This window comes from Budorcas taxicolor, chromosome 6 (assembly GCF_023091745.1).
Source record: "Budorcas taxicolor isolate Tak-1 chromosome 6, Takin1.1, whole genome shotgun sequence".
Classification (NCBI taxonomy): domain Eukaryota; kingdom Metazoa; phylum Chordata; class Mammalia; order Artiodactyla; family Bovidae; genus Budorcas; species Budorcas taxicolor.
Genome location: NC_068915.1, coordinates 84321187 through 84387742, shown reverse-complemented (window position 1 = coordinate 84387742; position 66556 = coordinate 84321187). Strand labels below are relative to the sequence as shown.

At 39.9% G+C, this 66556-nt stretch overlaps 1 non-coding gene across 1 annotated transcript; it reads left to right on the top strand.

Moving 5' to 3' along the window:
• Window positions 1-37355: 37355 nt before the first annotated feature.
• LOC128050146 (U6 spliceosomal RNA) lies at window positions 37356-37457 on the top strand. Its single transcript, XR_008199655.1, has one exon. It is a non-coding gene; the product is annotated as a U6 spliceosomal RNA (small nuclear RNA).
• Window positions 37458-66556: the final 29099 nt, after the last annotated feature.

Below are 66556 nucleotides of genomic sequence, written 5' to 3'. Positions count from 1 at the left end.
TATCTACTGTATGGAAAAGAAAACTATGGAGACAATAAGATCATAAAAAGATCAGTGGCTATCTGGGGTTGAAGGCAGGGAAAGGATGAATCCGTGGATCAGAGAGGATTTTTAGGGCAGTGAAATTACTCTGTCTGAAACTATAACGATGGATACATGTCCTTATATATTTGTCCAAACCCAAAGTATGTACAACACTGAAGATGTGCTTAAGATAAACTTTGGACTTTGAGTGATTATGATGCTTCAGTATAGATTCATCAATTATAACAATTACTACTCTGGTGGGGAATGTTAATAATGGGAAACACTATGCATGTGTGTGGGCAGGGGTTAAACAGAAATGTCTATACCTCCCTCTCAATTTTGCTATGCACCTCAGTCAGTCAGTCAGTTCAGTCGCTCAGTCGTGTCCAACTCTTTGCGACCCCATGAATCGCAGCACACCAGGCCTCCCTGTCCAGCACCAACTCCCGGAGTTCACTCAGACTCACGTCCATCGAGTCGGTGATGCCATCCAACCATCTCATCCTCGGTCGTCCCCTTCTCCTCCTGCCCCCAATCCCTCCCAGCATCAGAGTCTTTTCCAATGAGTCAACTCTTCGCATGAGGTGGCCAAAGTACTGGAGTTTCAGCTTCAGCATCATTCCCTCCAAAGAAATCCCAGGGTTGATCTCCTTCAGAATGGACTGGTTGGATCTCCTTGCAGTCCTTAAAACTACTCTGAAAAATAGTAATGTCATCTTAGGGACTTCCCTGGTGGCCCAGCGGCTAAGACTCCATGCTGCCAAAGCAGAGGGCCCAGGTTTGATCCCTGGTTAGGGAAATGGATCCCACATGCTGCAACTAAGACCCAGTACAGACAAATAAATATTTAAAAAATAATAATAATAAAGTCTTAAGATAACTGGGACAGTTTTTAGTTGGGTAAGTTTGGACTTAAATTGTGCCAGCCTTTCTGAAACACCTTTCAGGTCAAATTTCTGGGAACATTTTAGAAATTCCGTGGACGAACTAGAACAGACCTACTGTTCTAGTTGTAGTGACTGCACTACAGTCTAGTAGTGACTGCAGCCACTACTTTCGTAAATGTCTGACTAGGGTGTCAACACGAGCTGTGCTCCTGTACATCATTGCTTCCATCCAAACTGACTCATTTGACCGGAACAACCAGTTTGCATGCCAGTGCAAGCAGAGAAAGGGGAGATAAAAAGGAATAGAATGAAAGGCATTTAAAAAATAAGTAGTTACTTTTATGCTTAAGTTAATGCATTTGTTTTTCAAGGGCTACCATCTTTTGGAGAAAAAAGAACAAGACAGAAAACAAATCCTGGAATATGTACAGGATTTCTGCAAGAAATCTATTCTGTCTTCCTATCTCCATTTTAAGCCTTAGTTTTATCCAAAACTTAAGTAGCCGAACCTACTTCCTCCCCTTCTTGCCCCTTTGGGTTTCTCCCAAAAGTATTTATTGTACATCTGTTACACAGCAAGTACTGCCCAAGACATTGGTTTTTGTCCCAAAATACAGAGTCTGAACTTGACCCTCTTGATCTAGAGTTCTCAAAGTATACTGTGCATAGGATTCATAAGGAAAATTTATTGAAAATGTAGATTCCTGGCCTTGAACCCAGAAATCAGATTCAGGGGATTGTTATAAACCTGGGAACTTGAAATTTTAACAGGCATCTTGAGTGACTGATAGGAATAACATGATTGGATCATTTTAAATATGATAACTCTATCAACTTCTCTATGCATCTAGTAATTTGGTTTCCGACAGGCATGAGTCTATAAATTTTTCTCTCTTTAAAAACTCTGGAATCAGGCTCTCTGTTATAATCCAGACTCTGCCACTTGGCTATTGATTAAATTAACCCCTTTCTGTTGTGTCCTAATGTTGAGGTTATATGGGAATCAGAATACAGTATCCGCCTCAAAGACTTGCAGATTTAGCAAGTAAAGCATATGTGGCCTTACAGAAGTAAGCACTTAAAAAAAACGGAAGTCTTTATTGTTGTTGTTCTTGTCGTTACTGATAGTAGTAATGACAGTTACTGGGACAGTTTTTAGTTGGGTAAGTTTGGACTTAAATTGTGCCAGTCTTTCTGAAAGGCTATTTTTTAGAGGGAAGAAGAGTGGGACATACTTCCCTGTTGGCTTAGACAGTAGAGAATCTGCCTGAAATGTGCGAGAACCAGGTTTGATTCCTGGGTTGGGAATATCCCCTGGAGAAGGGACTGGCAACCCACTCCTGAATTCTTGCCTGGAGAATCCTATGGACAGAGGAACTTGGTAGGCTACAGTCCATGGGGTCACAATGAGTTACAGACACAACTGAGTGACTCACACACTAACACATGTAACCGTCACCTTGTTTAATTAATTTAACACAAGAGAACAAGCAGAAAAAACACCGATAAATTGTTCAGAAGAAAATTAAACCTACCCTCCACATTCCTTCTCTCTCCCAAGAATTAGATGAGCAAAAACAACATGGAGGAGAGCAGGATTTCTACCATTTATGTGGATTTTAGCCAAATTTGTTTGAATGATACAGGACAGACAGATACCTAAAAACAAATGCTTTTGTTGGAAAGTGAGTGGTGCAGCAACAGAATCGTGGCTTAGCTGAAAAGCAGAAGGGAACTCTTTTAAAGTGCTTTGTTAAAAAAAATCATTTTTAATTTTCCTACAACCACGTTCAATTGTTAGCTCTTAAAGCTATTATAGAGGGAGAATCCCAGGGATGGCGGAGCATGGTGGGCTGCCGTCTATGGGGTCGCACAGAGTCGGACACGACTGAAGCGACTTAGCAGCAGCAGCAGCAACAGAGGGCCTTTAAGTAAACAGCTTATGAGGCAAATGATTAAGCTATAAAAACTGAACGATTGAGCCCTAAAAATAAAATTACAGAATTTACTCCTATGTGATCAAATTTTGACCACGTAATTTTAAAATTGATGTGTGTCGTATTCCATCGTATGAATGAGCTATTAGCCATGGTTGCATACCATTCTATCTGGCCCAAGTAGGAGAAATTTATTACCCGGTGTTAGGTGGCTTAAACTCTGGCATCCGGGAGCTTCCTGGAAGGACTTCCACTCACCAGAACCACACCGCCAACCCTTACTCCCAAGTAGCATTGCCATTAGGAAACCACCAAAGCGCGAGGTTGTATGGGGTACAGAACAATACAGGCTCCGCCAGGGTTCGCAGCATGAAAACCAGCTTCGGCTGCGCTCCCACTGCGCTCCGGCGTTCACTGATCTCTGGTCTCTGAGTGGCAGGTCCTAAACCCATCCCAGCCCCAACAGCTAGGGTATCTGGGAAATGTAGTTTTTACTTTCCAACTTCGAAGGCACAGAAAGAATACTAGCAGCAGACAGGAATGCAAGTAGAACTTTGTTATGATTTACTTAAATTCCTTAAATTATAGACTTTTAGGTTGTTACATATTTTTCTCTTTGGTAAATAAATAAATTCCTCTAAGTGGAATCTCAATCAAATGGTATACTTTTCAAGATTTTATAATTATTGCAAAATTCCCCTCTTGAAAATTTATACCAGTATATATTCTTTCCAACCGTCCTGTTCCATATTGTCAATCGCAATCAGTGTAATTTAATTTCCTTTAAAAAGGAAAATGACACATCATTTTAAAATTTCTAATTTTTTGCTAGTAAGTTTGAACATTTTAGTTCTTACTGTAGGTGAAGCACAATGAAGTCCTTAGACTACCAATTACCCCAGTATTTCTCAGTGGGATAGGCTACCCACTCCAGTATTCTTGGGCTTCCCTTGTGGTTCATCTGGTAAAGAATCCGCTTGCAATGCAGGAGACCTAGGTTCTATCCAGGTGTTTGGAAGATCACCTGGAGAAGGGAGAGGCTACTCACTCCAGTATTCTGGCCTGGAGAATTCCATGGACTCTATAGTTCACGGGGTCGCAAAGAGTCAGACATGACTGAGCAACTTTCACACAAAGCCTGTAGATCATAACTTGATTATGATAAAACCACTTTAGGTACAAATAATAGACTTGAATTGTAAGCATCTGAGTATCTATGCTGAAGCTGAATGGTTTTATGAAGACCTACAAGACCTTTTAGAACTAACACCCAAAAAAGATGTCCTTTTCATTATAGGGGACTGGAATGCCAAAGTAGGAAGTCAAGAAACACCTGGAGTAACAGGCAAATTTGGCCTTGGAATGCAGAATGAAGCAGGGCAAAGACTAATAGAGTTTTGCCAAGAAAATGCACTGGTCATAGCAAACACCCTCTTCCAACAACACAAGAGAAGACTCTACACATGGACATCACCAGATGGTCAACACTGAAATCAGATTGATTATATTCTTTGCAGCCAAAGATGGAGAAGCTCTATATAGTCAACAAAAACAAGACCAGGAGCTGACTGTGGCTCAGATCATGAACTCCTTATTACCAAATTCAGACTCAAATTGAAGAAAGTAGGGAAAACCACTAGACCATTCAGGTATGATCTAAATCAAATCCCTTATGATTATACAGTGGAAGTGAGAAATAGATTTAAGGGCCTAGATCTGATAGATAGAGTGCCTGATGAACTATGGAATGAGGTTCATGACATTGTACAGGAGACAGGGATCAAGACCATCTCCATGGAAAAGAAATGCAAAAAAGGAAAATGGCTGTCTGGGGAGGCCTTACAAATAGCTGTGAAAAGAAGAGAGGTGAAAAGCAAAGGAGAAAAGGAAAGATACCAGCATCTGAACGCAGAGTTCCAAAGAATAGCAAGAAGAGATAAGAAAGCCTTCTTCAGCGATCAATGCAAAGAAATAGAGGAAAAGAACAAAATGGGAAAGACTAGAGATCTCTTCAAGAAAATTAGAGATACCAAGGGAACATTTCATGCCAAGATGGGCTCAACAAAGGACAGAAATGGTCTGGACCTAACAGAAGCAGAAGATATGAAGAAGAGGTGGCAAGAATACACAGAAGAACTGTGCATAAAAGATCTTCACGACCCAGATAACCATGATGATGTGATCACTAATCTAGAGCCAGACATCTTGGAATGTGAAGTCAAGTGGGCCTTAGAAAGCATCACTACGAACAAAGCTAGTGGAGGTGATGGAATTCCAGTTGAGCTCTTTCAAATCCTGAAAGATGATGCTGTGAAAGTGCTGCACTCAATATGTCAGCAAATGTGGAAAACTCAGCAGTGGCCACAGGACTGGAAAAGGTCAGTTTTCATTCCAATTCCAAAGAAAGGCAATGCCAAAGAATGCTCTAACTACTGCACAATTGCACTAATCTCACATGCTAGTAAAGTAATGCTCAAAATTCTCCAAGCCAGGCTTCAGCAATACATGAACTGTGAACTCCCTGATGTTCAAGCTGGTTTTAGAAAAGGCAGAGGAACCAGAGATTAAATTGCCAACATCCACTGGATCATGGAAAAAGCAAGAGAGTTCCAGACAAACATCTATTTCTGCTTTATTGACTATGGCAAAGCCTTTGACTGTGTGGATCACAATAAATTGTGGAAAATTCTGAAAGAGATGGGAATACCAGACCACCTGACCTGGCTCTTGAGAAATCTGTATGCAGGTCAGGAAGCAACAGTTCAAACTGGACATGGAACAACAGACTGGTTCCAAATAGGAAAAGGAGTATGTCAAGGCTGTATATGGTCGCCCTGCTTATTTAACTTCTATGCAGAGTACATCATGAGAAACGCTGGACTGGAAGAAACACAAGCTGGAATCAAGATTGCCAGGAGAAATATCAATAACCTTAGATATGCAGATGACACCACCCTTATGGCAGAAAGTGAAGAGGAGCTAAAAAGCCTCTTGATGAAAGTGAAAGAGGAGAGCGAAAAAGTTGGCTTAAATCTCAACATTCAGAAAACAAAGATGATGGCATCCGGTCCCATCACTTCATGGGAAATAGATGGGGAAACAGTGGAAACAGTGTCAGACTTTATATTTTTTGCGCTCCAAAATCACTGCAGATGGTGACTGCAGCCATGAAATTAAAAGACATTTACTCCTTGGAAGAAAAGTTATGACCAACCTAGATAGCATATTCAAAAGCAGAGACATTACTTTGCCGACTAAGGTCCATCTGCTGCTGCTACTGCTGCTAAGTTGTTTCCGTTGTGTCCAACTCTGTGTGACCCCAGAGACGGCAGCCCAATAGGCTCCCCCGTCCCTGGGATTCCCCAAGCAAGAACACTGGAGTGGGTTGCCATTTCCTTCTCCAAAGATCCATCTAGTCAAGTGAAAAGTGAAATGAAGTCACTCAGTCGTATTTGACTCTTTGCGACCCCGTGGACTGTAACCTACCAGGCTCCTCCGTCCATGGGATTCTCCAGGCAAGAATACTGGAGTGGGTTGCCATTTCCTTCTCCAGGGGATCTTACCGACCCAGGGATTGAACCCGGGTCTCCCACCTTGCAGGCAGACGCTTTTAACCTCTGAGCCATCTAGTCAAGGCTATGGTTTTTCCAGTGGTCATGTATGGATGTGAGAGTTGGACTGTGAAGAAGGCTGAGCACCGAAGAATTGATGCTTTTGAACTGTGGTGTTGGAGAAGACTCTTGAGAGTCCCTTGGACTGCAAGGAGATCCAATCAGTCCATTCTGAAGGAGATCAGCCCTGGGATATTTTTGGAAGGAATGATGCTAAAGCTGAAACTCCAGTACTTTGGCCACCTCATGCGAAGATTTGACTCATTGGAAAAGTCCCTCATGCTGGGAGGGATTGGGGGCAGGAGGAGAAGGGGACGACCGAGGATGAGATGGCTGGATGGCATCACCGACTCGATGGACGTGAGTCTGAGTGAACTCCAGGAGATGGTGATAGACAGGGAGGCCTGGTGTGCTGTGATTCATGGGGTCGCAGAGAGTTGGACATGACTGAGCGACTGAACTGAACTGAGCTGAACTGAGTATTTATCAATATGATTTTTTTGCTTTAATATTTATTTATTTGGCGCTGTGGGCTCTTAGTTGTAGCATGCTGAATCTTTGATCTTTGTTGCAGCATACAGGGTCTTTTAGCTGCAGCATGCAAACTCTTGGTTGCAGTTTGTGACCAGGGATTGAAGCTGCCCCCCCTGCATTGGGAGTGTGGGGTCTCAACCACTGAACTGCCAGAGAAGTTCTTATCAATATAAGTATATGATGAGTATATATACATATATATATATGAGTATAAGTATAATTATGAGTATATATATCTCAGAATTTTATGAAATCTGTGGGTTACATGTCCAGCCTCTGCAATTCTTGCCATTTACAGTAAGAACCATGGAAGGAGGGAAGCTCTGTGAGGAAGCTCTCTACAGCTCAGGGAGGTCTGAAAGGCCCAAGGTCATTCCATCAGCTAGAATCCACTGACAGAGTGACTACCCTTCTGTGATTTAATGTGGCTTGATGAATTCCCCAGGAACCCTTGGGCTGTCAGGACACAAGTTCCCATGTCAGTTTCTTCTAGCAGGTAGCATGTAGAGCATGCACTCTGAAATGGTAGTGAAAATTTTGGTGTCGTTTCTGGGGACTCCAAAGAGCTCCTGGTACCAGAGTCCTTTATGTCTCAGCACAGAACATAATTGAGCAAGAGACAAAGCAATAGATAAGAAGTGATTTATCAGAAGAGGATGCTTATGAGGCTTTCAAGTGGCAAGCAAGAGAGTGCCATACCTTGAGAATTTCCTGGGCTATAATTTTATAATGAAAGGAAAAGCAGGGAAGAGAAGAAGAGCTTCTTTTTCTTGAGTAGTCATCATGCTTCCAGCATCAGCTCCTCCTCCAGATTGGGCAGGGGAATTTTCTTGTCCCTGTGTGGTCAAGCTAGGTCCACAGATTATTGTTTTTTGTGTGTGCAGAGAGCATGTCCCAGGGATCATTAACCTACTGAGCTCACTGGACAGGCTGTGTGTCTCGTGCCACCATTGTTTTATTGGTTGGGGGCATGTCTCATGCTTCTGTTGCTTGGTTTTGTTGCTAAGCAAGGCTACTTGGTTTTGCAGTTAAGCAAACCTGCTTTCTTGAGCAATCATTAACTTACAGAGTCTCCCATATTTTTTATACTTATAATCCCCTAGTGGGATTAACTCTAATCACCCACTTTGTTCCTATATTCTGTCCCTATTGGTAAGAGACTGAATGATTGATTGACTGATTTCTTACTGTTCTTGAGGTTAAAGATCCTCTCTTTTCTTCCCAAAATAAACATAGGGCTATTTAGTGAAGGCATTAAAGATATGGCTTGTTTTATTAATATTTAGTGAATTAGAAGGGGAAGAACTTGTTATAAATTCACCTTTGAAACTAGAATATTAACTTTTCACTAGATTAAGACAAGACTCTGTACAAAGGCATTAAAAATAGCTATCATAAAAGTTGTTTGAGGGCTTCCCTGGTAGTTCAGCTGGTAAAGAATCTGCCTGCAATATAATCGAGACCCTGGTTTCCTGGGTCAGGAAGATCCCCTGGAGAAGGCCATGGCAACCCACTCCAGTATTCTTGCCTGGAGAATCCTCATGGACAGGGGAGCCTGGTGGGTTACAGTCCATGGGGTTGCACAGAGTCAGATATGACTGAGCAACTTAACACAAAAGCTGTTTACCACAGGTCCCTAAACGGTCATTACTCTCCACCTAGTGGCAAGATAGGTTAATTGAAAGCAAGAAATATTCTGACACTTGAATGCTAAAGTGAAATATTATTTTAAAAAGAGTCCAGGTTAGATGCATGATACAGGATGCTCGGGGCTGGTGCACTGGGATGACGCAGAGGGATGGTATGGGGAGGGAGGTGGGAAGAGGGTTCAGGATGGGGAACACATGTATACCCGTGGCGGATTCATGTCAATGTATGGTAAAACCAATACAATATTGTAAAGTTATTAGCCTCCAATTAAAATAAATAAATTTATATTAAAAAAAGAGAACAGTTAGTATTTACAACATCAAATAAACCTGACCACTGTTCTATTAAATTTTGGTATAAATTAAAATGCTATGTAAAATAATCCATGACTGTAATTTGATATTGTGCCAAGTCATCTAATTTGGAAATGAACATTCTTTTGGGATGATAAACAGAATATTTGTAAATACAGGCCTTATCTTGAAAGCATTTCTTCTTAACATCTTAAATATTTTATGACCTTAAAAATCTTATTGTTCTTAAGAAAATGCCAAATTATATTTTAACTGTTGCAAGGAGGTTTAGAAAATATGCTACCAAGCAATTTTAAAGAAAATCAAAATCAGCACTGGGACACTAGGCAGGATATTTTTAGTACAAGAACTTTGTAATCTGGGGCTATTAATCAGGAATATAGTAGTACTTATAACTAGCAAAGGTAGCTGTTAGTCTCAGATTAAGCTGACATTCAGTATTGAGCCCATATAGGGTCATTGCAGTGGGAATCCATCTGCTCAAATGAGTTCAACATTCTATTAAGATTAGTCCATGCAGTCTGCTTATTAAATCATTTGGGTATTTCTCCGGATCCTAAGGGATGTAAGAGAAAATAATAAAGTAGAAAGAATGCAAGTACTATGAGAAGAAAGTAAGCAAGCTGAGAGATCTTTAGTGGAAGTCAAATGAATGGACCAGACCAAACAAGAAATTAAAAAAAAAAAATACTAAATAACATTAGAAAGGTAATGGAAGAAATTGGAAGCATGAATCAGGAAAATCAGGTATGAAGGACCAATTGGATTCATTGAATATGAAAAATCTACCAGATGAAATTGTGTAGTAAGAACTGTATCAGAAATACCTTACTACTGTTTTGTGGATACTATTTATCTCAATAATTTACTAATTTGAAAAATAAATTAGTAAAATGAAAGATCAGGTCAATGAACATTTCTGAAGGAATTGGGTAAAGATGAAGTAGTACTAAACAACTGAAAGAAAGGGCTTTCCTGGTGGTCCCATGGCTGAGACTCTCGCTCCCAATGCCAGGGGCCCAGGTTTGATCCCTGGTCAGGGAACTACATCCCACATGCCAAAACTAAGAGTTCCCATGCCACAAGTAAAGATCCTACATGTCACAACTAAGACCCAGTAGCCAAAAAATAAATAAAATAAATACCTTTTTAAAAAATGAGAAAAAGGTTAAGACATACTGACAGATTTTTGCAAAAATTAAGAATGATATTACTATCTAAATGGAAAGCACTCAGAGAAAGTGCTGACACAGGAAAATATCAAGTTAGCATTTTTTAATCTAATTAATTTTATTTAAGAATGAATCTGAAATACGTTATTGAAAGGTACACAAAACTTGAGAAGGCTGCCACAGAAAGATCCTGTTTGAAAGCATTGTGGGAGGAAGTGTTTGGGCAAGAAAAAGAATGACTCCAAGAGGTAATGTAGTCGATGTGGAAAGTATGGGAGAAGCACTTACACTTGGATCAGAAGCCTCCAGAAGGTCTTTAAAACAAGAGGGATAGACAAGATTGGACTTCTTCCTTTACCTCAAAGATTTTATAGAGTATACATACGTGTGACACGTCATTTGTATATGTGTGCATTTGCTGGAGGAACAGAGGCCAAAAAAACCGCCCACGAATTTATTTACAGGTTGTACATGTAAATATGTACAATTTCCCATAATCAGAAATTATATTTAAAATATATAGCATCCAGTATGGGAACTTTTCTGGTGGTCCAGTGGCTAAGAGTCCACACTTCCAACGCAGGGGGCCCAGGTTCCATCCCTCATCAGGAAACTAGATCCCACACACTGCAACCAAAGATCCTGAATGCCACAACAAAGAACGAAGAAACTGTGAGCCTCAGCTAAGACCTGGACCGGCCAAATAAATAAATTATGTAAAAAGAAAACCAAGCATCTGGTACAGCATGAAGCACTGACCACTCAGAGCAGACATCAAAGGGCTGGAGCAGATTCCAGGAGGCTCCTACCTCGCTCTTCACCTGGGGATTAGGAGTACATGTGGGGCAGGCTGGGGCAGTGGGGAGGCATGGGAATGGGGCTCAGGGCAGCTTCTATTTACCAGCAGATACCACATAGTTCAAAATTTTAACAGTCAGTATGATCGTGTACCCTGGCAGATGTTCCTTCAAGCTTGATAATGCTACGCAATTTTCTTAACCATGCTTAACTTTTTTTTTAAAACAAACCTTGGGTAGACGTTATTTTCCTGAGAGGTGGAAACTGTCTCTGTAGTAAAACAATTTGACATGTTGGAGAGCCTTATCTTCTGATATTGCAAGTCAGAAAAATTACATAGGGGACATTAAGTTGTAATAAAGGAGAGAGAATAATCAAAAAATCTTACTCAAGATATTTTCCTGACTAGTCATCTTACAAAGGTTTTTACTAAGTTTTGGGGGTTATGAATATCATGTATCATTTTGTTTCCTATGTTTTAAGGAAAGGTGGTTTAAAACATGAAACCTATTAAGCAAAGTTAAAACAACAAGAACAAAACCTTTAAGGATAATTTCTTCTTATTGCAGACTGCAGGCTGCTATCAGGCCCAGTAGATGTGAGCAGAGCCACAACTGCCTTCAGACCAGTCTGCATACCCATGAGTGAGAAATTAACTTTTATTCATTGAATTTTTCAGTTGTTTGTTATGTAGCAAAAGACATTCCTTTGTCACTTATTACTATATTCATCATTCATATGATATATATTGCACATCTGTGTACTGTAAAAACCCAAATTGCTGTTTTCTTTTTTTTTTCCTGTAAAAGGTTGATTAGACCAGTTTCTGATAAAACTAATCAGGAAGAACTTCCGCTAAGATCCATGTTCCCAATGCAAGGGGCCCGGGTTCAGTCCCTGGTAAGGAAACTAGATCCCACATGCCAAAACTAAGAATTCACATGCCACAATGAAAGAACCTGCACGCAGAAGCTAATACCAAGCAGAGCCAAATAAATAAATATTTTAAAAAACTAATCAGGGAAAAAGGAAAGGATGCAATAAATAACACCACCCATGAAGTTCTGCTATTGAAATAGAAAATAAACAGAGAAACAAGCTTGGAAATACATATGGCTGATAAGCAAATGAGTTATTTCACCTTGCAAGTAATAAGAGAGATGCAAATTGAAACATCAGTCAGAAACCTGATAAGATCAAGTAAAAGTGAGGATGTTGAGAAACAAGAATTATCCCATAAAGCCTGAAAGAAAGTAAGCTGGTGCAACCATTCCAGAGAGCAACCTGCAAGTCCTTGGTACATCATATTGCTTATACTCTCTATGAAAGTGAAAGTGAATTCGCTCAGTCGTGTCCGACTCTTTGCAACCCCATGGACTGTAGCGCACCAGGCTCCTCCATCCATGGAATTTTCTAGGCAAGAGTACTGGGGTGGGTTGCCATTTCCTTCTCCAGGGGATCTTCCCGACCCAGGGATCGAACCTGGGTCTCCTGCATTGCAGGCAGATGCATAGCAATTATATCCTAGATCCCTTGCACATGTCCCTAAGAATATTTTTTATAGCACTGGGTGTAATAATCAGAATGGAAGAAGCCTAGATGCCTATGAAATGAGAAGTGAGAGATAATTACCTAATATAGTTATTATGTATATCATGTATATATAACAGTATCCAGAATTAATGTTCTAGATTAGTTTATAGCTCAGTGGATCTTAAAATATCATGGCAAGTAGAAAAAAACAAACTATAAAATTTACAAAAGAATACCTTTCAAGGAGATTAAATGCACATACTCAGAAAGCAAAACTGTATTTCTTTTTAAGGATATATGTGTATCTAAATAAACATGGAAAAGCATATATTTTAATATTATATACAAGGGTAGAAGAGAGATGAGGACAGTGGATGAATGGAAAAATAGTGAAACAAAAGTAGGAAAAATAAGAGACACTTGCTGATAATGTAAAATGAAAGTTAGGAGAAGATGATTAATTCAATTTTGTGCACTTAATCATCAAAAAGGGATAATAAATTGTAGAAGCTGAGGTATGGGGTCTGGGGTAATTTGAGAGCATAAGAAAACCAGTGCTATCTGAGCATGAGCATGTGGAATTCTCAGGCTTCTGAAGACCCCTTCTCTTATAAAGTCTTCCTGGGATAAGTGGAAGATAATAAGTATCATAGTAGCTATATTTTAATTCTGTTTTAGTTTAGCAAATGATAACAAGATAAGCTATAAACCTCTGACACATCTACACATATCAGTAAACAAATGTAAAAAAAATACTTTTACAAAGAACATGATGTATTATGTTCATTGAAAACTTCACATTTCCATGTGACAAACATGATGATTTTCTCATAGTGGGAATTCCTTTGCAATTATCTTGTTAATTGGTATAATGTGGGGCTTAAATTGTATTCATGGATTTTAATATGTTATCATTAGAAATTACTTCAATTGAAGCTTTCATTTTATCTTTCTTTAACTATCATCCATGACCCTGAATGAGGATTATCTTTGGAAATCAGTGCCTCTCAAAATTTTTTGTCTTGGATTTACCTTCTCTACATTCTTTTGTCTTGGTTCCTTTGAAAAATCACAAGAGGAAAAGATTGCAATGGAGTCTATAGCATAGCCTATTAGAGAAAATAGATGAAATAATATTTTCTTAACTGTTGCATGTGAATATTAAGAGGATATTATGCTTCCCTGTAGAACATCTAATTATATTCAGTGTGTTTTAACATCACTGACTGCTTCTTAGTTGATGGTGTAATGAAAGTTTGTCATATGGAAAACTGCCAACTTTACATCTCAGAGAATCTGAAGAATGTCTTAGGCTGCTGATTAAAATACTTCAAAAAATTTTAAAAGAGGAGTGTGTGGGTTTTTTTTGTGTGTGCGGTGAGGAATGATAGACATTACCATTTGAGGAAGGCAAAGCTATTGTATTACTCAGAGATGACGATTACAATTCAACTGTGATCTTTTTTTTCATCTTCTACATAGTGAAGGGTAGGTTACTTATTTCTTTGACTAATTGAATTGAGAAGGAATAGGTTCAGAAAGATTACCTAGGAAAATGGATAATTATGGTAAATTGATTTATATTCACTCTATAAATGAATATGATGCTGCTTTCCTGTTTATTTTCATCATAATTATGCTTATTTTCTCTGGTTATTTCAAGTGAATGTCTAGATACACTGTATTTCAAAATGATTCTACAGTTGCAAAAATGACTGAAGACAGATGAACAAGCTAACTCTTGGTGTCTGATCATGTTGGAACTATAAGGTCTTGCTTATTTTTCTCAGCATTTGCCTTCCAGTTGCTGATTATCATTCCTCACGATTTGTTCCCCCCAAAAGCAGGATTGGTGAGACTTGGCTCCTCCACTCCTAATTTTGATCCCTCCCTATGAGACAGGTTAAGTTACAAACTCCCTGGTTCATTACCACAATAAGCAGTGTAACTAAGAATGCCCCTTAGGATTTGCTTTCAAAATGAAATGGACCAAGACTCTATGGTCCTCATCCCCCATGTCCTCTACCTGCCTTTTATCTGCGGAAAAACTTTTGCCAAAGAATAAGTTTAATCAGAGAAGTGAGAACATGCAGAAACAAAGGCGAAAACACTCAAAGGAGACCAAATAATAATAGTTTAGTCATTAAGCATAGTCAAGGACCTCTAGTTCCTTCTCAGGGTCTATAGGTAATATTCTGAGCCATATGCTGTGAGCTGTCTTATGGAGACTGAAACCCCTACTAAGTGGAGAGGTTAACTCCATGATGTCCAGACTGTAGCCATGTCATTGGCCACTACAATTCTAAGAACTGGCCTCAAAAACTGGAAACAAACTGATGTTGGAACTGAAGATTAACTGTACTTAAACAATCAAGATGATGCTAGTCAGACCACCAAAGACCAATTTCAAGATAACTGTCAGAGCTGACTGTGCTGTTTCTGCACATAAGCCCCTCCCCCAGCCTCTAGCTCACAATTGTCAGTGGAGGGAGTCAGTCTTTGAACAGGAATCTGCCCTCCCTTGAGACTGCTGGCATCCAAAGTAAAGCAAACCTTCCTTTCCACTAACCTGGCACCCAGACCCTACTTTCACTTACAATGTAACTTGTGAAATATGAAACAAAACGGAGTCACTTATGTCAAGGGGTTTTAAAATGGAATTTGGAGGCCATAAATAAGGTGGACTTTATACATGTCCCATTGGATGGAGCCATGGAATTCTGAACTGGGCCAATCCACTAATATTGCAAGGACTCTGCAAGAATGCCTACAACTTGTCACAATAATAAACTTTTCCATCTTCCTAGTGGTAAAGAAACTGCCTGCCAAAGCAAGTTAGATAAAAGAGACTTGGGTTCAATCTCTGGGTCAGGAAGATCCCCTGGGGGAGGGCATGACAACCTCCTCCAGTAATCTTGCATGGAGAATCCCATGGACAGAGGATCCTGGCAAGCTACAGTCCATAGGGTCGCACAGAGTCAGACGTGACTGAAGTGTTTAAGCATGTACATAAGGATAGCCTTAGCACTCAGTCATAACTAGTTGCTACCTCTAACTCCAATTAAAATTCTTTGTAATGCAAATCTCCCTTCTTTGCCTTTAAAAGCTCCTGACTTTTGCTCCCTAGTGGACACTGTTTGGATTGAGTCCGTGTATCTATGTATCTGTGTGCCCAGAATTGCAATCCTTTGATCCCAAACAAACATTTTTTGCTTGATTATTGTTTCCTGGGTTCGTTTAGGTTTGCAGACTAGTAACCAGGATGTGCTTCGATTCACGGGTTTGCAAAGAGTCGGACACGACTGAGAGACTGAATTGAACTGAATTGAACTGTACTATGATGTGGACTGAAGTCATTTTGCCACTTCCAGACCTAGCGCCTTAAATGTCTCTTCAAAAAATTTTATGCACTCTTTTCATTTCCCCAAGACTGTAAGCAAAGAATTCTGAGAGTGGAGCGTCCTTAAATCAACATTTGGAAGAGAACTGTGAGATCAGCTGTGGCTTGTGGCTTCATTAAATCACTAAGATTTTGGGATGGCAAGGACAGTAATTGTCACATTCAAAGATACAATCTAGAAGAAAAGCACAAGTCTGAATTTAATCTGTTAGAATGTTAGAAAAGAAAGGGTATTAGAGGGAATTATTGGATTCCTTGGAATATTGCACAGTATATTCCAAGCATAGATAGGATCATTACAAAGAATGTTGCCTGCCGTTCAGGTAAACAAGGGATATCGCCATCCATCAAGCCATCAGTCACTACAGTCGTGCCCGATGATGCACTCTGAGTGAAACTCAGGATGGAGAAAAACAGGATACTGGCCCTACATAGTTAAGAAGAATATCAAAGGAATATTTCAATAAGCCCAGACTCTTGTATCTTTCCATGATATGGAAAAGCACTAAAATCATTCACTTGAGGTTTTATTTTGTTGTTGTTGTTGTTGTTGTTGTTTTGGTAATTAGCAGTGTCATTTGATGTTAAACTACATATATTTTTTTTCCAACAAAAACTCTGATATATCTTGGTTCCTTCCTTACCTCTTTGGAGCAGTTTCCTCAGTCATCTGAGAGGCTGTCTTCCCAAGGTATAGTCTTCAGTAAAGTGAAGTCGCTCAGTCGTGTCCGACTCTTTGCGACCCCATGGACTATAGCCTATCAGGCTCGTCCGTCCATGGGATTTTCCAGGCAAGAGTGCTGGAGTGGATTGCCATTTCCTTCTCCAGGGGACCTTCCCGACCCAGGAATTGAACCCAGGTCTCCTGCATTGCAGGCAGATGCTTTACCATCTGCACCACCAGGGAAGCCCTAATGTCCTCAAATAAAACATAACTCTCAACTTTAAGGTTGTACATTTGTTTTTTCAATTGACAGAATAGAAAAATGGAAATGGGTAATTACCTCTTCAAAACAGAATAAAAGCAGCAAGAAGCAAAGGAAAGATACAAAGTGGTCTTAGACAATGATTCCCAGAACAGGGGTTGGGTAAGAGGAGGAGCTGGGGAGTCATGTAAATGACTTAAAAATTTTTGTGGAGGCTAAGGTATTTTTAGTGAGTCCTACAGGTGGGAATTGTGTGTTTCCCACCCAAAAGATGGGCTTCCTGGGGCGCTAGTGGTAAAGAATCTGCCTGCCAATGTCAGAGACATAAAAGACCTGGGTTCAATCCCAGGGTCAGGAAGATCCCTTAGAGGAGGGCACAGCAACCCACTCCAAGGAACAGTTTCTGAGCCCAGGAGGATAAAATACTCAGAATTGCTCATCTAAGACATGAATGGTTAAGAGCCCTGAAGGAAAAGTTTAAATGTACATAAGATAATAGAAATATTGTTTTTAAGGAAAATGAGTTCTTGAAAAGTTTGTTAAGGAGAAAGAAGCATCAAATTTTTGAAACAAAGTCAGATTTGCTCATTTTTTAATCTTTAACCATTTCTGTCCCAAAATAAGGGTTTTCCTGGTAGCTCAGCTGGTAAAGAATCCACCTGCAATGCAGGAGACCCTGGTTTGATTCCCATGTTGCGAAGATCCCTTGGAGAAGATAATGGCTACCAATTTCAGTATTCTTGGGCTTCCCTGGTGGCTCAGACAGTAAAGAATCAGCCTGCAATGCAGGAGACCTGGGTTTGATCCCCAGGTTGGAAAGATGCCCTGGAGGAGAGAATGGCTACCCACTTCAGTATTCTGGCCTGGAGAATTCCTATTTTATATTTGGAAGCACTTGCTACTTTCTCTTTAAAATTTACCCTATTCATATGGAGCTAAGTTCATTCCTTTATCTATGTATATTTATCGTTCCTGGTGTGCAGAACATTCAAATTACACTGTATACTACAAGTGTGAAAAGAATAAAGATTTTAGTCTTCAAAGAGTTTACAATTCATTTCAACAAAAATCTATTAAGCTCAGCAATGAGGATATAGGATGAGTAAATTATAACACCTACCCTCAAGGAGTGAACAGTCAGTTTTCAAGAAGGACTATTGTTCTTTCTCCTATTCCATGATGTGGGTTCCCTCCCTACATCATCAAGCATTCTTCTGTCATCAGGTGAATGTCCTACAATTCAATTCAATTTTGACACTATCTACACAAAGATGGGCTTCCTGGGGCGCTAGTGGTAAAGAATCTGCCTGCCAATGTCAGAGACATAAAAGACCTGGGTTCAATCCCAGGGTCAGGAAGATCCCTTGGAGGAGGGCACGGCAACCCACTCCAATATTCTTGCCTGGAGAATCCCATGGACAGAGGAGCCTGGTGGGCTACAGTCCATAGGGTCGCACAGAGTCAGACACAATTCAAGTGGCTGAGCACTCACGTACCCAGAGATAAGCATCAGATTGAGTTCAGTCGCATAAAACTGCCCTCCATTTCATATGCCAATTGCAAGTCCAAGTTGTGACTTGTGCTTCTGACTAACTGGCTATAAATCAGAGGTTCCCATGACCCCATCCTCCCTTGCTACCGTTTGACTGATTTATTGGAACAGCTCATAGAACTCAGGAAATGAGTTTCCTCACTAAATTACCTGCTTGTTACAAAGGATTTTTTTTTTAATATAAATTAATGGCCAGAAGAAGAGATACACAGAGCAAGGTCTAGAACAAAGTAGCTTCTGTCATCTCGGAGTTTGGGACCTGGCGCAGATGATATGGAAATGTAATTGTAGCTGAACAGGACCCTGGTGTCTTCCCAGGACAGGCCCTCCTCCATGTCCTCTGCTTTAGTTCCTCTCTGAAGTGCTTGGATAATAGTATTTAATGCTCATTTCCTGAGATGTTCTTCAGATGAAAAAAGCCTCCTTATCTCCAGCACATGGAAGATGTTAACTACTTGACAACCATGAACACATAGCTCTAGGTCTCCTGGAACCTAAGGACTGATAATATTCGCCTTGTGTGACCCCACCTTGCTACCTCACATCAGCCAGAGAACTTGATCAAGCTGGTCATGAATGGTGTGACTCAACAATAGAGAAGCCTCTTTGCTGTTGTTGTTCAAGTCATGTCCAACTCTTTGTGACCCCATGGACTGCAACACATCCAGTTCCTCTGTCCTCCACTATCTCATGGAGTTTGCTCAAATTCATCTCCACTGAGTTGGTGATGCTATCTAACCATATCATTCTCTGCCACCCCCTTAGCCTTTTGCCATCAATCTTTCCCAGCATCAGGGTCTTTTCCAGTGAGTTATCTCTTCATATCAGGTGGCCAAAACTTCAGCTTTAGCAACAATCCTTCCAATGAATAATCAGGGTTGATTTCCTTTAGGATTGATTGATTTGATCTCCTTGCTTTCCAAGGGACTCTCAAGAGTCTTCTCCAGCACCACAGTTTGAAAGCATCAATTCTTGGGCATTCAGCCCTCTTTATGGTCTGTCACATCCGTACATGACTACTGAAAAAACCACAGCTTTGACTATATGGACCACACTTCACCTCCCTCACTTGGCTTTTAAAAGTGCTTTGCCAAAAGTTTTGGGGGAGCTCAAGACTTTTTAAGGCATGAGCCACCTTATCACCTTGCATGACATTGCAAGAAACATTTCTCTGCTCCAAACTCCGTTGTTTCAGTTTGTTTGGCCTCACTGTGCTTCAGGCACAAAAACTTCCATCAGCAGTTTGGTTCAGCAGCTTAAAAGCTCTTAGAATTTTTTCTTTTTCTAAAACAATTTTTATTTATTTGGCTGTGTTGGCTTTAGTGGCAGGATCTTCGTTGTGTTATGTGGGACCTTTTGTTACAGAGTACAGACTCTCTAGTTCTGGTGCTCGGGCTTAGCAGCTGTGGCACACAGGCTCTGGAGCTCAAGAGCTCAGCTTAGTTGCTCTGGCATGAGTTCTCTGTTCCCTGACCAGAAATCGAACCCCTGTCCCCTGCATTGGAAGGCAGATTCTTAAGCACTGAACCATCAGGGAAGTCCCTCAGAATCCGCCTTTTTTTTTCTCGAGTTTTTATGGAAGCTTCATTGCAGAGTCTTGAATGATTAAATCACTGGCCTTTGATAGTTGAACTCAATCTCCCACCTCTCAATCCTCTCTGGAGGTAGGGAGGTGGGATTCAAGGATCCAAACTTCTAATCACTTGGTTGATTCCCCTGGCAACCAAACCCCACCCTTAGGTGATCTAGGAGCTTCCCAATAGTCACTCAACCCGGGTTTGATTCCTAGGTAGGGAAGGTCCTCTGGAATAAGGAATGGCTACCGCTGCAGTATTCTTGCCTGGCAAATCCCATGGACAGAGGAGCCTGGTGGGCTACAGTCCATGGGGTTGTAAAGAGTTGGACACAACTGAGTGACTAACACTTTCACTTTGGCTTCCCAAGTGGCACTAGTGGTAAAGAATCCTCCTGCCAGTGGAGGAGATGCAAGTGACACAAGTTCATGCCTTGGATGGGGAAGATCCCCTGGAGAAAGAAATAACAACTCACTCCACTATTCTTGCCTGGAAAATCCCATGGACAGAGGAGCCTTGTGGGCTACAAGTCCATGGGTCACATAGAATCAGATACTACTGAGCTACTGAGCACACGCAACATAACAGAATACACTTTTATGGCTCCAGTCACTTAGGAAATTCCTAGAGTTTTAAAAGCTCTGTACCAGAAATGAGGATGAAGACTAACTATATATTTCCTATTATAAATCTGAGAAATGAAATATTTCTGCCATATTAGTAAACAAAGATGTCACAGCCCTCAGTGATTCTGGCCCTCCAATTGCGAATTTCTGAGCCCTGAGGATGCCCAGGAAGAACAATACCTGTGATGGAGCAACCATTAGGCTACAGCCACTCCCTGCACTGAGCCTTGAGGAACTCAGGGACTGGCCTCAGACAGCTGAGATGCATAAAGTGGATTTCAGTGAAGCCTGACTCCTGCATCTTCCCATATATAGAAAAGTGCTAAATTCCTGCACTTGAGATATCTGGTTTTCTTTATTTCACAAAAATACTTTTGATGTTCAGACTATCTGTGTCTTGTTGCAAACCTCTGTATAACCTGACTCCCACCCTCTTCCACCACCCCCTCCAACCCCTCCCTCGTCTCCTCAAAGCAGTTGTCTCAAGGCTACTTGACATACTGCCTCCTGGGTTTAAGTCCTAAACATTTCTACCAAATAAATAAGGCGAACTATCAACTTTTAAGTTGTGACTTTTTTTTTTTAGTAGACAAACCATAATATCATAATTACATACAATGTAAAGAGACTGTTATAATCCAGTGAAATAGCATTGTGGTTAAGAACATAGACATTTTCTTTTCTTGTTTTTGCTGTACTGTGCAGCATATGGGATCTTAATTCCCCAACCAGGGATTGAACCTGTGCCCCTACAATGCAAATGTGGAGTCTTACTGCATCCCCAGAGAAGTCCCTAGAACATAGACTTTTAACCCAAATTGCCTGGGTTCTAAACCAGTTATTTCATTGACTGAGTACATGACATTTGAAAAGATATTTGATATCTATTTGTTTAGTAGGGATAATAACAGAACCTTCTTCATAGAGTGAATTTGAAGTTTTAGTGATTCAATATATCTAAAGAATCCAAAACAAAATCCAGTACATAGTAAACACTATATTATTAACTGTGATTGTAACAGAGGAATCTGTTATTAATCCTTATATGTGGAATCTAGAAAGATGGTATTGATGAACCTATTTGCAGGGCAGCAGTGGAAACACAGACATACAGAAAAGACTTGTGGACACAGCAATGAAGGAGAGGGTGTGACAAATGGAAATAGTAGCATGGGAACATTTACATTACCATATGTAAAATAGCCAGTGGGAATTTGCTGTATGACTCAGGGAGTTCACTCAACCTGGTTCTCTGTGACAACCTAGAGGGGTGGAATGGGGTGGGAGGGAGGTTCAAGAGAGAGGAGACATATGTATACCTGTGGCTGATTGATGCTGATGTATGGCAGAAACCAACACAATATTTTAGAGCAATCAACCTTCAATCAAAAAAAAAAAGAATGTTACCAAATCTCAGCTCGAGCGCCCAATGAATAAGGAGGTCAAACAAATGGAGTTTGGAGTAAAGAAAGGTTTACTGTAGCACCAAAAAAAGAGAGAAACTGAAGCTGAGTGGGACCCTGTGGGACTTTCCCAGGTATAAAAAACTTACTATGTCATCGTTCCTCTGACTCCATCCCATTTTTTGGGCAGATTTCAAACATTTATGGTTAGAGAAATGAAAGAATTCAGAAACAAAGGAAAAACAGTCAAAAAACAATAGTGCAATAAGAAAGCAGAATCCTACTCCTCCCCTCACACCACCCCAAAAGAATATACATCGCAGTATACCTTTGAGTTCTTCTACAGGACCTATTGGAAAAGGGCGTGGCAACCCACTTCAATATTCTTGCCCGAAGAATCCCATGGACTAAGGAGCCTGGCAGATTACAGTTCATGGGGTCCCAAAAGTTGGACAAGACTGAAGCGACTTAGCACGCACAGGAACTATGGCTCCCCACCCAGGTGGAGAATAGCAACTACATACTGAGACCCCAGACAGGTTGGAACCAGAAGGCTCAGGATTAAGATTCCTAGAGAACTGCCCTGTTACCTCACCACCAACCAATCAGGAGAAAGTCACACACCCTACAGCCCCATCCCCAAATTTTACCTATAAAAACTCTTCTCTGAAAATTACAGGAGAGTTCAGGTCTGTGAACAGGAGCCAAGCCACCCCTTTTCCTTGTGTGGTCCTTTCTCTGCTCCAGACCCTGATGTTTGGGCTTACTTGGCCTTGGTGTGCATCAGGCATATGATGCACATGCATATGATGCCATACCCTTACCTTTGGCAACAAAATGAGTCAATAGCATTAGCTCCAATGGCAGGAGAAAAAAAAAAATGTCTAAACTTTCAATTGACTAGTTTGGCTAAAAGATCAAACAACTCCTACGAGGACTTTTGCAGATAAGAACGAAAGGATTCAGAACAAGATGGTGGAGGAGTAGGTGGATGTGGAGTACATCTCTCTCCACGGATACATCAGGAATACACCTTCAGACACAGAAGTGCCTGGAGAACACCAGCTGAGAGCAAACAGGAGTACCTGACCAGTGGAAAAGAATATATAGTGCCACGCAAAACTTGGTAGGATGAAGGAAGTAGGGGGAAAAACAGGAGTGTTAGTAGGACTGGACCTGCATGGGGAACTGAAGCAGGGGAGCGATTGTCTGAGTGAGAGGAGAAATATTTAAGGCTGAGAGTGAAACAGCTGATCTGAGGCAGCCTAAATGGAATGAGAATCAGACAGTCCTTACCACAGCCATACATACCCCAGACAGGAATGCTGGTCCCCTGGAAGGCGCAGTGGCTGGGAGCTGGAGTTTAGGGATTGTGGAGCAATCCCAGGGTGAGGGCTGCTGTTGACTGTGGAGAGATGGACTGAGGGGATGTGAGGGGGGAGATCGTGGTGGGAAATGCTGGTGGAAGAAAGCCAGGCAGCTATGGAAGCAGGACAATACTGCTGAGTCATACACAGTGGGTGGAGCCATCACTATAGCCTCTCTCTCCCCACCCGCAAGCATTGGCAGAAGAACAATAGAGAGGCTGGGTTATCAAATGCCTAACTCACTGAACTACAGAATAGGACTGCACCCAGGTTGCCTCTTAAAGTGCCTGATGCACCAATCTACAGAGTAGGACCCCAGCCAGGGCGACCCCACTATGTGCCTGATGTGCTGAACAACAGAGAAGGACCCCAGGCAGGGGAGCCCTCTAAGTGCCTGAATGGGCAGAGCTATGGAGAAAGACTGGCCAAAGAGGCCATCTGATCGCCAGCTATAAGAGGCTCAAAAAAGATTCTGATAGGGCCATAACTCCTGCAGTGGAAGCAGTCCGTGTCCCTGTACACTTTGCCCCGCGAGGGTCCCTGCAAACCAAGCAGCTGTGCCACCTTCACGCTCAACTGTCACTGGGGCAGAGTTGCCTCAGGCAAAAAAATCTTTCATCTATGCATGCAGGATCACTTCGGTCTTGTCAACTCTTTGCGACCCTATAGACTGTGGTTTGCCAGGCTTCTCTGTCAGGGAAGGGGGTTCTCCAGGCAAGAATACTGGAGCCTATTGGCGAATCCTGGTTGCCTTACCTTTCAGAACACTATTTCCTGTGGCCCTAGCCATCAACTCCCCTAAGTATCTGGTGCTGCCAGAACCCCTGTGACCCAAGCAGCTGCACCACCTCCACACCAGGTCCTCACAAGCAAATCCAAGTCCTCCAGGGAAGCCGCAGGAGCAAATCCCACTGGACAAACCACATATAGAGGTGAAAATTAAAACCACAATTGAAATACAGGGGCAGTGTGGCTAAGGAAGTAGACCCAAAACCTTCCCACCAGCTGTACAAGCTACAGATTAAATCCACACAATCACCTAGGCAGACTGTGTCTATGGAATATATAAAAGGTCATAGAGAACTCCCATGAAAGAAAATGTGCTAGTTCTGATGGCTGTGGATGTTGAAGGCAAAGACACACAGGAGTAGGACAAGATTAGAATCTGAGCTGCCCCCACAGCAAGTCCAGAGATCAGCACAGTGGCTGAGGGCATCCTAGGGAGGTAAGGTGGACTGTGACTCCCAGCAAGGGAAAGGACTCTGACAGCAATGACTCAAGAAAAACATTTCTTATTCTTATGTTTTGACTTGTTCTGTAGATTCTTTTGGACTTTTTTTCTACCCCACCCCCCACCCCATCCCATTGTAGTTGTTGATTTTATTGGCAGTATGAGAATCCCAGGGACGGCGGGGAGCCTGGTGGGCTGCCATCTATGGGGTCACACAGAGTCGGACACAACTGAAGTGACTTAGCAGTAGCAGTGAAGTCCAATTAAGCTTTTGAGCTTTTTTTCTCCTCAGTCACATCTTTTATTGTTGTTATAAACCTCTGCCTCTAAGTTGGGCTTTTGCAGCTCAGAAGAGTTTTCCTTTTTTTCCTCTCTCTCTCTTTTCTCTTTTTTTAATTTTAATTTTTAAACCTATTATTATTATTATTTTCTCTACATTTATTCCTTTGTTTGTCTTTCCTACTGTTCTTTTCCCCTTGCAGTTAATCTTTAATATATATGAATCTTCTTCATCTACCTCTATTTAATGTTGCATGTCTATTCTTTCTTTCTTTTCTTTCCTCTCAACATATTTGTTAGTTTTGTTTTCATTGCTTTATTCCCCACTTGGCACCTTGCTTTAGTTTTGTTTTCCAGTTTGTGCTTTAGTTAGTTTTGTTCTGGTAGATATAAAGTTTGATTTCCTTTGTTCACCGGGTGAATCTATTGTACTTTATTTTTGTTGGACTGTTTTGATTTTGCTTATGGGTGTATGTGTATATGTGTATATTCAGTCACACTTTTTATTGTTGTTATAAACCTCTGCCTCTATATTGGACTTTTGCAGTTCTGGGGAGTTTTCCTTTTTTTTTTTTTCCTTCCTTTTTTTTTCTTTTCTCATTTTTATAATTTTCATTTTTAAAAACTTATTGTATTTTTCTACATTTATTCCTTTGTTTGTCTTTCCTGCTGTTCTTTTCCCCTTGCAGTTAATCTTTAATGTATATAAATCTTCTTCATCTACTTCTATTTAATGTTGCATATCTATTCTTTCTTTCTTTTCTTTCCTCTCAACATATTTGTTAGTTTTGTTTTCATTGCTTTATTCCCCACTTGGCACCTTGCTTTAGTTTTGTTTTCCAGTTTGTGCTTTAGTTAGTTTTGTTCTTAACTGGTAAATATAATTTTTGACTTCTTTTGTTCTCTGGGTAAATTTAGGGTACTTTATTTTTGTTGGACTGTTTCGACTTTGCACATGAGTGTATATGTATATGTTTATATTTCATTTTTTTAATTATTATTTACCTGCTTTTGTAGCTTCCATTTGTCTGGGGTTTATCTTTGGTTTCTCATTTTTGGATATTTCTTTTAATCTTACTTAATACCATAACGAACCACCTGTGGAATCTTCAGTCCTGACCAGAGATCAAGAGCCTTTGGAGTGGGAGCATTGATTCCAAGACCCGAGAATACCAGAGAACTAACCCTAGGGAGTATCAAATAGTGAGAATTCACACAAACAAAACCACTTGAATACAAGACCGAGCATCATCCAACCACCAGTAGCACCCTGTGCAGGATGTCTCATCTAAACAACAAACAAAACAAAAATTCAAACCCAGTCATCATCAGACAGGATTAACACTTCACTCAACCTTGCCCATCAGAGGAAAAACAAACAAACAAACAAAAACTCAGCACAAATCTCACCCTATGCAAAGCTTACACAAACCACTGGACCAACCTTAGGAGGGCAGAAACCAAAAGGAAGAAAGAATTCAACTTTCCCTGAAGCCTGGGAAAAGGAGACTGCAAACACAATAATTTAAAGAAATAATAATAATGAAAAGGCAAAAAACTACTACACAAATGAAGGAACAAACTAGAAACACAGAAGTCCAAATAAATGAAGAGGAAATAGGCAAACTACCTGAAAAAGAATTCAGAATAATGATAGTAAAGATGTTCAAAAACCTTGGAAACAAAATGGAAAAAATGAAAGAATCAATTAACAAACCTAGAAGAATTAAAGAATAAACATACAGAGACAAACAACAAAATTACTGAAATTAAAAATACTCTAGGAGGAGTCAATAGTAGAATATCTGAAGCAGAATAACAAATCAGTGAGCTGGAAGATAAAATGGTAGAAATAACTTCTGAAGAGCAGAATAAGTAAAAAGAATGAAAAGAACTGAGGATAGTTTCAGAGACCTTGGGGACAATATCAAACACACCAACATTCAGATTAGAGGGGGTCCCAGAAGAGAAAAAGAAAGGGTATGAGAAAATTTTTGGAGATTATAGTTGAAAATTTCCCCAACATGGAAAAGGAAATAGTCAATTAAGTCCAAGAGAATGAAGTGTCCCATACAGGAGAAACCCAAGGAGAAACACACCAAGACACATACTAATCAAATTAGCAAAGACTATAGCATATTCAAAAGCAGAGACATTACTTTGCTGACTAAGGTCCATCTAGTCAAGGCTATGGTTTTTCCTGTGGTCATGTATGGATGTGAGAGTTGGACTGTGAAGAAGGCTGAGCACCGAAGAATTGATGCGTTTGAACTGTGGTGTTGGAGAAGACTCTTGAGAGTCTCTTGGACTGCAAGGAGATCCAACCAGTCCATTCTGAAGGATTTCTTTGGAAGGAATGATGTTAAAGCTGCAACTCCAGTACTTTGGCCACCTCATGTGAAGAGTTGACTCATTGGAAAAGACTCTGATGCTGGGAGGGATTAGGGGCAGGAGGAGAAGGGGATGACAGAGGATGAGATGGCTGGATGGCATCACTGACTTGATGGACGTGAGTCTGAGTGAATTCCAGGAGTTGGTGCTGGACAGGGAGGCCTGGCATGCTGCGATTCATGGGGTCTCAAAGAGTCGGACACGACTGAGCGACTGAACTGAACTGAACTGAAACACGAGGAAAATATTAAAAAAGCAAAGGAGAAGCAACAAGTAACATACAAGGGAAACCCCATATACTTAACAGCTGATCTTTCAGCAGATACTCTGCAGGTCAGAAAGGAATGGCAGGATATAAATAAAGTACTGAAAAGGAAAAATCTAGAATCAAGATTACAGTACCCAGTGATGATCTAATTCAAAATTGATGGAAAAATAAAAAGATTTTCAGACAAGCAAGTTAACAGAATTCAGTACCAACAAACCAGCTTTAGAACAAATGTTAAAGGGACTTACATAATCAAGAAATACAAGAGGAGAGAAAAGATTTGCAAAATCAACCCCAAATAATTAAGAAAATGGCAATAAGAACATGTATATCAATAGTATATCCATTTAAATGTAAATGGATTAAATGCTCCAACCAAAAGACACAGACTGGCTGAATGGATACAAAAACAAGACTCATATATACTGTCGAAAAGAAACCCACTTCAGACCTAAAGACACATATAGACTGAGAGTGAGAGGATAGAAAAATATGTTCCATGCAAATGGGAAGCAAAAGAAATCTGGAGTAGCAATCCTCATATCAGAAACAATAGACTTTAAAATAAAGATTACAAAAGATAAGGAAGGACACTACATAATGACCAAGGGATCGATTCAAGAGGAAGACATAACAATTGTAAACACCTATGCACCCAAATCAGTTCAGTTCAGTTCAGTTCAGTTCAGTTCAGTTCAGTCACTCAGTCGTGTCTGACTCTTTGAGACCCCATGAATCGCAGCATGCCAGGCCTCCCTGTTCAGCACCATCTCCTGGAGTTCACTCAGACTCACGTCCATCAAGTCGGTGATGCCATCCAGCCATCTCATCCTCTGTCTTCCCCTTCTTCTCCTGCCCCCAATCTTCCCAGCATCAGAGTCTTTTCCAATGAGTCAACTCTTCACATGAGGTGGCCAAAGTACTGGAGTTGCAGCTTTAACATCATTCCTTCCAAAGGAATCCTAGGACTGATCTCCTTTAGAATGGACTGGTTGGATCTCCTTGCAGTCCAAGGGACTCTCAAGAGTCTTCTCCAACACCACAGTTCAAAAGCATTAATTCTTCGGCACTCAGCTTTCTTCACGGTGTAACTCTCACATCCATACATGACCACAGGAAAAACAATAGCCTTGACTAGACAAACCTTTATTGACAAAGCAATGTCTCTGTTTTTAATATGCTGTCTAGGTTGGTCATAACTTTCCTTCTAAGGAGTAACCATCTGTTAACTTTATGGCTGCAATCACCAACTGCAGTGATTTTGGAGCCCAAAATAATAAAGTCTGACAGTGTTTCCATTGTTTCCTCATCTATTTCCCATGAAGTGATGGGACAAGATGCCATGACCTTCGTTTTCTGAATGTTGAGCTTTAAAACAACTTTTTTGCTCTCCTCTTTCACATTCATCAAGAGGCTCTTTAGTTCCTCTTCACTTTCTGCCATAAGGGTGCTGTCATCTGCATATCTGAGGTTATTGCTATTTCTCCTGGAAATCTTGATTGCAGCTTGTGCTTCTTCCAGCCCAGCGTTTCTCATAATGTACTCTGCATAGAAGTTAAATAAGCAGGGTGACAATATACAGCCTTGACGTACTCCTTTTCCTATTTGGAACCAGTCTGTTGTTCCATGTCCAGTTCTAACTGTTGCTTCCTGACCTGCATATAGGTTTCTCAAGAGGCCAGTCAGGTGGTCTGGTATTCCCATCTCTTTCAGAATTTTCCACAGTTTATTGTGATCCACACAGTCAAAGGCTTTGGCATAGTCAATGAAGCAGAAATAGATGTTTGTCTGGAACTCTCTTGCTTTTTCCATGATCCAGCGGATGTTGGCAATTTGATCTCTGGTTCCTCTGCCATTTCTAAAACCACTTGGACATCTGAAAGTTCATGGTTCACATATTGCTGAAGCCTGGCTTGGAGAATTTTGAGCATTACTTTACTAGCATGTGAGATGAGTGAAATTGTATGGTAGTTTGAGTATTCTTTGGCACTGCCTTTCTTAGGGATTGAAATGAAAACTGACCTTTCCCAGTCCTGTGGCCACTGCTAAGTTTTCCAAATTTGCTGGCATATTGAGTGCAGCACTTTCACAGCATCCTCTTTCAGGATTTGAAAGAGCTCAACTGGAATTCCATCACCTCCACTAGCTTTCTTCACAATGATGCTTTCTTAGGCCCATTTGACTTCACATTCCAGGATGTCTGGCTCTAGGTGAGTGATCACACTATCATGATTATCTGGACCATGAAGCTCTTTTTTGTACAGTTCTTCTGTGTAATCTTGCCACCTCTTTTTCATATCTTCTGCTTCTGTTAGGTCCATACAATTTCTGTCCTTTATCGAGCCCATCTTTGCATGAAATGTTCCCTTGGTATCTCTAGTTTTCTTGAAGAGATCTCTAGTCTTTCCCATTCTGTTATTTTCCTCTATTCCTTTGCATTGATTGCTGAGGAAGGCTTTTTTATCTCTCCTTGCTATTCTTTGGAACTCTGCATTCAGATGCTTATATCTTTCCTTTTCTCCTTTGCTTTTTGTTTCTCTTCTTTTCACAGCTATTTGTAAGGCCTCCTCAGACAGCCATTTTGCTTTTTTGCATTTCTTTTCCTTGGGGATGGTCTTGATCCCTGTCTCCTGTACAATGTCATGAACCTCATTCCATAGTTCATCAGGCACTCTATCTATCAGATCTAGACCCTTAAATCTATTTCTCACTTCCACTGTATAATCATAAGGGATTTGATTTAGGTCATACCTGAATGGTCTAGCGGTTTTCCTTACTTTCTTCAATTTGAGTGTGAATTCGGTAATAAGGAGTTCATGATCTGAGCCACAGTCAGCTCCTGATCTTGTTTTTGTTGACTGTATAGGGCTTCTCCATCTTTGGCTGCAAAGAATATAATCAATCTGATTTTGGTGTTGACCATCTGGTGATGTCCATGTGTAGAGTCTTCTCTTGTGTTGTTGGAAGAGAGTTTGTTATTACCAGTGCATTTTCTTGGCAAAACTCTATTTGCCCTGCTTCATTCCGTATTCTAAGGCCAAATTTGCCTGTTACTCCAGGTGTTTCTTGACTTCCTACTTTTGCATTCCAGTCCTATATAATGAAAAGGACATCTTTTTGGGGTGTTCGTTCTAAAAGGTCTTGTAGGTCTTCATAGAACTGTTCAACTTCAGCTACTTCAGCATTACTGGCTGGGGCATAGACTTGGATAACTGTGATATTGAATGGTTTGCCTTGGAAACAAACAGAGATCATTCTGTCATTTTTGAGACTGCATCCAAGTACTGCATTTCAGACTCTTTTGTTGGCCATGATGGCTACTCCATTCTTTCTAAGGGATTCCTGCTGCAGTAGTAGATATAATGGTCATCTAAGTTAAATTCACCCATTCCAGTCCATTTTAGTTCACACCCAACATAGAAGCAACTCAATACATAAGACAAACACTAACAAACATAAAAGGATAAATTGACAGTAACACAATAATAGTAGGAGTCTTTAACACCCCGCTCACACCAATGGACAGATCATCAAAGGAGAAAATTAATAAGGAAACACAAGTCTTAAATGATACATTAGATGAGATGGATCTCACTGATATCTTCAGGACATTTCATCTAAATGCAGAAGAATACATCTTCCCCTCATGTGCACATGGAATATTCTCCAGGTTAGACCACATTTGGAGAAGGCAATGCCAACCCATTTCAGTGTTCTTGCCTGGAGAATCCCAGGGATGGGGGAGCCTGGTGGGCTGCCATCTCTGGGGTTGCACCGAGTTGGACACGACTGAAGCAACTTAGCAGCAGTAGACTGCACCTTGCGTCACAAATCAAATCTCAGTACATTTAAGAAAATTGAAATCATATCAAGCATCTTCTCCCACCACAACGCTATGAGACTAGATAACAATTACAAGAAAAAAACTGTAAGAAACACAAACACGTGGGAATTAAACAACACATTTCTAAATACCCAACAGGTTACAGAAGAAATCAAAAGAGAAACCAAAAAATTTATAGAAACAAATGACAGAGAAAACACAACAAATCAAAGCCTAGGGGATGCAGCAAAAGCAGTTCTAAGAGGGAAGTTTACAGCAATACAATAGTACCTCAAGAAACAAAAAACACATCAGATAGACAAGCTAACTTTATACCTAAAGCAACTGGACAAAGAAGAACAAAAAACCCCCCAAAATTAGTAGAAGGAAAGAAATAATAAAGATCTGAGCAGAAATAATTGAAAAAGGAATGAAAGAAACAATAGTAAAGATTAATAAAACTAAAAGCTGGTTCTTTGTAAAGACAAAGAAAATTGACAAGCCTTTAGCCAGACTCATCAAGAAAAAAAGAAGACTCAAATCAACAAAATTAGAAATAAAAAGGGAGAGTTTACAACAGACAATGCATAAATACAAAGGATTATAAGAAGCTATTAAGAACAACTATATGGTAATAAAATGAATAACCTGGAAGAAATGGACAGATTCTTAGAAAAGTTCAATCTCCCAGGACTGAACCAGGAAGAAATAGAAATTATGTATGAACAACCCAATTACAAGCCCTGAAATTGAAGCTGTGATAAAAAAAATCTCTCCCTCACCAAAAAAAAAAAAAAAAAAAAAAAACAACTCAGGACCAGATGGCTTCACAGGAGCATTTTATCAAACGTTTAGAGAAGTGCTAATGCCTATCTTTTAAAACTTCCAAAAAATTGCCGAGGAAGGAACGCTTCCAAACTCATTCTATGAGGCCACCACCATCCTGATACCAAAACCAGACAAAGACAATACACACAAAAAAGAAAGCTACAGGCCAATATGAACATAGATGCAAAAATCCTCAACAGGATTTTAGCAAACAGAAGTCAGCAACACATCAAAAAGGTCATATACCATGATCAAGTTGGGTTTATTCCAGAAATGCAAGGATTCTTCAGTATATGCAAATCTATCAATGTGATAAACTATATTAACAAATTAAAAGGTAAAAACCATATGATTATCTCAATAGATGCAGAAAAAGACTTTGACAAAATTCAGTACTCATTTATGATTAAAACTCTTCAAAAAATGGGCATAGAAGGAACCTACCTCAACATAGTAAAGGCCATATATGATAAACCTACAGCAAACATTAATCTCAATGGTGAAGAACTGAAAGCATCCCCCTTAATATCAGGAACAAGACAAGGGTGGCCACTTTCACCAGTATTATTCAACATAGTTCTGGAAGTCCTAGCTACAGCAATCAGGGGAGAGAAATAAATGAAAGGAATTGAGATCAGAAAAGAAGAAATAAAGCTCTCACTGTTTGCAGATGACATGATACTGTACATAGAAAACCCTAAAGACAGTATCAGAAAATAACTAGAACTAATCAGTGAATTTAGCAAAGTTGCAGGATACACAACCAATACACAGAAATCACTTGCATTTCTATATACTAACAATGAAAAATCAGAAAGAGAAATTAAGGAATCAATCCCATTCACCATTGTAAACTTACCTAAGGAGACAAAAGAACTGTACACAGAAAATGATAAGACACTAATGAAAGAAATCAAAGACTACATAAACAGAGAGATATCCCATGTTCCTGGGTAGGAAGAATCAATATTGTGAAAATGACCATAGTATCAAATGCAATCTACAGATTCAATGTGATCCCTATCAAATTACTAATGGCATTTTTCACAGGACTAGAACAAATAATTTCACAATTCATATGGAAACACAAAAGACCCCGAATAGCCAAAGCAGTCCTGAGAAAGAAGAATGGAGCTGGAGGAATCAACCTTCCCAACTTCAGATTATACTACAAAGCTACGGTCATCAAGACAGTATGGTACTAGCACAAAACAGAAATATAGACCAATGGAATAAGATAAAAAGCTTGGAAATAAACCCATGCACCTATGGGTACCTTATTTTTGACAAAGGAGGCAATAATATACAATGCGGCAAAGACATCCTCGTCAATAAATGGTCCTGGGAAAACTGGACAGCTACATGTAAAAGAATGAAATTAGAACAATTCCTAACACCACACACAAAGATAAACTTAAAATGGATTAAAGACCTAAATGTAAGACCAGAAACTATAAAACTCTTAGAGGAAAACATACAAAGAACACTCGATGTCATAAATCAAAGCAAGATCCTCTATGACCCACCTCCTAGAGTAATGGAAATAAAAACAAAAGTGAACAAGTGGGACATGATTAAACTTAAAAGATTTTACATAGCAAAGAAAACTATAAGCAAGGTGAAAAGACAACCCTCAGAATGGGAGAAAGTAATAGCAAATGAAGCAACTGACAAAGGATTAATGTCCAAAATATGCAAGCAGCTCATACAACCCAATGCCAGAAAAACAAGCAATGCAATCAAAAACTGGATAAAAGACTTAAACAGACATTTCTCCAAAGACATACAAATGGCTAACACATGAAAAGATGCTCAACATCACTCATTATTACAGAAATGCAAATCAAAACTACAATATCACCTTACACTTATCAGAATGGCCATCATTGAAAAGTCTGCAAACAATAAATGCTGGAGAGGGAGCGGAGAAAAGGGAATACTCTTGCATTGTTGGTGGGAATGTAAATTGAAACAGCCACTATGGAGGATGGTATGGAGAGTCCTTAAAACACTAGGAATAAAACCACCATATGAATCAGCAATCCCACTACTAGGCATATACCCTGAGGAAACAAAAACTGAAAAAGACACATATATACAATTTTTCATTGCAACACTATTTACAATATCTAGAACATGGAAGCAACCCAGATGTCCATCAACAGATGAATGGATAAAGAAGTTGTGGTATATATACACAATGGAATATTACTCAGCCATAAAAAGGAATGCATTTGAGTCAGTTCTGATGAAGTTGATGAACCTAGAACCTATCATACAGAGTAAAGTGAGTCAGAAAGAGAAAGATAAAGATCATATTCTAACACATATATATGGAATCTAGAAAAATGGTACTGAAAATTTATTTACAGGGTAGCAATGGAGAAACAGACATAGAGAACAGACTTATGGACATGAGGGGAGGGGAGGAGAGGGTGAGATGTATGGAAAGAGTAACACGGAAACTTACATTACCATTTGTAAAATAGATAGCTAACAGGAATTTGCTATATGGCTCAGGAAACTCAGACAGGGGCTCTGTATCAATCTAGAGGGGTGGGATGGGAAAGGAGATGGGAAAGAGGTTCAGAAGGGAGGGGATATGTGTATACCTATGGCTGATTCATGTTGAAGTTTGACAGAAAACAACAAAATTCTGTAAAGCAATTATCCTTCAAAAAAAATAAATTAAAAAGAACGAAAGGATTCATTAATGCACTGAAAAATGACTGCCTGTTGTCTATAAAAAAAGAGGTTTTGCTTTTTGAAAATGAGAAACTGTTAATTTCTTAATTTTACTCCCAGGGGTTTTCCAAATTTCAGACATTTTTTGTGAGTGAGTCTGCCCAGCATTCAGAGGGCTACAAGCAATGGAAGGAAAGCTACAGAGAAGCATCAGTTTTGTCCCAAGGCTTTGCAATGAAAGTGCCACCTGCTTCTTTTTGGGGTGACTACATCCTGTCTTCTCCAGGTATTGTGGTTTCTCCTGTAAATGTAACAACCATTTGTCTTTCTGACAACATTTCATTGTCAGGGAGTTTTTAGATAGGGATCTCAGCTAAAATATCAAATTATATGCATCCACCAACCCTTATATTATAATTACTCTTTTGGGCTTTTAAAAAATAACTACATACATCACCAGTTTCACAACTGCTTAAGTGAGTGGTAAGATTAGTAGGCAAACTCCTAGAGAAATCATGCTGGTGACCACAGTTATTAAAGTGCACACTGTTAAAATGGGTGCATGTTTTCCTAACCGTTGGACCACAAAGGCACTCTCATGAAATGTTTGCATGTTGTCAGGAAGGCACCAAAGTGTGAAGATTTCTTCAACATAATAGTACTGACTTGGCACTTCAGAACAAAAATTAAGGGCTTTGTAAGGGGGTTGCCTTAGCTTTATGCTGCCTACTTTGGGATTTCCCCTGATAAAGAACATCATGCAGTATTTTGAGTGGCATTAAATTTTCCCTTTTAAGAAACACAGATGAAATTACATTTTGTTAGCTGCTTTATTACAGCTTCCCTGGTGGCTCAGATAGTAAAGAATTTGCTTGCACTACAAGAGACCTTGGTTTGATCTCTGGGTTGGGAAGATGCCCTTGAGAAGGGAACAGCAACCCACTCCAGTGTTCTTGCCTGGATAATGCCATGGACAGAGGAGCCTGGTGGGCTAAAGTCGATGGGGTCACAAAGATTCGGACATAACTGAGCAACTAACACACACACAGCTGCTTTATCAAGTCTTTATACGATAACTAGTCATCAACAATTCTTTCCTTAATCGGTTTTAGTTTGGTCAAATATTTCCCAGAGTAAAATTAGAGGACAGGATATTCCTGCACATATATAAATTAATTTATAATGAAACAATACACATATTAGACTATGAGAAAGACTATACACATATTAGAACTGAGAAAAGCAATAGAAATATTGATATCACTAATGAATAAACTATTTGGTCCAGGAGATGAAGTGATTTGTGCATTCTGGTGTGTAGGGCTAGCAAATTTTCTTATTTCTGGACCCTTTGCTTTAATTTCTAACTCAAATTAGCATTATATAAGTGATTGGACAGTTCACAAAGCAATACTGACACTGTGAATAAATTGGGCTTGCTACCTCCATTTCAAATCCTTTCTAGCTATCTATCTTTCTGGTCAGATGAAAGACAGGACTTGGTTTAGCAGCTCTCTTTAGTAGAAGAGACGAATTCTGAAGGAGATCAGCCCTGGGATTTCTTTGGAAGGAATGATGCTAAAGCTGAAACTCCAGTACTTTGGCCACCTCATGCGATGAGCTGACTCATTGGAAAAGACTCTGATGCTGGGTGGCATTGCAGGCAGGAGCAGAAGGGGAAGACAGAGGAGGAGATGGCTGGATGGCATCACTGACTCGATGGACGTGAGTCTGAGTGAAATCCGGGAGTTGGTGATGGAGAGGGAGGCCTGGTGTGCTGCGATTCATGGGGTCGCAAAGAGTCGGACATGACTGAGCGACTGAACTGAACTGAACTGAAACCAAAGCTTACTCAGTTAGGCCCAGAATATCCATCTATACCAGTGATATAATACTTCTACTTTTGTTGATTCATCACTTTTAACAGAGTACTTAAGCCTTTTTATTGTGCTGGTGTTTAAATTACACCTTTATATGCTCCCAGCATTCAAACTAAATAAACAATTTTGTCACTGAGGTTTCTTTAGAGATAAAATAATTATTACTTTTTTCTTATGACATGTGTTTATTGTAAACATTTGAAAAACTACATTAAAATAGAAAAAAAAATCACAATATGAGAGACTCATTTTTTTGGATAAAAAGGAAAATGTGTGTTTGTTCTTAATCTATAAATAGTAAATAAATGCTTTTTACAGAAATTTATTTATTTGGCTATGTCCCATTTTAGTTTCAGCTTGCAGAATCTAGTTTCCTGACCAGGGATCAAACTTGGGCTCCCTGCATTGGGAGCTCTAAATTTAGCCACAGGACTCACCAGGGAAGTCCGTTCACTACTGAAATTTCAGATTATACTTATAATCAAAATCAGTTAAAAAATTAATCTAGACATCATGTAAAGATAGTCATTGTTAGATTCTCATTTGTGTTTGTTTTTCTATTAATTTGGTTTTTGATGATTTTCAGGTCTAAGTAATATCAAAGTAATAATTTAAAAAAATACAAGCATCATAAATAAAAATCCAAGCAAGCTTCATGCTTGTTTCCACAGCAAATATACTGAAATTGGAACTACACAGAGAAGATAAGCATGATCTCTGCCAAGGATGACAGATAAATTTGTCAAGTGTTCCTTATTTTTCAGTTATGCAAGATAAATATTACACTTCAATCAAGGTGGGAAAAAAGTGCAAGCTTATATATTTTCATAACAAGACTGGCCTTACATGAACTATGACAGTGAAATAATCCCTTCCCTTCTGACATGGTACTATAGCTATAAACATAGGTATCATGGCAGATACTGGCTGCAGAGGCTCCTGGGCTGCTGAGAGAACACTTGTTTCTGTGGGTGAGGCACTCTTCTGTGTGTTCCACACCCCTGCTTCATTGCAAGATGCACCCGAAGGCAGGATGCTGTCTTCCTTCTTGGCCTGACTCTCTCTCTACTTTCGAGTTGCAGTAGAGTTGGATCATGGAGAAGGCAATGGCACCCCACTCCAGTACTCTTGCCTGGAAAATCCCATGGATGGAGGAGCCTGGTAGGCTGCAGTCCATGGGGTCGCTAAGAGTCGGACACGACTGAGCGACTTCACTTTCACTTTTCACTTTCATGCATTGGAGAAGGAAATGGCAACCCACTCCAGTGTTCTTGCCTGGAGAATCCCAGGGACGGGGGAGCCTGGTGGGCTGCCGTCTATGGGATCGCACAGAGTCGGACACAACAGAAGCAACTTAGCAGCAGCAGCAGCAGAGTTGGATCATCATGTATCCTGTCTTCTTCCTCACCACCTGAGATTTGAATAAGAAGGAACCTCTCCCTGGAATTATGAGGATATTAACAGAGGCCTCTGAGCAGAAAGCTTTTGGCTTTCACATCTTATCAAAAAGAAAGGAGTCGTTGGAGAGGCAATAATTCTAGAATCAAGGAGTTTTAAAAATATGAGGAAGGATTTCCTCTCAGCCTTGTATTATTCAACCAACAATATGTGTTGCTTTTAGAATGAAGAACTTAACACTAGAAATGGAAAACTTAAGGATGGCTGTGAAGGCCAAGGTTTAGGGGACTTTTTTGCTAATACTTTTTCCTAAAATGTTATTTAGAGAAGTAGGGAAAATATATTTCCTTTTAAGAAAAGCAACCTTGGCAAGATATCAACTTTTCTAGAGGAATCAGTCAATTCTATTTTTCTGTTTCTGATTGTTACAGATTCTTAAATAACATCTTAAAAAAAAAAAAAAAAAGCCTCTCCAGTGATAGTCTGGATTAAGCAGGTTTCATTGTCTCCATTGAAAATGAAGTATTGCTTATGGAGAATCATGCCTTGTTTGTAGTACTTAAATGGTTAAATCTAAGGCTTTTCACTCATCCCCATTCCCACTCCCCTATGAGAGATGTTAATATAGAAAAGTCTGCCACTCTGGTGAGTAATATTTATTGAAACTTCAACTTTCAAATGCTAGTTTATGTGAAAATACATCTGTTTATTTTTTATATTTGCATTATCTATGTTACCTTTTAGCATAACGTCTTGGGTATATCATTTTTCAGTAGTAAAACAATAAATACATATGGAATTGAGAGGTCTAGTCAAGGGAAAGCTTAATTAATTCTGACACTGCTGCTGCTGCTGCTGCTAAGTGTCTGACTCTGTACGACCCCAGAGACGGCAGCCCACCAGGCTCCCCTGTCCCTTGGATTCTCCAGGCAAGAACACTGGAGTGGGTTGCCATTTCCTTCTCCAATGCATGAGAGTGAAAAGTGAAAGTGAAGTTGCTCAGTCGTGTCTGACTCTTAGCGATCCCATGGACTGCAGCCTACCAGGCTCCTCCATCCATGGGATTTTCCAGGCAAGAGTACTGGAGTGGGGTGCCACTGCCTTCTCCAATTTTGAGAACATGTTTGCTACAAATCTTCCTGGTTATTTCATTCTGAGCTTGAATATTGGCCATAATTTAGTTGAAGCATATGTGTTTATATACCCAGTATTAAAAAAGTTTATAGAAAGATCCCCCAAAGTCTCAGCTTTCTCTTCTAGGAAGTATGCAGGCATTACAGAAAGTCAATATTCCCTTTCACCTTGTAATATTTATCCTTCTTTAATGTGTGAGGGAAACATTTAGATCATAGCCTGATCTAAGAAAAGCAATTTATTCTTTTGGCAAAAATTTCTAATGCATAGTTTACTTTGACATACCTCTCTGATGGTGCTAGTGGTAAAGAACACATCTGCCAATGCAGGAGACATAAGAGACATGGGTTCGATCCCTGGATAGGGAAGATCCCCTGGAAAAGGGCATGGCAATCCACTCCAGTATTCTTGCCTGGAGAATCTCATGGACCCTGGCAGGCTACAGTCCATAGGGTCACAAAGAGCTGGACACAACTGAAATGACTTAACACACACACACACACCTCTCTGGATACAAGCCTCTGTTGTTTGATGTAAATGAATATTTTTGAATTACTTTTCAGGAGAAATAGCAAACCATATGTACCCGCAGTACTTTTCTTAAGGCAAGGTCTCTAGTTGCATATGTGCTGTGCTAGGCAAGTTTCCTGTAAGGGCATATGCCACACACTAGGATTTTTGCCAGAGTTAGTTTCTACATATCATTCTGCATTTGTCACACATAATGAGAGCTTGTGTATACACAAGAGGATGTGTAAGGGCCATTTGGCAACTATTCCATTAAAAACATTGCTCTGTGCGTGTGTGCTCAATCGTATCCAACTCTTTGCGAGCCCATAGACTCTAACCCTCGAGGCTTCACTGTCCATGGAATTTTCCAGGCAAGAATACTGGAGTGTGTTGCCATTTCCTACTCCAAAAACAGTGCTATTCTGCTTTTCAGACACAGGAGGGCAAAGCATAAATTATTAATGCATGTCCTTTTCCAGTGGCAATAAAAGTGATATTTTACAATCAGGGTAAGGATGTAAATTAATGAATAATTAGTGGAGGACAAATGAGAGATTTTTCAATTGAGGAAGATTTGAATTGCTTATTTCTTTTCTTTGGACAAGACTTATTAACTATTTGTCTGGTTCCTCACTGTGATGGATTTGAGAGCAAAGGATACCTTGCCATTGACTATTAATGATTGCCAGTCATATTACTTCTTTTTTAGCAGATTAAAACTATCCTGGGATGGTTTTCTGGCTCACCTATTTCTTGGCTCATCATTCTCGTTTAATTTTACCAATTGTTATTACCTCATAGTGCCTGTGCCTCAGGCAGAAACAGCTTCCAAGATCAGCATACTGTTTGCCAAAGAGGATGGCTGTTCCAGGCCTGTACGCCAAGTGTTTAAGGGCCCAACTGGGCTCTGGTTGTAAGTGGTAACCTCAAAGTTGTCTTGTTTATTCAGTTTTTCTACTTTTTTTTTTTTTTTGCATACTCTCTAAAATTATACACGGTAATTGGAAAACTTGAGGAGATTAACAAAAAACTAGAATATATATCAATTAGTTTAAAAAACAGATTGTACAGAAAATGAAAACAGAAAGGAATCTTTTTAAAATATCATTGGATTGATGTTTCCTCCTCCTCATTCTCTCTTCTTCTCACTTCTTCCTTCTCCTTATACTTCTTCTTTTCCTTCTTTCAAGTAATTTCTAACATATCCAAAGGCAAGGGTATACAGTTAGAAAATACTCTACTCCTGACAAAGAAAAATATAACTTAGCCTGTTAAAGAGATATTTATTGACCACATGGTCAGCTCACAGATTCTACAGACAAAGGTAAAACTGTGAGGCTTGAATCCTAAGCGGTTCCTGCTGCATGGTATTAGACATGAGCTTGGATTTTGTAGAATAGGGATGATCAGAAATTCTTAACTTAATTCTGTATTCTATGTGATTAATGTTTGAGATAAGTTACATTGTATTGTTGGCACAAATGCTTGTCCACTATTTCAGATACACCCTATGAGTGCCAGGAAAGAGTGAAGGTAGAAAATATTTCATTTGTCAATATTTCAAGACACTATTGGTTTAGGGAAACTCATGAAAGAACTCAGAATGCCCAGTCTCACAGTAAGCCAATGAAGTCTGTATCTGAACATAACTGAAAAATTCAAGACTCTCAGATAAATCAGCAGTGTTTTCAGAGATAAGGAAAATTTCTTCCTTCATTAAGTGATATTTATGTGTCTATTAAATATAGTTATTCATTGTACATCCTTTGAATTTTTTATCCATTGAATTAAAAATTGTGATCCAATTAACAAATAAAATTTAACCCTATCTCTTCAGTATATCGGGACACTAGGGGATCACAAAAAAACAATGTTATGTTAATATTCTTATTATAGGAAGCATAGAACAAAGATGGAAGACTGGAGACAATGTTATCATTTGCATTATTTCAGCAGCATAATGGTGGAATGTTATCATTTGCATTGTTCACCACCTTAAGAAGAGGTGGCAAGAATGCACAGAAGGACTATACAAAAAAGATCTTCAGGACCCAGATAACCACGATGGTGTGATCACTCACCTAGAGCCAGACATCCTGGAATGCAAAGTCAAGTAGGCCTTAGGAAGCATCACTACAGACAAAGCTAGTGGAGGTGATGGAATTCCCATTGAGCTATTTCAAATCCTAAAAGATGATGATGTGAAAGTGCTGCACTCAATATGCCAGCAAATTTAGAAAACTCAGCAGTGGCCACAGGACTGGAAAAGGTCAGTTTTCATTCCAATCCTAAAGAAAGGCAATACCAAAGAATGTTCAAACTACCACACAATTGCACTCATCTTACACACTAGCAAAGTAATGCTCAAAATTCTCTAAGTGAAGTTTCAACAGTACGTGAACCAAGAACTTCCCGATCTTCAAGGTGGTTTTAGAAAAGGCAGAGGAACCAGAGATCAAATTGGCAACATCCTTTGGATCATAGGAAAAACAAGAGAGTTTCAGAAAAACACCCACTTCTGCTTTACAGACTGCACTAAAGCCATTGACTGTGTGGATCACAACAAACGGTGGAAAATTCTTAAAGAGATGGGAATACTAGACCACGTGACCTGCCTCTGGACATAGAACAAGGGACTGGTTCCAAATTGGGAAAGGAGTACATCAAGGCTGTATATTGTCACCCTGCTTATTTAACTTCTATGCAGAATAAATATATCATGCAAAATGTGAGGCTAGATGAAACACAAGCTGGAATCAAAATTGCCGGGAGAAATATCAGTAACTTCAGATATGCACATAACACCACCCTTATGGCAGAAAGTGAAGAAGAACTAAAGAGCCTCTTGATGAAAGTGAAAGAGTAGAGTGAAAAAGCTGGCTTAAAGTTCAACATTCAATAAACGAAGATCATGGCATCTTGTCCAATCACTTCATGGGAAATAGATGGGGAAACAATGGAAACAGAGGCAGACTTTATTTTCTTGGGCTCCAAAAATGTAGATGGTGATTGCAGCCATGAAATTAAAAGACGCTTACTCCTTGGAAGAAAAGCTGACTAACCTAGATAGCATATTGAAGAGCAGAGACCTTACTTTGCCAACAAAGGTCTGTCTAGTTAAATCTATGGTTTTTGCAATAGTCATGTATGAATGTTGGAGTTGGACCATAAAGAAAGCTGAACATGGAAGATTTGATGCTTTTGAAGTGTGGTGTTGGAGAAGACTCTTGAGAGTCCCTTGAACTGCAAGGAGATCCAACCAGTCGATCCCAAAGGAAACCAGTCCTGAATATTCATTGGAAGGACTGATATTGAAGCTGAGGCTCCAATACTTTGGCCACCTGATGTGAAGAATTGTCTCATTGGAAGAGGCCCTGATACTGGGCAAGATTGAAGGCAGAAGGAGAAGGGGACAACAGAAGATGAGATGGTTGGGTGGCATCACTGACTTGATGGACATGTGTTTGAGGAAGCTCTGGGAGTTGGTGATGGACAGGGAAACCTGGCATGTTGTAGTCCATGGGGTCACAAAGAGTCAGACCCAACTGAGTAACTGAATTAAACTGACTGACTGACCATCATAATATGCCATGATTGTGTATTGATTTCCTGATATATTTGGAATACATAGTCCTAGCACTTTTGGAGTTAATAAGAGTTGAGCCACTACTGTAGGTATTTTTTCTCTCGGAACGTTAAATAAATTTAGAATTTCCTCATGTAGTAATTACTGTATCCCCAATATCTGATCATTTTTGAGTTTCCCCTTTCCCCTCCATTGTATTGGAAAATAATCTTTCCTGAAGAGAGTAATAGAAGGAAATGATATAGAAATAACCAAAAAACAATAAAGTGTGTGAGGGGGATAGTCAATACTAGCAGATTAACTTGGAATAATCACATCAGTGGACTGAGCTAAAATTGAATGTAATTGAGTGGGTACTCAGATGTGTCTGATTCTTTGAGACCCTATGGACCGTTATGGCCCACCAGACCTTTCTGTCCATGGAATTCTCCAGGAAAGAATACTTGTGTGGGTTGCCATTTCCTTCTCCAGGGAACTTCCCTGACCCAAGGATCAAATACATGTCTTCTGTGTCCCTTGCATTGTCAGGCGGATTCTTCATCACTTGAGCCACCTGGGAAGCCTAAGCCAAAATTGGGAAACGTCAGTTTAAAGAATGGTCAGTTCAGTTCAGTCGCTCAGTCATGTCTGACTCTTTGCAACCCTGTGAATCACAGCACGCCAGGCCTCCCTGTCCATCACCAACTCCTGGAGTTCACTCAGACTCACGTCCATCGAGTTGGTGATGCCATCCAGGCATCTCATCCTGGGTCGTCCCCTTCTCCTCCTGCCCCCAATCCCTCCCACCATCAGAGTCTTTTCCAATGAGTCAACCCTTCACATGAGGTGGCCAAAGTACTGGAGTTTCAGCTTTGGCATCATTCCTTCCAAAGAACACCCAGGGCTGATCTCCTTTAGAATAGACTGGTTGGATCTCCTTGCAGTCCGAGGGACTCTCAAGAGTCTTCTCCAACAGCCAGGAGAAAATGACTGAGTTGCAGAGCAGGAAAGACTAGATGGAGAAAGGAATGAGATATGAATGACAGCCATCAGTGAGAAGGTGCTCAGCGTAAAATGAATTATGAATAGAAAAGAAATCCATTTTTGGATTGACACAATGGATCATGAACTACAGCCAGAAATATACTGACACCTGTCAATACTGTGGGTCTACGGCTGAGCATAAAGGCATAGATGGTCTGATTGATCCACTTTGATTTCTAGCTCTGGATTTCTTTAGTTTCTACTCAATATCCTATCATTACAATTCTTTATATCTGCTACTATCTTTCTCCCCTAAAAGCCAGTGGTTTTTCTGATACTGCCTTCTAGAAACTAGGGTCTTGCTTTCAGAGTTAAGATTCCCACTAGTAAGAATTTGCTGAGGTAGACTGCTGCCTGGATCTCTTTGCATGTTGCCTATTGACAGACTGCCTACCTGTCATGCCTTAATCATCTTCTGTTACATTTTTCTCACCTGGGATTTGATTGTTTCCTTGCCACTCTTTTTCCCAGATAGTATGTTCTACCTTGCTTTTCTGAGCAGACCCTTGTGTAATGCTAACTCTGTCCCTACTTGCCTTTAGTTGAAGCTGGTGCTGGACCTGTGTTCTGGACTGTCCCAAAAGTAAACAAATCGTGGTCCTCATTCATTCATTCATCAAACATCACTTATCATCCAACTATGTGCTTTGCCTGTGCTTGGTACTTGAGACATAATGGCAGAAATAACCATGGGTGGACACAAGAGCTCTCACATACTCCTGATGAGAGTGTAAATTAATAAACTACAGTGGGGAGTAATTTGGCATTATTCTTTAAAGTTGCACATGGACATTTCCTGTTATCCGACTGTTGCCTGGTTTTGTTTACATTTATAAAAGGGCTTGTTTCTCTGCATTTGCTTCACTTTCATTTACAATAGTCTATATTATTTACACAAAATTTATAATCAGTGGACATTTTGTACAGGCACTTTTCATAATTACAAATTGAATTAAAAACTATTCACATAAATAGAATGGATTTGTTAAAATAACCCAACACACAGAAGCCTTACTATCTTTTGCTTATTCTTTTCTGACATTTTGTAGCCTGCATGACACCAGACAGCTTGAGTTCACAGTGACGCTTTAGTGAATTTCCAGCAGAGCTAAAATATCACATCTTCTTGGAAAATGATGCTCAGTCAGAACTTCACCTCTGGAGTTTATGTAGTTCCTTCCAGACAGAAGATACTGACTCTACTCCACACTCCATCCAATCCAGATAGTTCACCTCCTGTCAACATCCTCAGTTTTGAACTGTAGGGCAGCAGATCTTCCCCAAAGCAAACACAACACACAGTATTCTCTTCTATATGATTCTATTATACACAAGTGCGAAATACTCATACAGATGAAACATTCATGACAACTGAGGAAAGTATAAGTTTTAAGATGTGTTTTCTGTGAGAAGGTGTGACCCACATCTGAATCAGTTATACCCTGTAGTCTTTAGAAGGGTCATCCCCCCCCCCACCCCCCCATTTGCTGGCTCCCAAGGAAAACCGCTTGATTTCTGTTCTATTTAAAGCTAAAGCCTGGCAACACACCTTCTCAGGAAGGTAAGACTGAGTGAAAAACAAGTGAGAAAGTGGTTGAAGGTGAATGTGAAGAGGTGACTGTGAGAAGATCCCCTTACCACTTGTCTACATATGTCTGCAGGTTTATCAGCCTGTCACTACAAACTGAGGTTATCTTTTATGTTTGTGTCCAGATAATTAAGGAAATGACTGTCTATCCACTTGTCAGATGTTAGAACTCACTTATCTGCCACACCGTTTGGAGAGTTTCCTGGGTCCTGCCTTGCCTGTGGCTAGGAGCTCTGCTGCGGCTTCTCATCCTGCTGGCCAAGGGAAGTTTGTTACCTCTGCCTCTAACTGCCAGCTCCTAGGAAGGAACACCATTCTTATAATTCTCCATAAGACAGTTGGGACCCTGCCAGGACATTTGCAAGGATTACACGGTATGTGCATGTGTGCGTGCTCAGTCGCTCAGTTGTTTCTGACCTTTTATGACCCCATGAACTATAGCCACCAGGCTCCTCTGTCCATGGAATTACCAGCCAGATACTGGTGGTCATTTGAGTTGGGTGACATAGCAGTTGCCAGCTCAATGTCAACCAAGGTCTGGCTGGTAATAAAAGTATGTGAAGTCTGTTGGTGTAAGAAAAGTGGCCGTGACATTTGGCTGCAGAATCAGAAAAGAGCAGGAATAATATCAGTGTAAGTGGTGGTAACTGGCTCACACATACTCCATTTAAAAAGAGAATTTGCTGTTTTTAGAGCTAACTGGTTGCTGGCCCATGGAAATAGACTTAGTTTTGCCACGTCTGATTTTGTGAGAAAAGTCTGAAACTCATATTTTTAAGTGAAACTTTATTTTTCAATGCTGGGCACTCAATTTTTAAACTTTCATTTTAATATGACACTCAGTTCAGTCACTCAGTCATGTCTGACTCTTTGCGACCCCATGTACTGCAGCATGCCAGGCTTCCCTGTCCTTCACCAACTCCCGGAGCTTGCTCAAACACACGTCCATCAAGTCGGTGATGCCATCCAACCATCTCATCCTCTGTCGTCCGCTTCTCCTTCTGCCTTCAATCTTTCCCAGCATCAGGGTCTTTTCCAATGAGTCAGCTCTTCTCATCGGGTGACCAAAATACTGTAGTTTCAGCTTCAGCATCAGTCGTTCCAGAGAACACCCAGGACTGATTTCCTTTAGGATGGACTGGTTGGATCTCTTCGCAGTCCAAGGAACTCTCAAGAATCTTCTCCAACATCACAGTTCAAAAGCATCAATTCTTCTGTGCTCAGCTTTCCTTCTTTTGTTTTTTTGCTCAGCTTTCTCTATGGTCCAACTCTCACATCCATACATGACTACTGGAAAAACCATAGCTTTGACTAGACAGACCTTTGTCAGCAAAGTAATGTCCCTGCTTTTTAATATGCTCTCTAGGTTGGTCATAACTTTTCTTCCAAAGAGCAAATGTCTTTTAATTTCATGGCTGCAGTCACCATCTGCAGTGATTTGGAGCCCAACACTACCATGCCAAATCAAACACTTTTGTGGACTTCAATGGGACTATGGTCCATTAGTTTAGAATCACTCTTAATAGCTGCCATCATAAGTAGCTACTCTTGCAACCCAAAGCCCAGGTACACTTCCAGGTCCCTGCATTGCAACCATCAGGCTTCCAGTGGCATGTGCATACACATACACACACACACACACATGCACACACAGTGCCTATGTGGGAGAATTCCGTTCTTCTCGGGGGAAAACCCACATCATTTCCTCTAATGGAGTCTGGTTTTACCAGATACTCAAAACAGTCACAGTGTTTGCCCAACTCCATCTCAACTAATGGGCTTCCCAGGTGGCACTAGAGGTAAAGAATCCATCTGCCAATGCAGGAGACATAAGAGGCATGTGGGTTCGATCCCTGGGCTGGGAATATTCCCTGGAGTAGGAAATGGCACCCCACTCCAGTATTCTTGCCTGGAGAATACCACGGAGAGAGGAGCTTAGCAGGTTACAGACCATAGGGCTGCAAAAAGTAGGACACAACTGAGCAACTGACACACACACCTCTCAACTAATACTTTGTGTGAAAGAACTCCATTATAGTCCAGATGTCACTGCCCCAAATTCAAAAAAGTTTGCTTTCACTCTTGCCTTCAAGGTAAAGCAAAGCAAAGTTGCAAGTGCACATGAAATATAATTTCATCACTTGCCCCTGTGGGAAGAAATTCTTGAACAAAAATTATGAACATAGCCTCTAAGACTAAATTAGTAATTTTCAGGTAGAGCATAGACTGAATCTAAATTTAGGAGAAACTGTCTTCAGTTCTGTGAAGGCAGCGTTGCTAATAAACCACATTTATATTTTTATACACACGCACACACACACACGCATATGTGTATATATATATATATATATATATATATATATATATATATATATATGTATATTTATATGCACTTAAGCCCAATCTTAGACCCCTTCCTGGGGGTTACTTTTCCACATTCAGGACTCCCCTCAAGAATAATGAAAAGCTACTTGTGTACAAGTGTGAGGGCCAATTTCCACATCAGAATGTGGAAAAACTGCATGCTGCCTTCTCATTGGAAGTTTCTTCTGCTTCAAAATTTAAAGCCCATACTTCACTGGATAGTTTCAGGACCTCAACTGAAGGCAAAACAAATGGGTAAACAGAAGCATAGACAAGTAGAGTCCTAAAGTCTACCACTCATAGTACAAAAACAATATGATGCTAAGGAGAAGGTGAGAGGCCATCTCCAGTTTTTGGATAACCCAGCCGTGTAGATGTCCCTTGTAGGGAAGAAATATTGGGTACATTGGAATTATATAACTAATGCCTTCTGTTCTTACTTCATGCTCATTAGACAATATTCTGATACTTTGATTTTCCCAGAAGATTTGCTCCCAGAAGAGAACGTGCTGGCCAGGAAAAATTGAAAAACATGTTCCACTTAGCCAGGTTGGTAATATTTCTCATCGTAAATCAATGAACAAGTTTTCTGGTTATACGTTTCAGTTACATAAATATATAACTCTATGTATTAAATATATTGGGAGTGTTTTATGTAAGTTTCATACTCAGATATTTGGTAATTTGATTTTAAATAGGCATTCACAGATGGCAACATGAGTAAATTAAAATATCATCTTGTATATTCACTTTTAGCTTTTCATTGTTCATGGACTTGAAAAAATGAATTTTTATTTCTTTTTCTCAAATTATTTTTCAAGGTTAAATAAATTCACATTTCTCTATAGGCAGAATTTGCACTACTCTTAAGAGGGAAAAAGTAAAGAAAATTCACATTTATCGACAGCTTAGTATTTTTTGGCTCCTTAAACATATTATGTCATTTGTTCTTGCACAATAACGCTGGGGTTAAAAAAAGATATTCTCCTCATTTTATAAAAACAGGTTTAAGTGTGTTCAGTAAAACTTGCCCCTGGGTCACATGATTAGTAAATTGCAAGGCTTAGATTTAAATTTAAAAAAACTAAGATGATTATTTTATTTATTCTGATTCATTACATATTAAAAAAAATTTTATGTATGTATGTATTTGGCTGCATTGGGTCTTTGGATCCTAGTTGTGGGGATGCAGGATCCTTGTCACATGTGGGATCTGGTTCTTCTGATCAGGGATTGAACCCAGGCCCCTTGCATTGGGAGGGCAGAGTCCCAATCACTGGACTGCTAGGGGAACTTCCCTGATTTATTATTGACACACTAGAGCCTAAACCTCTAAAAGAACATATAATCATGTGTGTAAATAAAAGTTTCAATCTGCCCCTAACCAAGATTTAAGTGGTATTTTAGTGAGCCAGATTGAGAGAGGCGGTGCCTCAAGACTGGCAGACATGCAGGGTTGCAGAAGAAAGGACTTTAGAGGTAGGGATTCAGGCCAGAGACATGAGCCAAGAAAATTTAAAACACGAATTATTCTCTGCACGGAAGTGGGGAATCTGTGAAAATTCGTGTATGAGCCAGCTGAATGTAGCTCCCAAAGAATCAGTTTAGTTGCAGAGAAATAAATGAGTACATTCATACATAGTAGGCAATTGGCAGGAGTCATAATGTAGGATCAGCTGTATATTATATCTGAAATACATAAACTTATCTACATACTTAAACTCATATAGAATTGGAAAACAAGACCATCAAATTCTCAGTTACTGTTTTCTCTGAAGTATGAGTTTGTTTACTTGATAATTGGACTAGGTGTAGAATTTCAGGTTCAAAATTTGTTTTCCTTCTATGTTTCGTTCTGTTGTTTCAGTGCAAGCAGTTTTTCTTGTAAGTCTGTTTCTATTATCCTATTATAAGCAAAGTATCTTTTCTTTCTAGAAGCATCAAGATTTTCCTCTTTACTTGCTATCTAAGAGTTCACTATCTAGTCCTGGTGTATTTAATTTTGTGTGACATTTTCTGGCCCTTTTGAGGTTTCATGTGTTTGCAAAGTTCTGGGAAATGCTAGTGACCACCTTCTGAAATATTTATCCTACCATGTTTTCTCTAAATCTGCTGAAGGATGTTATGCCTGGTGGTTACAATCAGAAAGATTTGCTGATGGTCTTCTGGGTTGGGAATGCTCCTCATCCTTCTTAGTGTCACCAGCCCTCTAGCATGCTGGGCTATTTCTCTGCAAAAAGTGTCCAAATTTATCTTCCTGCAGGGAGGTAGATACTATTTACTTTGTAGGAGTGGGAAGAGAAATATACTAGAGTTGACTAGCCTGGCTCCTCCTTTCGTGGTATTCTAGGTAATTATCCTGCCATGGTCGCCAAGAGTTGGACACGACTGAGTGACTCAACTGAACCGAACTGATCCTGCCAGTAGCATCTGGGTCTAGCTTCTTTTCCTACATTTCACCATATTGAGGCATGGAGAACTTGTGTTGCTGATCTCAACTCCTAGGTTAAAACTTTCCCAAGAAAATCCTGGTCTGTGGTCTTTCTCTTGTCTGTGACATTTACCTAGATAAAATGTCTTCTACTGGTAAGAACGAGCTTTTCATAGGTATGATATCAAGAACCAACAAACAATATGAAATAATGGAGAACACATATAAAGAGTTTCCAGAAAGGGTTCTCAGGAATTGGTATTTGTTGTGCTTTGAATATTTTGATAACTACACGAAGAAAAGGTTCTCAACTCTCAGATCAGTTTATGGAAAGGACTATTCATACTCATACTGATGCATGAGTATGTAAGGAAAACAGTCATCACAAATCTCTTGCCACTGAGTCCTATCTTTGCCTGTAGCTCAGTGAGAAGTAACTTGCATAGCATCCTATATGAGGCGGTAAATGTTTCTAGTAACAAGTTATAATAAACTTTGCCCTGATTAAGGGTGGAAAAGAAGATAATACCATGCAAAACTTTCCATGCATTTACAGGAAAGAACTGCTATCTTGGTGTCAAATCTTGAACTTAAATAACAATGGCCTTGAATGTAGTTGCTGTCTTATTATAGTGGTCACTCAATGGAGAGGTAGTCCTGTTAGGGGAAGCACACTGACTGAAACCATCCACCCTGGCCAGGCACCACAGTAACCATTTGCATGAGTTGTTTTATGACAGGAGATCCTGATAAGGAATACGGAACTAATAAGCCACCACCATCCTGAAGAATTCGGGAAAGTTTGAAAGGAGACACTGCGTGTCTGTCCACTTCTTCAGGTTAATTTGTAAATGACTGTGAGCCACGTGGCAGAGCAGTTCTCCTGGGTTCCCTTACTCTACTGCTCTCCACCTGGGTGCCCTTTCCCAATAAAATCTCTTGCTTTATCAGCACATGTGTCTCTTTGGACAATTCATTTCCAAGTGTTAGATAAGAGCCCAGTTTTGAGCCTTAGAAGGGGTCCCCCTTCCTGCTGTTATGCCCAAGTCATGAAATCTCCCAGTGACCACCAGGGAGCTGATATCCGATGCAAAAGCAAGAAAGTTTTTATTACCAAGCTCGAGCTAGGGCTCTCACCATTACCGACGCAGCGGCTATAGGGAGGAGCCCTGGGTTTTGGATTACATTGCTTATATAGGGAGTGTTCATGAAAAAAAAAAAAAAAAGGAATTTCTAGGTAGGGGGACATCTGATTGGTCACTTTCTTTTGAAGGGTTGTGTGTTTGTTTTTGAGTGCTCCCTATTACCTAGGTAGATCACAAGTTCTTGAACGTTAAGTCAGGAGATTCTGGTCTGGAGTCCAATTGGCTCGTGGGTGGTGGGGTGAGGTCAGGGGATTTCCAAAGGCTCTTTTCCCGGAACCTTACAAAATGGAGTTTTTCTGTTAACAAAATGGAGTAGCTTAGATTCTTCACTGCAATGAATGGCGACTCTGGTGGGGACTCTTCTTCACTGGGACTGACATCCTGACCACTCGGGGTACTCAGGGTCCAGCTTGCTTGCCAATAGACCAGACCCAGCGGCCACAACTGGGACCCTTTTGTCCCTAGTCTCCTCCTGAAGCATACAACTGGCCAGAGTGCCCCAACCAGTAAGGAATAAGAGACTTTATTGACCTCTCTCCCCTTCCCTCTCTCTTTCCTCTCCTTAACCTTTCCTATCCTTCCCCATTTTTCTAGTCCCCCTGTCCTGGATGCAGGAATCTGGTTGAAGGGCCTCAGCCTGAGCTGAGGATAGGAGACTGATCACCTCTGCTTGGCAGAGAACTCGAATTCTGGTTCTGGTCTGGTCCGATTTCTGGGAGGGCCGAGTTCCAGTACTCCCTTCTCTGGAGGCCCAGGGTAAAGTCCCATAACCCCTGGGTGTCTGCAGGTGGTAGGAGATGTCTGTAAGGCCACCCCTTTTGCCCCCCTCTCCCACCTGCTCCCCCTTCTTCTTTCAATCTGGCTCCTTTCCTCCCTTTGAAATCTTTGAAGACCTGAGATATTTTCCTTTACTCTGTTAGTCTTAGATCTGAAGTTCTGTCTCTCTATAGGAGGTTTTCTGAGAGACTGTATTTTTGTATTTAAGGGAGTGTCTGATGAGGACTGCCAGGTTTATATGTGTGTGTTTTAACTCTGTGTTGTGATCTTTGATGGCCATTTTGCTTTGTCTGGCCACCATTTGCTTTAGACCTGCTGTCATTTAGTTAGAACTGGCGCCATTTTGTTAGAACTTGATTTTCTTTCCCTGTGCCTTGAGACCAGGGCTCTCAGGAACACTTATCTAGACCATTTCTAACTCTTGAGACTGAGGGAAAAGGGGAAAAAGACTTTAAAATTTTTATTTATTTCAACTGTTTTTTTATAGACTAGTAAATTTTATATTTGTAATATCTAATTCATGACTAAACTTAGAAAATGAAACTAGATCTTGCACTGTGTCTGTCTAAATATGTCTTGGTACCCTTGCCTGGAGAATCCCATGGAGGGAAGAGCCTGGTAGGTTACAGTCCATGGGGTTGCAAAGAGTCGGACATGACTGAGAGACTTCACTATGTCTTTGTCTCTGGGTAATACTTTTGAGGTTAATTTGTAAATGAACTCTATTTAATTGGCTTGAAAAAAGGTAAGTGCTTACAAATCAAATAATTCTAAATTAAACAATAAATTTCAGGTTCATGTGAACTGGGAAATATTTAGTATTAAATACCTGATATTAATGTTTGTCTATATCTAATATAGACATGTCTTAGAGTAATTAAGTAGAATATTTTCATTGTACCTAGGTTTAATATAAGTTAAATATTACATCTGTTACAACTTTGTCAACAAGGAAATTACCTCGAGTGAAGAAACTTCTAAAAAAATGTAAATGAGATATGAGCTTTTATATAAACTCTATTAAGAATAATTATTCTTTAGAAATATCTGCCTAAAACAGTCTCTCCAGATTGGTGTAACTTAAATTTCTAAGGGTTGTGCCAAGTGTGCTAAGTGTTGGACTTCTATTAAATAGTTAGGTCATTTCCAAATAAAATAAGATTTTGAAACATTTACTACTAAACATTAATTTCCTTTTACAGAGAAACTAAAGAGATTTGGGACTACACATGAATAATGTTTGGTGCCATCCTAAAATATTCTAAGAAAGCAAAGGTTTTAGAAATTATCACTGGTATTTATGCTCACCAATCTATCAAATGCTAATATAAAAGTTAGTTCTTGGTTGCTAAAAGAAAGTAGGAAGTGTGTTTTCAGTAAAAAAAAAAAATACTAAAAAGAGTTATGCATGATCAAGATTTTCTAAAATTGGATTACAATTAGTTAAAGAAATGGATTTTGTTAGAAATGACACAGCCATTAAAAAACTGGCTAGAGTCAACTAGGTCCAAAATGGCTGAGCTGACTTTCGCTAGACCTTGAGCCTTGGTATTTAAGCCTATTGTGACATAACAACAAGCTAAATGATACAACCATCAACACTGACTAAATCTGACCAAATGTTCTAAACCCTTTTAATTGATCTTTTTGGTAAAACTCCCTAAATAGAATTCTTTTGAATTTCCTTTAACCTCTAGCTAAGTTTGGGGTGCTTCAGAGGGCCCCTGAAACATCCCAAAGAGAGAGATTAAACTGTGTTTATTTGGTTCGTTAAATTACATGAAAAAGATTATCAAATGAGTAATAAATCTGCTCATGTTATAATGTATGGTAAAATTACTAATACAGATATCCAAGAAATTATATGGAGTTCTTAACATTTTGATATGTCCTGGTAATGAAAAACCTGATGACTTTACAAAAGTTAACAAAGGACTGAATGAACCAGCTAATATGCTTATAACTTTCATGGTTTCTATCTGAAAAATTACAGGTTTGAATCTTTTGTTTTCTGGGACTAGGGAAAACCTTCCTCTCAAACTAATTATGAAAATAATTTGGTAAAATTATACATTATAAAAAAATTATGTTTTCTTTCTATCTGACTCCTCCAGAAATTTGAAACTCTTAGGTTTCCAGTAAGTTTATCAAATGAGGTAGGAAGATTATCTCATTAACAGGTACAAAAATCTCAAGAAATTTTTGAGACCTTAAGAAGGGAAGAATTCACCTAGATTTTTTAGCAAAATCTGTGATAAGCCTTTGGTGTGAGTTTCCCAACCCTGTTCTATTTTAAAAGTTCTGTCTGAGACTCTATAAATGTTTCAGCAAAATAAAAAAGTCTATAATCAATTATGGTTATATAAATCATCAGACCAAAATTGGTGAGAACAGACCTATTTTGCAAACAAGCTAGGCTTATTTGGTTATATTTGATAAAAATGAGAGTAATTTTAGGGAGAAAAAGATGTTTTTATAAATGTTAAATCCCAATTTGTTAATGGAGGTCTACCAATGGAGGTTGTAAGACTCATTTCTTGGATAGTTCTTTGCTGTTTTGTGATAATGTAAAATTTAATTGAATTCTTAGAGAACACCCTAAGTTTGTTTCTGAAGCTTATCTCAGTAATATATCTTTGGTTGAAGATCAGATGCCTCATGACCTGCAACCAGGACTGGAAAAAGACATAACTGAAAGGACTGTCTCCAACCTGGATGGAAGGACTTTTTTTTATCAGGTACTCTTAACTAGCTCATGCACAATGAAACTGAAGGGAAATTAACTCTTAGATTATTCCCACTTCCAAAGGCCCCTACGCTGCATTGGTCTATAGAAAAGACAGCTGACTTGATCTCACCTTAAAATGATGCTCAAACAGAGGAGAAACTACACTATACCAGGTTGAAAAGATGACGACATCAGAGGTAGACAGCTTGCCCAAGATGCTGGGCCTGATTCATATGATCATTTATGTTTTCTTGACTTCTTGGACCTTTGCATATAAATCAAATGCTTTTCTATCCTAGGCCTGATTCTATGCTAGTTTTAGAAATCAATTCTGTTGTTGGGTTTGTGGCCAATTACCTGTGTCTAGTTCTGGGTTACCTTGGTAAATTTCTCTACTACAAGGCTCTAACTGGTTGGCCCTGAGAAAATTTACTTAAAAAAAATTATAGTCATATTCAAGTCACTATAATATTACTAGATGGGATCCTCTCACTGGGCCAATTAATAATGCCTGCTCTAATTCTGGCCATAAATTTGAGCTTTTTTTCTATTACTCAAGCTCAATCAGAACAACAAGAAAAGTTTCAGCAAAGGAGGAAAAAATCTTCCACAATTATGGGATAGATTTATATAGATAACACCAGGCTATGGTAATTTAGGTTTAAAGTCTCCTCTGTGTTGGAAACAATTAAATCATACTAAGGAAAATCAGTCTAATAACACTAGGAAACTGGGCTATGTACCTTATAGATGGTGGTGCCAATATATAATTTCCCTGGAAGATAGATTCTACAGAGTAGACTAAGTCAGATGACCTCAGATATACTGGGCTACATCTAATGGAAGCTCTTAATTTAAGTCTTACTTGTGACTTTACTAATACTGCTGGCTATGTTATTTGCATTTCACCTGTTTTACAAAATTGCTGTTTCTTACACTGTCAAATGTGTATCTGAGGCCTGTAATAGAATAATACATAGTCCCATAGGAGATAGATGATAGTAACACTGTAACTCTAGATATGGGAAGAAGCAACAAGAGGGAATATTTTCCTGGACCAAAAGGCTAGTAATACAGGTGGTCCAGAGAATTTTGGATACTGTTTTATGGCCTAGTCCAGTAACAGCACATTATGTGGCCTGTCAACAAAATCTTTGCCAAACCTGAAAATGGACATTCTCAGCATCATGGGATAAAATGGCCATGAAATATCCCCCTCAAAAGCATGGTCAAGTTTATGAGGAAAAAGGGGCTCTGCCAACTGAAGACTGACACTTGCCATCTACATCTACAAAGATTAAATCAGGGCCGCTGCAACTGCCGACTTTCAATGCCCCTGAAAGGAGTTCAGGGTGAAAATCAGGAATGAGGCACTCTGTGCTCTGGGAAAAATTGGCAGAACAGGCCTTCAGATAGTTATATCTTCTCAGGAGAAGATTTTATGAGTCCCAATTCTTGCATCTTCTCATACCTAGAGAAACACTGACGTCATTAACGGTGAAATCTGCTTTGGCTATTAAGGAAAAGTTTATAATTAAGAGTCAAAATAGAGTAGCTATGGTTCAGATATCCTGGGAAATAACTTGTTGATGCTATGGGTGTACTTTCAGATTAGACCTTGTATTACTAAACACTTGAGATTTCTGAGTCGTGTCCAGCTTGGATGCCACCATTTTCAAAACAATGTCTGCTGGAAGCTAGTAACTGCAACCTTACTTTTTATAAAACTAAGCAACTGGCTACCTGGCTACAAGTCTCCCTGAAGTGCCAGGTCCAGACTGGGTTTCAGGCCTATTCTTCTAAAAAGAAATGAGATTTATTTTGTCTACTAAATTCCAGTTATCACTCCTCCAACTACTTCTAATTGGCTCTGTTACACCAAAATGGCAGACTAAGGGATTGAGATTTTAACCATACAAGGCTCAGATCTAGGACTTGGAACTCAGGAATACTTCCAATTCAGTGTCTCTTCTCCAAGCTGAGGCAGTCCTATGCTCCATTTTGACAGGAAGTTATCACAGTTATAGTTGCCTAAATCTCTAAATTAAAACTGAGTAGAACTCTGTGGGGCTCTGGAGTAGAGATCTGTTCTGTGTTCTCCATTTCTTGTCTGTAGGATATAGGCTTCATTCAGCCTCCTTGGGGCTTCCCTGGTGGCTCAGGGGTTAAAGCATCTGCCTGGAATGCTGGATACCCGGGTTTGATCCCTGGGTCAGGAAGATCCCCTAGAGAAGGAAACAGCAACCCACTCCAGCACTCTTGCCTGGAGAATCCCATGGAGGGAGGAGCCTGGTAGGCTACAGTCCATGGGGTCGCAAAGAGTCGGACACGACTGAGCGACTTCACTTCACTTCACTTCACTTCAGCCTCCTTGACTTTCCCTGAGTTCCAAAGGGTTTCAAACAATTGCTAATCAGGGAAGGGAGGGAATACAGAAACAGGAGAAAAAAATCAAAGGTTGGTATGGCCTCCAGACAGAGTCCTGGTTCCTACTCAAAGAAATATGCATAACAATGTCTTTGAGTCCCACCCAGGTGGTGGATGGTAACTTCAGACTGAACACAAGATTCCTGGAGCACAGCTCTGTTGCCTCACAACCAACCAATCAAAAGGGGTCAAAAACCCTGCAACCCTCACCCCAAATGTTGCCTTCTGTTTCTGGGGACCAGAGATAACCACCCTGTTAGTGTTATGCCCAAGTTGTGAAATCTCCCAATGACCACCAGGGAGCCAATGTCCGATGCAAAAGCAAGAAAGTCTTTATTACTAAGCTTGAGCTGGGGCTCCCACCGTTACCGACACAGCGGCTATGGGAAGGAGCCCCAAGTTTTGGGTTACATGGCTTATATAAGGTATATTCGTGTAAAAGGGGATTTCCAGGCTGGAGGGCATCTGATTGGTCACCCTCTTTCGAAGGGTTGTGTGTTGATTTCTGATTGGTTCTTGTTACCTAAGCAAACCACAAATTCCTGGACGTAAAGTCAGGAGATTTTGGTCTGAGGTCTGATTGGCTCATGGGTAGTGGGGTGCGGTTGGGTGATTTCCAAAGTCTTTTTCCTGGAACCTCACAAAATGGAGTTTTCTTTTTGACAAGATGGAGTAGCTTAGGTTCTTCATTAGGTCTCCTGTTTGGCCCCTGTTTATTTCCTCTCTGAGAGAGGTCAACAGTTTCAAACTAAATTGCTGTTATTACAAAGGTGAATGCTGGTTTCAGGCAAAAAATACCTTGACTTAGAGCTGGTAGAGAGAGTCTCCCGCTCTGCTAGGTAGGCCTATGCCCATGCACAGCAGAAAGAAGTTACAGAAGAAAGAGACCTCCACCCCAATTCCCAAGAAGTATCTTGAGAATGAATCTCTCAGGGGAGAGTTGGTAGGGGAAGCACACTGATTTAAACCTCCCACCGTGGCCAGGCACCATAGTAACCATTTGCATGAGCTGTTTTATGACAGGAGATCCTGATAAGGAATACGGAACTAATAAGCCACCACCAACCTGAAGAATTTAGGAAAGGTCGAAAGGAGACACCGCTTGTCTGTCCACTTCTTGAGGTTAATTTGTAAATGACTGCGAGCCATATGGCAGAGCAGTTCTCCTGGGTCCCCTTACCCTACTGCTCTCCACCAGGTGCCCTTTCCCAATAAAATCTGTTGCTTTGTCAGCACATGTGTCTCCTTGGATAATTCATTTCCAAGTGTTAGACAAGAGCCCAGTTTCGGGCCCTGGAAGGGGTCCCCCTTCCTGCAACAATCCTGTCTTCAGGAAAGATATTGAGATTTTGTCTTTAATGGATTTACTTGTAAAGAACTTCATGCATCTGATAGTACTACAAGAAGATTGCAATTAAACTTTGAAGATGTTGGGAAGGTATAAGTGTACAAAGAACTAAATAGACATTTCTCCAAAGAAGACATATAGATGGCTAACAAACACAGGAAACGATGCTCAACATCACTCATTATCATAGAAATGCAAATCAAAACCACAATGAGGTACCATTTCATACCAATTAGAATGGCTGTGATCCAAAAGTCTACAAGCAATAAATGCTGGAGAGGGTGTGGAGAAAAGGGAACCCTCTTACAGTGTTGGTGGGAATGCAAACTAGTACAGCCACTTTGGAGAACAGTCTGGAGATTCCTTAAAAAACTACAAATAGAACTAACTGCCTTATGACCCAGCAATCCCACTACTGGGCATACACACCGAGGAAACCAGAAATGAAAGAGACACGTGTACCCCAACGTTCATCACAGCACTGTTTATAATAGCCAGGACATGGAAGCAACCTAGATGTCCATCAGCAGACAAATGGATAAGAAAGCTGTGGTACATATACACAATGGAATATTACACAGCCATTAAAAAGAAATACACTTGAATCAGTTTTAATGAGGTGGATGAAACTGGAGCCAATTATACAGAGTGAAGTAAGCCAGAAAGAAAAACACCAATACAGCATACTAACACATATATATGGAATTTAGAAAGATGGCAATGATAACCCTGTATGTGAGACAGCAAAAGAGACACAGATGTATAGAACAGACTTTTAGACTCTGTGGGAGAGGGAGAGGGTGGGATGATTTGGGAGAATGGCATTGAAACATATATAATATCATATAAGAAACGAATCTCCAGTCTAGGTTCAATGCAGGATACAGGATACTTGAGGCTGGTGCACTGGGATGACCCAGAAGAATGGTATGGGGAGGGACGTGGGAGGGGGGTTCAGGATTGGGAACATGTGTACACCTATGGCGGATTCATGTTGATGTATGGCAAAACCAATACAGTATTGTAAAGTAAAATAAAGTAAAATATTAAAAAAATAAAAATTAAAAAATAAGTTAAAAAAAAAAAAAGAATAGGTATTCAAAACAATGCTGTAGGGAATTCCCAGTAGCTAGGATTCTGCACTTCCACTGCAGGGGGACATGGATTTGATCCCTGGTTGGGGAACTAAAATCCTACAAGCCACACAGCTAGGCGAAAAAAAAAAAAAAAAAAAAAAAACCACCTGATGCTATAGAATAGAATTTATTGACATGGGAAGACATTCATGATATATCCTTAAGTAGACACAAAGACCAAATTGAATGTGTGAGTTAGGATAGTTTTGGCAGGAAGTAATAGAACATCCAACTCAAAATGAATTAATTTGTTTATTTTTTAAATATTGTATTTTTATTTATCTATTTGTTTGGCTGCACCAGGTCTTCGCTGTGGCCAGCAGGATCTTTGATCTTTGTTGTAGCATGTGGGATCTTCAGTTGTGTCATGGGAACTCTTAGCTGTGGTATGTGGAACTAGTTCCCTGACCAGGGAATGAATCTGGGCCCCTTGAATTGGGAGTGTGAAGTCTTAGCCATTGGACCACCAGGAGAGTTCCCAAAATGAATTTAAAATGATATATTTATTTATTGCAATTATTAGATGTGTTTATCCAATTGGTATAGACGAGAGACAGAGAAGGCTTTCGGGTTGTTGATTCAGTGACCTAACAATGTTATAAAGGAACTGGTTTACTTCTCTTTGCTCTCTCACTCAAAATATCTGCTTATCCTCCAGCTGGCTCCCAAAATAATTGAAAGAAGTTGATTCCTCATTCCATTCAGAGGGAGAGGGAGAGAATGACAGACTATCACTTTCTGTAAAGACCAACGAGGAATCTTTCTAAAAGTCTCTAGCAACCACCTCCTAATTTATCATTGGCTAGAACTGCATCATATTCAGATTTCTAAACTCATAGGGAAAGGGAATGTGACTTTCTTCATAGTCAGATTCAGTCACTAAGCTAAGGTCAGTTTCCCAAATCAGAGTATTATTCAATGGAGAATACGATGATTTGCATTTGGAGAGTCCGATATAATGAAAAAAAAAATCTATCTATCTAATGTCTTTGAATAGAATAAAAAATTAATCCCACATTATGAAAGTATTGGGCATTGGAATTATGTTTCTTTTACATTTGTTCCTTTTGCTTGCCTGTATGTTGTAGTTTTCTATAATTAAGTATGTGCTGTTGTTGTCTCATTAAACTTTTAGTATGGAAAACTTTCAAATCAACCCCAAAATGCAGGAAATAGTATAATGAACTCTCAAGTATCCATCACCTAGCTTCAACAATTATCAACTTGTGATGAATCTTGTTTTATACATTATTTTTGCAATAAGAGAAAAGTTTGTTTTAGTTAAAAAGAAGATCTAATCACTTACTTATCATTTTCTCTAATCCATAGAATTCACCTTTATGCAAATCAGTAAGATTAGGTAAGGAGAGCCCAGTATTGCTCTTGTCAGGTGCTCAAGACCCTTCTCAAATTGTGCCCAATGTATTTCTTTGAGAGCTTGGTTTTGTCAGTTTCTTACTCTATCTGTGCTTCTCAGAAATTCATGCTGCAACATCCCCAGTGTCAAGAGGAAAAGCACATGACTCTAGGAACTTGGCATACAGATTAAAATGGCTCACTTGAAAGCATAGAGTTATTTTGAAATCTCATTTTTACTTTTAAAATCTGTGAAGATGTGCATTTTAGGCTATGTTTAATAGAAATAGAATTTCTAAATTACTCACCATTGAATAAATTTGATACTGTAGGGAGATGGTACATGTTGGTCTTACGGCTTCCAGGCTTCCAAGGCACCTTGACAAATACGCCTGTGAACACAAGATCCCCAGTTTGAGAGGCACAGCCTAGGCTTCTCTCTGCTTTTAAAACCCTGATTCTCCCCTCTTTGTTTCCTTGATTTTGAAAGTGCATTCTCCTTAAGGACTTGGGCTTGATATCAATGCTCTTGCTTTTCTCCACAGGAACCTCAGCTGGTGGGACCTACCCTAGGACCTAATCCTTAGTTGTCAGCCCTACTGACTCAGCTTGGCCAGGTCTGGCCCAGTACCCTGCAAGAGGATTTTAGATGTATGAAAACACAAGGGAGAAGATACATGTTCATCTAATAGATATTTACTGAGTGCCAACTATGTGTCTGCATCTGAATGCAGAGTTCCAAAGAATAACAAGAGAGATAAGAAAGCCTTCCTAAGTGACAAATGCAAAGAAATAGGAAAAAAAAAAAAAAAAAAGAATGGGAAAGACTAGAGATCTCTTCAAGAAAATTAGAGATACTTAGGGAACATTTCATGCAAAGATGGGCATTCAGTTCAGTTCAGTTCAGTCGCTCAATCGTGTCTGACTCTTTGCGACCCCATGAATCGCAGCACACCAGGCCTCCCTGTCCATCACCAACTCCCAGAGTTCACTCAGACTCACGCCCATCGAGTCCGTGATGCCATCCAGCCATCTCATCCTCGGTCATCCCCTTCTCCTCCTGCCCCCAATCCCTCCCAGCATCAGAGTCTTTTCCAATGAGTCAACTCTTCGCATGAGGTGGCCAAAGTACTGGAGTTTCCGCTTTAGCATCATTCCTTCCAAAGAAATCCCAGGGCTGATCTCCTTCAGAATGGACTGGTTGGATCTCCTTGCAGTCCAAGGGACTCTCAAGAGTCTCCTCCAACACCAAGTTCAAAAGCATCAATTCTTCGGCGCTCAGCCTTCCTCACAGTCCAACTCTCACATCCATACATGACTACTGGAAAAACCATAGCTTTGACTAGATGGACATAATTGAGGCCAAAAATGGTATGGACCTAACAGAAACAGAATCTGTTAAGAACAGGTGGCAAGAATACGTGGAAGAACTATACACAAAGATCTTAATGATCCAGATAACCAGAATGATGTGATCACTCACTTAGAGTCAGATATCTTGGAATGTGAAGTCAAATGGGTCTTAGGAAGCATCACTATGAACAAAGCTAATGAAGATGATAGATTTCCAGCTGAGGTATTTCAAGTCCTAAAAGATGATGCTGTGAAAGTGCTGCACTCAATATGCCAGCAAATTTGGAAAACTCAGCAGTGGCCACAGGACTGGAAAAGGTCAGTTTTCATTCCAATCCCAAAGAAAGGCAATAGCAAAGAATATTCAAACTACCACCAACTGCACCCATCTCACACACTAACATAACAAGGTAATGCTCAAAATTCTCCAAGCCAGGCTTCAACAGTACATGAACCGAGAACTTCCAAATGTTCAAGCTGGATTTAGAAATGCAGAGGAACCAGAGAGCAAATTGACAACACCCTCTGGATCATAGAAAAAACAGAATTCCAGAAAAACATATACTTCTGCTTTACTGATTATGCCAAAGCCTTTGACTGGGTGGATCATGGCAAACTGTGGGAAATTTTTAAAGAGATAGCAGACCACCTTACCTTCCTCCTGAGAAATCTGTATGCACGTCAAGAAGCAACAGTTAGAACTGGACATGGAACAATGAACCAGTTACAAATTGAGAAAGGAATATGTCAAGGCTGTATATATCACCCTGCTTATTTAATTTACATGCAGAGTACATCTTGCAAAATGCTGGGCTGGATGAAGAACAAGCTGGAATCATGATTGCCAGGAGAAATATCAATAACTTCAGATACGAAGGTGACACTATCCTTATGGCAGAAAACAAAGAGGAACTCAAGAGTCTCTTGCAAATGAAAGAGGAGAGAAAAAAAGCTGGCTTAAAACTCAATATTCAGAAAACTAAGAGCATGGCATCTGATCCCATTAATTCATGGCAAATAGATGTGAAAACAATGACAGACTTTATTTGGGGGGGCTCCAAAATCACTGCAGATGGTGACTGCAGCCATGAAATTAAAAGACGCTTGCTCCTTGGAAGAAAAGCTATGACCAACCTAGACAGCATATTAAAAAGCAGAGACATTACCTTGCCGACAAAGGTTGGTCTAGTCATAGCTATGGTTTCTGTAGCAGTCATGTGTGGATGTGAGAGTTGGACAATAAAGAAAGCTGAGTGCTGAAGAATTGATGCTTTTGAACTGTGGGGTTGGAGAAGACTCTTGAGAGTCCCTTGGATTGCAAGGAGATCCAACCAGTCAATTCTAAAGCAGATCAATCCTGAATATTCATTGGAAAGACCAATGCTGAAGCTGAAACTTCAGTACCTTGGACACTTAATGTGAAGATCTGACTCATTTGAAAAGACCCTGATGCTGGGAAAGATTGAAGGCAGGAGAAGAAGTGGACGACAGAGGATGAGATGGTTGGATGGCAGTACCGACTTGATAGACATTATTTGAGCAAGTACTGGGAGTTAGTGATGGACAGGGAAGTCTGGCATCCTGCTGTCCTTGGGTTTGCAAAGAGTTGGACATGACTGAGTGACTGAACTAAACTGAACTGAGCTGAACTATGTGTCTGGCACTTAGCTAGGCTTTGGGAATAGTGTAGTTAAAAGAAAGGACACAATCCACTGTTATCAGAGACAACAGGAATGTGTAGACAATTATAAAACGAGCCAAGAAGTGCATGTTTTGTGAAGTATGGTGTCCTGTGAAGCTCAGAGTAGGGCTCCTTAAGTGGCTCAGGAATGTGTTCCAAGAACATAATGCAGAATGATTTGGGAGACAAGGAAGGAGTGTCTCGGTAGAAGTTTTCTATATCTGAATGAAAACGTGCTCTTGTTTAACCACACAAAGTGGCTTCTTAGAAGTAAAAGGATAGTCAAAAGCAGGAAATTGTTTCTAGGGTTTGCTTCTTACACTTATTACACTGATTTAGCAAGAAGAAATGAGCACAAAGACTTTGATTACTTTGGGATGGAAATTAGAAAAATAATTGTATTCTTTTCAGCCTGAACTTTTTTGGTGAGCATCCTTCACATATATTGGGAATTTTATTCAATTCTTGGTACTTTTTACTCATGTTGCTTCTTCTCCCAGTAATGAAATTTCTTTGTTATCTTGGTGACATCTTAATCATTGGTGAGTCCTTGGCCTTCCGTGGTGGCTTAGCTGGTAAAGGATCTCCCTACAATGGAGGAAACCCAGGTTCAATCCCTGGATCAGGAACTCACCTGGAGAATGGAATGGCTACACACTCCAGTATTCTTGCCTGGAGAATTCATGGACTGAGGAGCCTGGTGGGCTACAGCCCATGGGATTGCAGAGTTGGATACAACTGAACAACTAACACTTTTCACTGGTCTTCTATGAAATCTTTGCCAAGCAGAATCAGTTGCTCTATTCTTTCTTTTCCCTTAACCCCATCTCTTAACAGGTGTAGCTTCGAACCATCGATATTGGCCTCTCTTCCTGTGCCTTCCTGGTTGAGAAAGCAATTAATCATTCTACTTGCTAAGCTCAGAACTCTGTATGGTGGTGGTGGTTTAGTTGTTAAGTCGTGTCCGACTCTTGTGACCCTGTGGAGAGTAGCCTGCCAGGCTCCTCTGTCCATGAGATTCTCTAGGCAAGAATACTGGAGTGGGTTACCATTTCCTTCTCCATAGAACTCTAAATAGTATTTAACTATAATACATTTTTAAAAGAAGTATATGGGCTAACTGGATTAAAATTTAATTTAATATTTATAGTGAACTAATTATTTTGATTACTTTATCATTAAAAGAATATATCAGTCAAAAATTTTAACTTTATTTTTTCTTTCTTGTTTCTCAGCAAAAGAATGGGGTAGTGGTGGTGACATTGGCATTTGTTCTGAAACCATCTTGATTGAGTAAATATGATGTGACACTTATTTCCCATTGAGTAATTCAGAAACAAACACACCCAAGCAATGGTGAACTCCTCTAAGGTGGAGATAGAAGGATAGGCTGTGTTGACGCACAGTTAATCAGGGCTGAGTAATAGAGCTGAGTGAGAAAACAAATGAAGAAAGCCCTGTGCCTACCCTTTGTATGCTCTCCTACAGATGTATAGTCCTGACCTCAGGTTACTTAAACCAAAGACTGTCTTGTATCTGGACTTTTACTTTTCCACTGTTAGCCCTCTTTTTTCCTCCATTTCAGGTATTTGACAGACACAAAAATCTGTCAATATAAAGTGAGAGATTGGGCTTCCCTGGTGGCTTAGTGATAAAAAATCCACTACCAATGCAGGAGAAATGGTTTCAATCCCTCATTTGGGAGGATCCCACATGCTGTGGGGCAACTAAGCCCATGCATCACAACTACTGAATCTGTGCTCTAGGGCCTGAGAACCACAACTACTGAGGTCCCCAAGTCCTAGGGCCTGTGTCTCATAAAAATGGCAGCCATCCAGTACAGCCAAAAAAGAAAGAAAGAAAGGGGCTCTTGAT